At 33.3% G+C, this 72,089-nt stretch overlaps 5 protein-coding genes across 8 annotated transcripts; 4 read left to right on the top strand and 1 right to left on the bottom strand.

Annotated features, from left to right (window-relative positions):
* Positions 1 to 496: 496 nt before the first annotated feature.
* On the top strand, positions 497 to 963 carry LOC107910657 (DNA replication licensing factor MCM2). The gene has a single exon (XM_016838592.2). The coding sequence runs from the start codon at positions 573 to 575 to the stop codon at positions 819 to 821; it is 249 nt and encodes an 82-aa protein (XP_016694081.1). The 5' UTR covers positions 497 to 572; the 3' UTR covers positions 822 to 963.
* On the top strand, positions 513 to 6,645 carry LOC107910656 (DNA replication licensing factor MCM2). Its single transcript, XM_016838591.2, has 17 exons — positions 513 to 963; positions 1,072 to 1,250; positions 1,322 to 1,511; positions 1,637 to 1,856; positions 1,951 to 2,158; positions 2,419 to 2,553; positions 2,642 to 2,833; positions 2,952 to 3,124; positions 3,207 to 3,395; positions 3,531 to 3,647; positions 4,217 to 4,301; positions 4,398 to 4,550; positions 4,643 to 4,768; positions 4,853 to 5,035; positions 5,874 to 6,035; positions 6,113 to 6,265; positions 6,352 to 6,645. Exons 1-16 carry the CDS (start codon positions 873 to 875, stop codon positions 6,230 to 6,232), a joined length of 2,523 nt encoding a protein of 840 aa, XP_016694080.1. The 5' UTR covers positions 513 to 872; the 3' UTR covers positions 6,233 to 6,265; positions 6,352 to 6,645.
* A 21,402-nt stretch (positions 6,646 to 28,047) lies between these two features.
* On the top strand, positions 28,048 to 30,259 carry LOC121214537 (putative methyltransferase C9orf114). Its single transcript, XM_041088310.1, has 5 exons — positions 28,048 to 28,365; positions 28,795 to 28,971; positions 29,094 to 29,160; positions 29,504 to 29,568; positions 30,143 to 30,259. The coding sequence occupies exons 1-5, from the start codon at positions 28,048 to 28,050 to the stop codon at positions 30,257 to 30,259; spliced, it is 744 nt and encodes a 247-aa protein (XP_040944244.1).
* A 20,806-nt stretch (positions 30,260 to 51,065) lies between these two features.
* Positions 51,066 to 59,076, bottom strand: LOC107910658 (PHD finger protein ALFIN-LIKE 7). 2 transcript variants are annotated; one of them, XM_016838595.2, is made up of 5 exons: positions 58,551 to 59,076; positions 58,403 to 58,435; positions 56,478 to 56,706; positions 51,705 to 51,834; positions 51,066 to 51,587 (listed from the first exon to the last, which is right to left on the bottom strand). In XM_016838595.2, the coding sequence occupies exons 1-5, from the start codon at positions 58,645 to 58,647 to the stop codon at positions 51,321 to 51,323; spliced, it is 756 nt and encodes a 251-aa protein (XP_016694084.1). In that variant the 5' UTR covers positions 58,648 to 59,076; the 3' UTR covers positions 51,066 to 51,320. The 2 variants fall into 2 exon arrangements, with proteins under 2 accessions (XP_016694084.1, XP_016694085.1); XM_016838596.2 differs by having other exon boundaries at positions 51,708 to 51,834; positions 58,551 to 59,002.
* Positions 59,077 to 61,283: 2,207 nt separating this feature from the next.
* Positions 61,284 to 62,950, top strand: LOC107910659 (pentatricopeptide repeat-containing protein At4g14190, chloroplastic). Of its 3 annotated transcripts, XR_005910313.1 has the most exons (3): positions 61,307 to 61,569; positions 61,708 to 61,965; positions 62,574 to 62,950. XR_005910313.1 is itself a non-coding variant. In XM_016838597.2 (2 exons), exons 1-2 carry the CDS (start codon positions 61,717 to 61,719, stop codon positions 62,596 to 62,598), a joined length of 243 nt encoding a protein of 80 aa, XP_016694086.1. In that variant the 5' UTR covers positions 61,305 to 61,716; the 3' UTR covers positions 62,599 to 62,950. The 3 variants fall into 3 exon arrangements, 1 of the variants encoding a protein (XP_016694086.1); XR_001687712.2 differs by having other exon boundaries at positions 61,284 to 61,965; XM_016838597.2 differs by having other exon boundaries at positions 61,305 to 61,934.
* Positions 62,951 to 72,089: the final 9,139 nt, after the last annotated feature.

Here is a 72,089-nt window from a genome sequence, read left to right as displayed (position 1 = left end):
GAATAACGTGGAACATTTTTAATTTATTTTCTTTAAATTAAAAGTTATTTTTAACTTAATGAATTATTTATTTTATTATTTTCCACATGTAATTATTTTATTAGGTTATTTAAGTAATAAATTACATCTAAATAAAAATATTTCACATATAAAATTCTATATCATTCCATTAACTTTTTAATAATATTTTCATCAAATTTATTAAAAAAGTAATTTGAAAAAAGAATAAAGATTGATAGCAAAAAACCAGACTTAACAATATAATTAACACCATTTTGACAAAATATGTAAACATTATCATCAAGTTTATTATGAATTCAAATTAATTTTGTAAAATAGAATAATAATATTATTTTCAAACAAAAAAAAATAGACTTCAGAACCGAACCCAAGCCCAGCAAACCGAAAAATTAAAAAAAAAAAACCGGATACGATAAGTATTAAATGACATGTACACCATTTTGCCGCCAAAACTTCGCGCCAAAAAAGAGGGTTTTATCGTTTATTTGTGCGCCCTAAGAGAGGGCCTACCGTTCTTGATACGATTGAGCGGGCAAAGAGAATCCATAAGAATGGCTGGAGAAGATTCCGGAAATCCGGTTCCGTCGACACCAGAATCGCCGACATCTGCAGGTTTTAACACGGATCAGTTGCCCCATGACAACAGCCACTCATCGGACGAGGAAGAGGCAGCGGTGGATCCTGAGGCAATAAGAGACGAACCGGATGAGGTGGACGAAGAGGAAGACGATGGGGAAGATCTCTACAATGATAATTTCATGGATGATTACAGGGAGATGGGTGCGCAGGACCAGTACTAATCAGTGGGGTTGGATGAATCGGTGGAGGATGAGAGAGATTTGGATCAGATCATGCAGGATCGCAGGGCTGCCGAGTTGGAACTTGATGCCCGTGATGCTCGCATCCCCAACCGCAAGCTCCCTCAGCTTCTCCATGATCAGGGTCGGTAGAGTGCTACATAGCTTCCCATTTTTTTCTCTATCTGGTCCATTATTTTTTTTCTGTCTTATATGAAGTGGTTAATATATGGGGTTGAAATGATGACCGCAGACACAGATGATGACAATTATAGGCCTTCTAAGCGACAGAGGGCTGATTTAAGGCCTCCATCTGCCCCAAGAAGCTATGACGACACTGATGGCTTGCAGAGTTCACCAGGAAGGTCACAGCAAGACCACTCAAGGGACGATGTCCCCATGACTGATCGAACTGATGATTACCCTTACGAGGTTCAGACCTCTCCTCAGCTTCAATAATGTTGGCATTTCAAATGGCATCTAACTTTCCTCGTTGTATTTAGGATGAAGGTGATGATCAAGGTGAGTTTGAGATGTACCGTGTCCAAGGAACATTGAGAGAGTGGGTTACTAGAGATGAAGTGCGTCGCTTCATATTCAAAAAGTTCAGGGATTTCATACTTACATATGTGAACCCAAAAAATGGACATGGGGACATAGAATATGTACGCCTCATAAATGAGGTGGTGTCAGGTAAAGCATCTATTCATCCTTAACCTGTAGTTTCTGAAAACTAAATGCACAAACAAAATATTTGATCAATATTAAAAGTGACAAATTGATATGCTGTATGCGCTATTCATTGTTCCATTTTGCAGCCAACAAGTGCAGCTTGGAGATTGATTACAAGCAGTTCATTTCCGTTCATCCTAATATCGCAATCTGGCTGGCTGATGCCCCTCAATCTGTCCTAGTAGTTATGGAAGATGTTGCCCAAAGGGTGGTCTTTGATTTGCATCCAAACTACAAAAACATCCATCAGAAGATATATATCCGCATTACAAACCTTCCAATTTATGATCAAATTCGTGATATTAGGTAATGTAGAATATTCTTCTTTTCTTATATCACAATTTGGCAATTTTATTTTGCTATTGTTTCAGTTTTTTACTTCTCATTTTGTCGTTTCTAGGCAAATCCATTTGAACACCATGGTTCGTATTGGGGGTGTTGTGACTAGGCGATCTGGGGTCTTTCCCCAATTGCAACAGGTAAAATATGATTGCAACAAGTGCGGATCAATTTTGGGACCGTTCTTTCAAAATTCATATTCAGAGGTTAAGGTTGGGTCTTGTCCCGAATGCCAATCGAAGGGCCCATTCACTGTCAACATTGAGCGGGTAAATTTTTTCCCCCTTCCGGTGCACCTGTAGTTACTTCTGTATGTTTTTCTATACAAAAAAGGATTATAAGCTGGATAATGTTTTTGAGCTTCTGTTTCTTATTAAGAATCAAAACAGCTCCTGCTAAACTGCAAATAAGTTTGGATTAATCTTAGCTGTGGCTTTGTTTTTTAATAAATTTCGTTCCAATCAACATCCAATTAAAAGTAATATCCCTGTTTTCATTTTTCGCTATGTTCTTTGTTGCCTCGTTGCAGACAGTATACAGGAACTACCAGAAGCTCACACTTCAGGAAAGCCCAGGAACTGTGCCTGCTGGAAGGCTTCCAAGATACAAGGAAGTAATATTGCTCAATGATCTAATTGACTGTGCCCGTCCTGGGGAAGAAATTGTAGGATCTTCTTCCTATATTTGATTTGTACCTATTTATTCTGTCAGGAATACCAATTTTTGTTTTGCGTCCCATGTCACTTTTTCAGGAAGTCACAGGCATTTACACAAATAATTTTGATATGTCATTGAACACAAAAAATGGATTTCCTGTCTTTGCCACTGTGGTTGAGGCAAACTATGTTGCAAAGAAACAGGATCTCTTTTCTGCCTACAAACTCACTCAGGAAGATAAGGAAGACATTGAGAAGTTGGCCAGGGATCCACAAATAGGAGAAAGGGTTCGTCGTTCATGATACTGTTCTTTTATTCTGAACTGTCCCTTTGTTCTGCAACGAATATTGGAGTTCTCTCTTTTGGTCAATTTCTAATTTGAATGCTTGATGATCCACTTTTCAGATAATAAAGTCCATTGCCCCCTCAATCTATGGTCATGAAGACAAAAAAACTGCAATAGCTCTTGCTATGTTTGGAGGCCAGGAGAAAAATGTAGAAGGGAAACACAGACTCCGTGGAGACATAAATGTACTACTTCTAGGTGACCCAGGCACAGCAAAATCACAGTTCCTTAAGTATGAGCTAGCTCTCTCAGTTCTTTGGTTTGAATCAGATATCTTGAACATGCATTTGAAACTTGAAGGTTTTTATTTGAAGGTATGTTGAAAAGACGGGGCAGAGAGCTGTCTATACCACTGGCAAAGGGGCTTCTGCCGTGGGGCTGACAGCAGCAGTGCACAAGGATCCAGTAACCAGGGAGTGGACCCTTGAAGGAGGAGCCCTTGTTTTAGCTGACAAAGGGATTTGTCTTATTGATGAATTTGATAAAATGAATGATCAAGACAGGTAAGGGAAAGCCTGGCGTAAATTTAACCACTATAATTAGATAACTTCAGCAAACACCTTTTGTCGTTTGCTTTACTTTTCTTCTTTTAGGATATTACTTGAGCTTTAAAATTATTGGAACATCTGTGCATTCAGGGTGAGTATCCATGAAGCAATGGAGCAGCAAAGCATTAGCATATCAAAAGCTGGGATAGTAACGTCTCTCCAGGCTCGTTGCTCGGTCATTGCTGCCGCAAATCCAATTGGAGGAAGGTATGGATGGTTTATATATGAGATGATGATTTGGCCAATGGGTTCATCGTTTAGAGTTTAGCGCATCATACAAAGACCATATGGTGCACCAACAACGGGATTGCTTCACTCTTTGGATTCATTTCCTTATTATTCCCAATGAATAAAAACCCAAACTGGAATTGGCTGGACTCCTGGTTTCGTTTCAAACAGTTCAAAGTAAAATTTCTCTAAAATTGGGTTAAAAGGCCCATAACATATAAAACCTCCAAAGTTTTTTGGTTTCCTAACTTGATAAAGAAAAAACATCCGGTTTACTGGTTTTTAATTGTTTTTTCTGTTTTCTGGTTTTCTAGCAATTCTGGTCAGTTCGACCGTAATCCACTTCAATGTAATTCTGATCAGTTCGACAGTAATCGTTTAATGTAATTTGGGTTCAACCAGTTGAAATGACTGGTCTTGTTTGGTTTTCTAATAATTGTTTAATCCCATTCATCCTTCTCACATAGAATCTTCTTTTTTTAGATTCCCGGATGTCTTATTTTGGTTAAGAGTCAATTCATAAAACTAATACGCATGCTTGCTTGCAGATATGATTCCTCAAAAACTTTTTCTCAAAATGTTGAGTTGACAGATCCCATTGTCTCTCGTTTTGACATCCTATGTGTTGTTAAGGTTATTCCCTTCGGTGCTCAATATTTAGTTTTCTTTGCAAAGCTCTATTACCAGACCTTAGTAGGATTAAGGTAAAAAACTTAATTTCAAATGCAGGATATTGTTGATCCTGTAACAGATGAAATGCTTGCAAAGTTTGTAGTTGACAGCCATTTCAGGTCACAACCTAAGGGTGCTAATATAGATGACAAAGCCTTCAGTGAATCCCAAGAAGAGAGTCAAGCCCCTGTTGGACTAGCCGATTCAAAGGTTCATAGTGGCTGTTCTATTATCCTAACTGATTGTACTTTTTAGACCTTGTTCTTCAAATGATCATATGAATTTTTACGTTTGCATTGCAGATTCTTTCTCAAGAATTACTAAGGAAATATTTAACCTATGCCAAGTTGAATATATTCCCAAGGTTCCATGAAAAGGATATGGCTAAGCTTACTAAAGTTTACGCTGATTTGCGAAAAGAATCTTCTGTAAGATTCCTTTTCTCATTTTGCTGGTGATTTTGAAAGTGATTTTACTTTACTGCCCTAATGCTTTCTTAATTGTCTGTGTAGCGTGGACAAGGCGTCCCTATTGCAGTTAGGCATATTGAATCGATGATCAGGATGTCTGAAGCACATGCCAGGATGCACCTTAGGCAGCATGTCACCGAAGAAGATGTGGACATGGCTATACGGGTCCTTCTTGAGTCATTCATTTCAACACAAAAGTTTGGGGTTCAAAAAGCCCTACGAAAGGTATAACCGGAGGTTCACTCTCTTTCAAGAACTTTCTCCATAAGGTGCTAATATGGAAATACTTTTAAAAAAATGCCATAATGCAGTATGTTTTTCCCTCTTATATGTTTGTCCAGAATAAGTATGAAGTATTTTGTACTTTTTTCCTCTATATTTTGGCAATACATTATTTGGGGCAGATGGTATTCTCATGGCCTGCATTTCTGAAGAATGGCGCTTATACATTGATGTGGTTATTCTGATGGTTTGGCAGTTGCTAGTTTGTTGTGTTTAGGCCTATTCCTTTATGTATGAGTGAATTCACCATTTGATATAGTATTATCTCATGCCTTGCTATCTTCTGATGCTGCATATCAAGCTATGATCCTAATTATTTAAATTTTCACTGATTTTGGAGTTATAATCTCTGGGCATTTCTCTGTCACATGAACTTGGTTTATAAGCTCTTTTTTAAGAGTTTCATACATGATGCATTGCTCACTTTATTGCTTTCTATCTAAATTCTGTCTCTATTCAAACCCTTAGATTTTCTTATGCAATTTGCCAGATGTGCTAATTGTTTTTTCCAGAGAATTTCTGATTGTCTAATGCATAACTTCTAAATTAAAAGCAATTTATTATTGGTAGGCTAGGCTGTGAGAGGAATCGAATATCTTACAGCTTTAATTGATTCTCTAAAAGCTGTCTGAATTCAACAAAGAAATTTGCTTATGCTCTTCTGGTTGAATTGTTGATTGTTAGATATGTTTTGAAGGCCAAAAGTTGGTTGTTTTCATTCTTCAAAAAACGAAATATGTTTGTCGTAGTGAGGCTGAGAAGAATCTGATGTATTTTGCAGAGCTTCAGGCAATATATAACCTTCAAGAAGGACTACCATGGACTGCTACTTGTACTTCTTAGGGAGCTTGTGAATGATGCAATGCGCTTTGAAGAGATACTTTCTGGATCAACTCAAATGCTTAACTATGTTGATGTAAAAGTAGTAGATCTGCAAGCCAAGGTACCATAACTTGACGTTGTTCTTTTGCTAATGATGTTAGACCATATTAATTTATGGATTTTAATTACATTGTGTAGGCTGAAGAGTATGAAATCACTAATTTGGAGGCCTTCTTTTCAAGCTCTGAATTTAAAGCCTGCTACGAGTTGGATGAACAAAGAAAAGTCATCAGGCGTCATCTTGCAGATGATAGATGATGACAAATCATAGCTGAGACATTACTTGGACAGGTCAGTGATCCTCTTGGTTCGGAAGGTATGAAGTACCTAGGCAACCATGACTGTCATCCTCACCCAGCCATTTTCAATAATTGCAGATAGCTTCTGTGCTAACCATGTATGAATTGGGCGGGAGATAATTGCCAACAAACTTGTGTGGCGATGCAAGTTGACAAAATCACTAACCTCAGATTTTGCAATTGTTGGTTTGTTGGGTGATAAAAGAACCTCTGTACTAGACAATTTATTTGGTGACTACTGCTTCTGTCTTGTTGAAGTTAAATGAACTTAAACTGAAATTTGCTGTCAGCATGTCAGTGTCATACACTCACATTGGTTTGTGGGCCAAGGTGGATTGTGAATGTGATGAATGTTGCTTTTTCCGAGTGAAAGGTTCGATTTCTGTTTCATCTGATGCGATAAATGATGGTGGAAATAGTTGGCATCCTTGGGATCTCAAATTTCTACTACCTATATCGTGGAGCAGATAGATTCATCATACTCATGGCAGGGAATGGCTGGTATTACAGTATGTCCAACTGCAATAACTTTGAATTCACCTTCATCAAAATCACCTACTTGCTAGGTCTAGGTTTAGGTTTATGTCTTCGACCTTCGTTAAATGCTGCAAATCCTGGTTTGACAACTGTCAGTCCATGAAAGCATTCCCACTGTTTAGATTCAACTTTATTCCATTCATTCCGTCTTACCTGAGCTCCGTAAAATGAGTTCTTTTGTGAGCTTCCGAAGACAATTTGGAACCAATTATTCTTTTAATGTATCAGAAAAGTATAGCGATAACAAAATTTGTTCAGAAATAAAATAGGATATGAAGTATGATTTGAAACTTTTTAAAATTACAATTTAAAAACATTTTAAATAATTTCAAATCAACTTTCGTATTTGAAAATGTAATTAGTATATTTAAATATAATTGCACAAAAAATATTAAACATATAGAATTTTTTAAATAATTCTTAAATATGACAAATAAATAGAAAATTAAATTTATTTTAAAAATATTTTAAAATTTGAGATTTAAATATGCTATATATAGGTTTTAAATAAATTAAATGGAAATTAATATTTTTAAAATGTATTATTTGAGAAATATTGTTAAAACATTTTTAAAATTAAAATTTTAAAAAGTATTTGAAGTTGTAATTGCTATATTAAATATAATTGCAAGTATATATTAAACATACAGAATTCTGTTAATAGTTATAAAATAACAAATTAATAGAAAATTAACTTTATTTCAAAAATATTTTAAAAATTGGGATTTCAATATGCTATATATATAGGGTTTTAAAAAAAGAGAGTAGAAATTAACTTTTTTTTTAATCCATAACAAAATTTGTAGATAACGTCTAATTGAAAGCAGATAAATAATACTGGATTACAACTATAATCAAAATGAAAATTTGAATTTGGTTGGTAATTTGGTATGGGTTAGAAATCATTTTAGTATTTAATTAGAGATTTGATTATACGAAAGAAATCTTGATATTTGGTATAAGATATTTTATAGAAGATTAATTGATCAATATGTATGTATGTATGTATCTGGTTAGAGATGGTGTAAGTTGTAACAAATTTCTTAACGAAAGGAAATATGGAATTTGGTTAGTTTTTTTGTATCTTTAGAAATCATTTGGTATAGGGTCAGAGATTTGATTCTACGCGAGAAGTTTTAATATTTGGTATCTAATAGTGATGACGGTATTCTATTACAAACTTATACGAAGTAACAAAATCTCTAACGTTTACCAAAAACACTCAAAGCAATACAGAGATATCAAGGGATTATGGTCTTTTGTTATAGCTTCCAGAAACTTATATGAAATAACAAAATCGTTAGAGGATACAAAATTGTCTAACGCAATACACAAATATCTAAGGTATATAGTATACACAATGTTGCAACGAATAAAGAAATATACATGAATAGTGAGCAACCTCATTTTGTTATAGCTTTCACAAACTTATTTGGAATAACGAAATTAATACCGGATTCCAAAATACCTAACACTATACCCAAATATGTAGAGATTTTGGTATTTTGATAAGCTATAAAAGTAACATTTTTTAATCTCATTCTTGATGCATTTTTGGATGATTAATTATGCAAATTAGTGAATTTGATGCTTCTAATCCTTTAAATTCATGTTTCTATATTTAGGAAAGCATTTGAGAGTTAAAGGAGCGAAAAACGAACCAAAATCGAACAAAAAGACCTGTTTTTAGGATCCACACGGGTTGGCCACATGCTCATGTGTCAACTCTTGTCGATTTCACACCCTGCTTCCCAAATACACGGAAAAACCTATTTTTTAGGCTTTCTGAGCATTCTAAAGACTATAAATACCAATTAGAAGAAGAGAGAAGGGGCAATCAGAGAAGATCAAAGAAAACACTCGAAGAACGCCGTCGGAATCAACTCAGAAGTGGATCTCCCTCAAGATCGAAGATCTCCGTTTAATTTCTTTCGAAGTTTTATTGAGTTTCTTTATGTCTTGTGATAATCCTAACTTTGAGATGTTTCTATTTAGGATTATGAACTAAATTCCTTAGATACCTAGGGGGATGAAACCAATGATGAATCATATTATTTGATTTCTAATTTGCATGATAAATACTTGATTCTTGTTCTCAGTGTTCTTATTTCTTGTTTTAATATTTCCAAGATGTTAATTCATGTTTAATGTGCTTATTTCAGTGGAGCAAAAGTCCCTATTTAAGAGTAGATCTAACATAATTGAGTGGAGCTGCATGCAATCCTAGAAATAGAACGACATAAATCTACCGGATTAGAGTCAAATTTAATAGGGGAATCCATAGATCGAGTTAATGCGACAATAGGAGTTTTAATTAGAAAGAGATTTCAATTAATCAACCTAGAGTTAGTTGTTCTTACTCTCGAAAGAGATATTAATATAATTTAGGGATTTCTACAGATCAAGACACTAGTGAATAAATCGTTTAATTCAAATTCATAATAATAGGTGAAGTCTAGGTGGATTCTTTCTTGGGTATTGTCTATCTCATTGGTTATCTTTGATTATTTCTTTGTTTCATTCTCTGTTGCATTCTTAGTTAAATTAATTTAGTAAATTTTAGATTAAAACGCAATCACTCCAATTTGTCGGCTAAATAATAAGAAGACAGTAATTACTAGTACTTTTAGTCCTCGTGGATACAATATTCCCTACTCACTATAGCTATACTATTGTTTGATAGTGCGTTTGCCTTTGTCGTATTTATAGTTAGTTTAGTGACCATCATATTTTTTTATAGTTTTCACAAACTTATATGGAATAACAAAACTGCAAAAGGACACAAAAACCCTTAATGCAATACACAAATATCTAATGTATACATAATGTTGTGATGGATAACAAAATCTGCATGAATTTCAAGCAACTCCCATTTGAAAATGGAGGAATTTTTTTGTATTTTAGAATTAGAAAAAAAAAGAATAAGAGGAGGAGGAGAGTATTTGCCCCAAATAAAGTAAAAGTTGACTCTTTTTTTTTGACAGATTCAGGCATATGAGGGAAGAAGAAAAAAAAGATGGTGAATTGATTGGGAAATTTAGAAATTGGTTAGTAATTTTTGTATCATTAGAAATTATTTGGTATTTGGTCAAAGATTTGATTATACGCGAGGAATTTTGCTATTTGGTATAAGACATTTGGTACATGAGAGAGATTATAGTATTTTGTTATAGCTTTCACAAGCTTATGTGGAATAACAAAATCCCAATCAAATGCTAAAATACCTAATGCTATACCAAAATATGTAGAGATTATGGTATTTTGTTATACATTTCACAAATTTATATGGAATAACAAAATCAATTAAAGGATACAAAAACCCCTAATGTAGTACACAAATATCTATGGTATATACGGTGTTTTAACGAATAACAAAACATGCAACAATTGCAAGCAACTCCCATTTGAAAATGGATGAGGAAATTTTTGTGTAGTCTAGAATTAGAAGAAAAAAAAAGAAGAGGAGGAGGAGGAGAGTACTTGCCCCAAATAAAGTAAAAGTTATGTTTGCATTTTTGTTTAAATTTTTTTGGAAAATTCAGGCACCTGAAGGAAGATGATGATGATGATGAAATGATCAGGAAATTTGGAATTTGATATGTAATTTTTGTATCATTAGAAATCATTTGATATCTGATTAGAGATTTAATTATACACGAGGAATTTTGCTATTTGGTATAGGGCATTTGGTACATTAGAGAGATGATGGTATTTTGTTATAGCTTTCACAAGCTTATATGGAATAACAAAATCTCTATCGGATTCCAAAATTCCTAATGTTATACCTAAATATGTAAGGTATATCGATGTTGTAAGGAATAACAAAATAATCATGAATTGCGAGCAACTCCAATTTTAAAAATGGAGGAAAATTTTGTTGAGTTTAGAATAAAAAAGAAGAGGAGAGTAATCGCCCAAAAAAAAAAGTAAAAGTAAGAGTGTTAGACATGGTCAAGAGGTAGCTCATGAATCTGCTTCTGTTGGGTGTTGTTTTGCTCCCCTCTAGTTTCATGTTGATTCCTTGCACAACCTTCTTTGTCCCTCTTGGGTAAGTTATGTTCACCTCGTCCTTTTTCCTTGTTCAGTCTTCTAATAAAGTTGAATTTTTATTTGTTTGTTTGTCATTTATGAGCATATTCTGAAACCTTGGAGAACTTAGCCATTCAACTTTACTAGCATCAAGTATGAAATGATATACCAGGTCATTGTTTCCCCTAAATAAGCGATTTATAAATTGAGGAGTTATCTCTATACTTACTTTAACTTTTATCAAAATGCTATAACAAAGGACAAGGTGCTGGTAGTGGTATCGTTGACAAGGATGCAATTGGAAATGATGTAATAAGAGGGACTAAAGTGGTTATTGTAAAAAATGAAAGTACCTTAAAAAGAAAATAATAAGTAAAAAAGGAATTATCTCCTAAAACATACTTGATGTCACCACATTGTCAGGCGGCCCTTTTAAGGTTTTTTTTTTTTTACAACAGTCAATCTAATTCATATGATCTGTTTGAACATTTTAGTTTATCACACTTCAGTTTGATGCTACCATTGTGTCAAGTAATACAAATAAAAAATCATTTTTTAAAAAATAGAATAGTGCCGCTAACCAATCAAACTACATCGAAATTTATTGTAAAAAACATCTTATTTTTGTGCTTAATTTGTTTTCATACTTTTTTTTTGGTATTTTTTTTTATTAAAAAACCTCCCATTCTAACTCATTCAAGGCTAATCTTTCTCTTCCAGTCTTGTCTATGCAGGTGAACAACAAATTTTCTCAATCAAATGTCACTTGTTTTATTGCTACACCAAGCGTTGTGGTCAATCCAGACTAGTATCCTGATAGTAGGGCCACTGTACACATGACTAATGATGTTGATAAATTCAATTCCTATCGCCTATACAGTTGTTCAGGTAAGCTTTTATCGGTGATGGGATAGGAGTCAATATTTTTCATATTTGTGACTCTTCTTTAACTGCAGGATCCACAGAGTTGTCTACTCAAGATCTTTTATATGTGCTGAAAATTCAAAAGAATTTGTTATCTTTTTCTAAATTTTCTAAAGACAATGGGTGTATTTTGAGTTAATCCCATGTGTTGTTATGTTAAGTATCTAGTAATGCATTAGATTGAATGTAATGGATTGTACCAGCTGCACCCTGTTTCTACATTAGTTATCGCTCAGATTGAATGGTTCTACCTATTTGTATCAGCTGCTCCTTCAGATGTTTCTCCTCTTGATCTTTGGCATAGGAGACTAGGGCATCTTTCTTTTGATGTACCAGATCATAGTCTGCGCTCTTGTAACATTTCTATTTCTTAAAATAAAGATCATACATTGTGTAGTGCTTGTCAATTAGGCAAGTTTGTTGGAATTTTTACACTAAGAATGAAGAATTGTAGAGAAGAAACAACAAAATTGTCTACTAAAGTTTCATATATTACACTCTATCTTTGAACAATGAAACAAGGGTGTTTATAACAAGAAAAAACTCCTAATTATCGAAAGAAATAACAAAGATTTTATGCTAATAAACATAAAATATACTATGCTAATAAATACTAAATCTCCTAAAAATATAGAAAACATAATCTAAAAACATAACTTGCACACAAGTTCTTCAAACCCAGTTGCTTTGCAGCTTCATGGTTTAGCTTCAAATAGCTTACATCTTTTTCACGATCCTAGTTCGCATTTTTCCTGCTACCCCAGTTTGCATTCTAATTCGTCAAAGTAATGAGGTCTCCACTTACTGTTCATTTGAGGTAGCTCGCCACTTACTATGAGTTCACCAATCTTGGCGGCTTCACCAAAAGTGTATGCTACATGAATGGTTATCTCGCAACACTCCTCCTTGGCCTTCATGCTACGAACATAAATTTTATTTCTCAACTTCCCAAACCTCATCTTTCCAAGTGGTTTGGTTAGAATGTCTGCAAGTTGAGTTTCAGTACTGTAATGAACCAGAGTCTCATCTTGTCTTTGTTCAACTTCTCTCACAAAATAGTATTTGATCTTGAAATGCTTTGTCTTTCCTTGGAAGACTGGGTCCTTCGCAATTGCTATGGCGGTTTGGTTGTCACATAAAATTTAGGTTGCTTCAACCTACACAAGATTCAAGTTAAACAAGGATTTCTCAACCAAATTGCTTGGTTGACTGCTGGTGTCGCAACTACATACTCTGCCTCAGTTGTAGATTGAGCAACTTTCGTTTGCTTCTTCAAACTCCAAGAGAGTATCCCAGATCCAAGCGAAAAGAAATATCTGGAGGTGCTTCATATATCACCCACTAATCCAACCCAATCACTATTAGTGTACCCAACAAGCTTCAACGTGTTCGCCTTTGCGAACCAAACACCAAAATCTATTGTTCCTTTGATGTATCTTAACACCCTCTTCACAGCTTTGAAATGTGAAGTATAGCAGCAATGCATAAATCTTAAAAACAAGCCAAATGTGAACATAATATCAGGCCGTGTCACTGTTAAGTACAACAAACAACCCACGAGACTTCGATAGTTCTTTTCATCAACCCTCTGACAATCTTCACCGCTGTTGAGTTTTTCTCTAAGTACAATAAGCATGCCGATTAGTTTACATTTCTCCATGCAAAACCTCTTTAAAATCTTCAGTGTGAATCTTTGTTGACTTATAAAATTTCCCTCATGAACTTGTTGCACTTCCATTCTTAGGAAATATCTCATTTCCCCAAGGTCTGGCATTTCAAACATATTTTTCATTTGCAACTTAAACTACTTTACTAAATCATTGTTGCTCCCAATCAGAAGAAGATCACCAACATATAATTAAACAATCAGTGAAGTGACTTCGCCAGTCTTCTTCACATACAGGGTAGGCTCGCTAGGGCTATTTTCAAATCCCATGCTCACAAAGTGCTCATCTATCCTAGCATACCAAGCTTGCGAAGCCTATTTTAATCTGTATAAGGCTTTCTTAAGCATGTATACCTTCTCTTCATCAAAGTCTACTTCAATTAAATTATCACCAGATTATAACCCCAACTCACTTCCGTCATCATAATTTTGTGAACCATGTTTGCACTCCTTTTGCTCAATTATTTTAGCTTCAGTAGCATCCCAATTCCATGTTTTACCTTTATCGAACACAACATCCCTACTTGCCAAAATTTTCTTGAAGGATCATAAATTCTATAACCCTTCCTATTATTGCAATACCCAAGGAAAATACCTGGCTGTGACCTCCTCTCTAACTTGCTTCTTTTCACCTGTGGCACATGAGCATAACAAATGCAACAAAAAACTTTTAAATGATAAACAGAGGGTTTATTCCCAAACCATGCTTCGAATGGAATCTTCTCATTTACAACCTTGGTTGGCAGCCTGTTCAGCAAATAAATTGATGTGTTCACTGCCTCAGCCCAAAATTCCTTTGGCAATTTGCTTTCAAATAACAGACACCTCGCCATGTTCATTATTGTCCTATTTTTTCTCTTACACACTCCATTTTGCTGCGAAGTGTAAATTTTGGTAAGTTGGTGATGGATTCCAGCTTCTTCACAGTATCTTTAAAATTTATTTGAGGTGTACTCGGTTCCATTATCAGACTTGACTTTTTTCAGCTTGTTTTTGGTCTGGTTCTCAACTTGTACTTTAAATTTCCAAAATACTTCAGCTACGTCAGTTTTTTGTTTCAAAAAATAAACCCAGTAATACCTGGTACAATCTTTAATGAGCAAGACAAAATATCTATCTACGCCAGTTTTTTGTTTTCATACATCAGAATGAACCAACTGTAACTTTTAATGGGCTCGCCAAGTTTTGTTTGCTGGGAATGGTAACCTCGCATGCTTCCTAAGTTGGCATACTTCACAGATGCCATTTTGCTTCCCAATATTGATTATTTCCTTAACCAAACCTACCTCACGCATTCGACTAAGAGACTTATAATTTGTATGTCCTAGTCTTTTGTGCCAAAGGTTTGCATGTAACAGCCTGATTTTGGGCCTAGTCAGAACAGTGGTTTCGGGGCCACTAATCCGACAAGGAAAAATTTAATATTCTTATATTTTTATGATCTAAAGATGTACCGAATGATTTCATGAAAATTTTGTTCAAAAATTTTGACGTTTGGGCACTCAATTTAGTCGAAAGGACTAAATTGAAAAAAAAAGGGCAAAACTTGAGTTCTAGAAGGTAGAGGTGTCTAATTGCTATGAAATTTTAAATTGGAGGTACTTAAAAGGTAATTAGACCATTGGTTAATTTTTTGGACAAAAATGGACATGAAATAGGTGAAATAGAATATTTTTAAGTTAAGGGCATTTTAGTAATTTGGTGATTAAATGAATTAAAAAGTCAAATTAAAAGCCAAATTTTGCTCATCTTCAACCCCTTGGCTGAATTTCACATGAGAAAGATATAGCTAGGGTTTTTCAAGCTTCCAAGCTCGATTGTAAGTCTATTTTAGCCCCGTTTTTAATGTTCTTTACATTTTTAAGATTCTCGTAGCTCGGTTTAGCTATTTCTACCATTATTTTGAGATAGAGTTTGTGTTTAAAAATTTACCGATGGATGAATTGCATGTGTTTTGATGTTTTATGGTAGAATATGAAAGTTTAAAGTGTAATAAACAACTTTTACTAAGTGATTTTTAGTGAAATTGCATAAAAGGACTTATTTGTAAAAGTTGTAAAATATGTGTAAAAAAATGTGATTTAGTGAAAATTGTGGGCTACTATAAGAGGGAATATGAATCAGCTAGGCTTGAGTAATGAGTAAAATGAGTACTTTTCATTTTACGAGCCTAGGGGCAAAATTATAAATATGTGAAAAATTAGGGGCAAAAATATAACTTTACCATAAGGTTTTTTGGGGCTAAATTGAAACTGTGTGTATTAAATGATTGAAATGTGTTATTATAGATCAAGAAAGACGGGGAATTGACATTGACCGAGGAAAAGGCAAGGTTGTGGACTAAGACGCAAACATTTGATATTTTGGACTGAGGTAAGTTTGTATGTAATTAATGCATCGTTTTTACTTACGCTTTCATATTTTGATATATTTTGTGAAATGTGGCTGAATATTTGATGTATTTGACAAAATATCGACAAGTGAGAAATTTCCCGGTTGAACCTTAATAATAGAATAGGATACAAGTGACATGTCACTAGGAACCTATGTGAAAACTATGTGAATTTCTGACTAAGTGAATCCGGGTGCTGGTCTTATAAGTTCTACCAGTGATTTGGTAATCTGGCATGTGTTGTGGATACCTGACAGCTTGTGTGAGCAGCACTGAGTAGTTACGAATGACCGACAGCTTGTGTGAGCAGACCCGCGAATGTGAATAGCTCAAGAACGAACCTATGTGTGATAAGTGATGTGAAGTAGCTTTGGCTACAAGTGTGGCACTATGTGCAATCTTTTTATGTATCCGTTAATATTCTGTTGTGTTCAACGAGAAATGACTAAGTGTAAATGATTGTGATTATGTGATGAATGAGTGAAGGTACATGCGTATATATATTCATGAGCAATGTGCTCGATATGTGATCAAATTTTGGTAAGGTTGATGTGGAGTAAGTATGGCTATGAAGACTTGTAAATGTTTGATAATGGCTAGCTATTGGAATGGCTAGCTATGGACATGCTTGGTGTTATGTGTGTGTAAATGAAAGTTAATACAAAGAAAACATGAAAGAGTAAAATTAGTAATAAAATAATTTTGGACAACAGCTGTTGTATAACTTTGAAAAATCACCAAAAATTGTAAAAATCAAATTAGAGGTTGAATAAGATATGAAATTAAATCTTATTGAGTCTAGTTTTACATGGAAGAAACATTGTAAGCAAGAGAATTTCATATTATGAGATATTTGAATTTTTATGAGACAGGGTTAGAGTGATTTTGGAATCCCCTATTCTGACTTTAGAAACTCATTAAAAATGTATAAAAATAATTATGGGGTATAATTTATATGTTTAAAATTATTAATGAGTATATTTTCAATAGAAATAAACGGGAACCTTATTTGAATCCCCTACGAGGAGATAATTAATTTTTAGTGAAGAAGGGTCGAAACTGTTAGATAGTAGAACAGGAATGAATTTAAAGAATAAATTGTACTCATTGGCTAAACCATAAATTTTGAAAATTTTATGGTAAGAAGATATGTGAGTCTAGTTTCAGAGAAATTTAGTAGATCTTAATTTAGAGTTCTATAGCTCAAGATATAAATAATTTATTGACTATGACTCGCGTAGATAGGTTGATATGAACATGAGTGAATAGTGAAACTATGTGCAAATATGATTGTATTATCTTGAGAACACATAATGAGGATTGATAAAAGCATGTTAATAAATTGTTTATTATTTACATACCAACTTACTAAGCTATATTCTTACTCCATTTTTTTCCCTTATCTTATAGTGTCACCAAGCTAGCTCGGGGTACTGAGATCGTCGGAGATCCATCCACACTATCAACACTCTTTTGATATTTTGAAAGTAATATTATGAATTATGGCATGTATAGAGGACTTGATTTATTTTTTATGTGTCATAATTGATTTGGCCTAAAATGTTGGCCTATGTTATTTGATAGTTCATTTTGTATAAGGCCATTGATGTTGGCTATTATTGGTTAAGTTGTACGTTTATGATAATGCCATGTTGTGTGTTGATAAATTTGGTATAAGTGTGTAAATGTTTGGATGGAAAAAGGCTTGGTAAATAGCCTAACTTCCATCCACACGGCTGGCCACATGGCCATGTGCTCAGGCCGTGTGCCCTTGTTTTTCAAGAAAATTTTCAAAGTTTTCAAAAGTTCTCGGTTTGGTCCCGAACCACTTTCAAAGTATGTATTGGTCTCGTAAGTCCATATTAGGAACTTTATGATGAAATATGAAAAGTTTTAATTTGGATAAAGTTTTATGACTCGGTTTTGTATGATTGGTTATGTTTAAGTCCAGTAATGCCTCGTACCTTATCCCGGCGTCTGACATGGGTAAGGGGTGTTACATTGCATCATCTACAGAACTGGTATAGGCCTTTGGGTTCGCCGAATTCTAGTCTAACATAAAACTTCTATTTTTCATCGAAACTGTTACAACTTCCTATCCCAATGAATCAAATATAATGCAGCCAAAATTCTTAAAAACAATATTGTAGTTTTTCTTAAGCAGTTGACGAATGCTAAGGAGATTATGATCTATCGTAGGTATTGAGAGAACATATGACATTACTTTAGTACCTGATGGTGAACTGATCACCATTTCACCTTTGCCTTTAGTTTTTAAGAGTTCATCATTACCAATCCTTCCCTTAAGATCGCAATTTTTATAAATTTTCCTGAAGATGCTTTCGTCTAAGGTCATATGGTTGGTACATCCACTATTAATCAACCAACCTTTTACGACTCTGTTTTTTTATATAGAACATGTGGCTACGAACACTTGTTCATCCTAAATATGATCTCCCTTAGCTACCCGAGCCTGCACATTCTGTTAAGGGGTTCACCCTTTGTTCTTGAATACCTTCTCCATGTGTCCCAATTGCTTGCAAGATCAGCATTTTATATATAGTCTGAACCAACAATATTTCTCAGGGTGAGTCTTTTTCTTGCAATGCGAGCATGGTGAATATTTCTTCTTTCCACCATCTTGCATTGACTTCTCTTTCTTTTCTGTCCAACCTTTCTTACCCTTATGTTTCTAGTTTTTCGCACCTTAAATATTTATGCCTCGTAAAGCTTTTTCTGCGTGCTCCTCTCGCCTTGATGTTCTTCTTTGCTTTTGAACATACATGCCATTTATAAACTCTGGAAGAGATATGGTTGATAGGTCCCTTAAGTCTTCAAGTGAGGAAATCTTAGATTCATACCTTTCAGGAAGTGTTGTTATGACCTCAACAACCCTGTTATCTGAGATCCCTTCCCCAAGTAACCTGATGCTATTAATTACCGTCATAATTCTATCTGCATACTACTTCACTGTTTCTGCCTCCTTCATTTTCAAATTCTTAAAATCTCTCCTAAGATTAATGAATTATTGATTTTGGTCTTATCTGAACCTTGAAAATCCTCTTTTAGCTTATCCCAAGCCTGTTTTGGATTCTTGCAGGCCATAATACGTGTGAATATTACATCTGAGACGTCATTCTGCATGCAGAACATTGCCTTGTATCTTTTAGCTCGCTTATCATTGCGGTGCTTGATTTGTGCGATTGTAGTGTTGTCCTTTAATGGTGCAAACTCGATATCAATATTCACAACCTCCCACAGTTCATAAGCATATAGGTAGGTCTTCATCTCAACAACCCATATTTGGTAGTTTTCACCATTGAAAACAAAAGGCGAAGGTGGAGAAAAACTTGCAAAAGCCATGTTTAATCCAAAAAGAAACAACAACGACCCTTAAGAATAGAAGTTCTTATACCAATTTTTGGAATACTAAGAAAGGAAGAATTGCAGAGAAGAAATAAGAAATTTAGCAATAAAACTGCATGCTAAAGTTTCATATATTACACTCTGTCTTTGAACAATGAAACAAGGGTATTTATAACAAGAAAAAAACTCTTAATTATAGAAAAAATATAACAAATATTTTATGCTTATAAACATCAAATATACTATGCTAATAAATACTAAATCTCCTAAAAATTTGGAAAACATAACTTGCACGCAAGTTCTTCAAATCCAGTTGCTTCGCAGCTTTATGGTTTAGCTTCAAATAGCTCACATCTTTTTCGCGATCTCAGCTCTCAATTTTCCTGCGATTGCAGTTTGCATTCTAGTTTGCCATTTACTATTCATTTGAGGTAGCTCACCACTTACTGTGAGTTCACCAATCTTGGAGGGTTCGCCAAATGTGCATGCTGTATGCATGATCATCTCGCAACAAAGTTTCATAAATTTCCTTTTGTAAATTCTAACTCAATGTATAATGAACTGTTTCAGTTGATTATCTTTAATTTATGATGTCCTACTCTTTGTTTCTCATATGGTTATCAGTATTAACTTTCTTTTGTTGATGCTTTCTATAGATATACATGGATTCTCTTCCTAAAAAAGAAGTCAAATGCTTTGTATAGGCTTATTCTCTTCAAGAAACAAGTTAAGCTTCAATTTCGGTCCAAGATTAAGCAACTACAAACTGACGGAAGTGGTGAGTTTTGAAGCTCATGTCCTATCTTTAGATTTTTGGTATCAAGCATCGATTTTTTTTTCCTCACACTTCTGAGCAAAATAGATTGGTCGAGCGCAAGCATAGTCAAATTGTGAACATGGGTTATTGTGAACATGGGTTTTGTTTTTCTTGCTCAAGCCTCTTTTCCTCTTGATCATTGGTGTGATGTTTTTTCTTTAGCAATGTTTCTCATCAACCAGTTACCTGCCAAGGCTTTAGATGGAGTTTCACCATTTGAAAAGCATTATGGTCAACAACCTGGTTATACTTTTCTAAAAGTGGTTGGCTGCTTATGTTATCCCCTCACCCAACCTTATAATCGTCACAAGCTCAAGTTTTATTCCACTTTGCGCACATTCTTAGGCTACAGTGACTACTACAAAGGGTACAAGTGTTTAGATTCCAATGGCTAGATCTACATTACACGCCATGTTAAGTTTGATGAGAGTGTGTTTCAATTTGTTGGTGCTGCTTCTTCTGGCTTCGAAGGTTTATCTTCTAATTCCACTCTACAATTGACAACTACTTCTTTTATATTTTTAAATAGCATGTTACTTGTCCCAAATATGTTTGTTCAGTCCCATTGCGGACTGATTCTTTGTTGCCTTCTTTATCTTCCTCTTTCTCTTAACCAATTGCTTCAATGTCTAGTTCTTCTTCTTCTAAACCAATTGGTAACATTCATCCCATGGTTACTAGAAGTAAAGTGGGGACTTTCAAGCCCAAGGTTTTTTCTATCTTAACTAGCTCAGACGAGCCTCGTAATATTCATGAAGCAATGGCTAGCCTTTCAAGGAAAACTACAGTGTATAATGAGCTTGAGGCACTCGTGAAGAAAAACATTCAGACCTTGGTGTCTAAGCCACCAGATAGAAAATGTGTACGTTGCAAATGATTGCTCAAGGTCAAGCAAAATCTTGATGGTCGTGTCCTATTACAAAGCTCGGTTGTGGCACAAGGGTACTTTCAAACTATTGAGTATAACTTCCAAGAGACTTTCAATCTTGTCATAAAGGCTAATATAGTTCGTACTATTTTGGCTTTAGTTGTGGCTAATTAGTGGCAATTGAGGCAAGTTGATGTAAATAATGTATTTTTAAATAGTGATCTATATGAGGATGTGCATATGAAACACCTCATGGGTTTGAGGTTCTTGATGCACATGGTGAATCTATGGTCTTAAACATGCACCTAGGGCATGGTTTGAGAATTGAGGGATTTTTTAGTGCGTTAGTTGGAATTTCAAACTTTCCTTGTTTGTTTTTTAAGAAAACTACTGATGGTTGTGTTTTTCTCTTAGTGTATATGGATGACATTATCGTGATAGGAGAATCGTGAGAAGCTTTGGAGTAGGTGATAACAGTCTTAAAAACAATTTTTATTTGAAAGATTTAGGAGAGCTTAGTTATTTTCTTGAGATTGAAGTCACTCAACCTATTTATTATTTACATTTATATCGATGGAAATACGTGACAGAGTTGCTTGAACGAATTGGGATGAGTGGGGCAAAGTCTGTTCCTACTCCGATGGTAAGCTCACCTACTTTGCCTTCCTTCTCTGGCTCTCCTCTCTCTCTATAATGTTACTCAGACTGTTGATGCACTCTAATATGTTTGTCTTACTCGAATAGATATTGCATATTCTATCAATAACGTTAGTCAATATATGCACACCCCACATGAAACTCATTGGATTGTTGTTAAGCAGATTGTCCTACATTTTAAAAGCAGGAACAATGGATTTTGGACTTGTGTTTCGTTTAGCTCAATCACAATTTTCCTTAGTTGGGTTTTCTGATGCTGACTTGGCAAGTTCTGTATTGCATTTATCTTGGTAGTAATCTAATTGGCTGGTACTAAAATAGGCAGGGTGTTGCCTCACGGTCAACTTCAAAGGTAGAATATAGGATTCTTGCCAATGCCACATGAAAAATGCTATGGTTTGTTTGAAATTGGTGTTTCTATTCCTACATTTCCTGTCATTTGGTGTGGTAGCTAATCATATTCTTCATGCACTTGTCAAACAGGTTGACTTAGGTTCGATAGAAAGTCCTCCAAGGCCGTTTGCAGGTTAACTATGTATTTGGGAAGGAACGACCAAGTAGCTGATGTTTTTACAAAGCCATTGACTTAATGTTTGTTCTTTTCAAGGAAGTTTACAAGAGTAAAGTGATGTGGGAATATTAGCTAAGCCAATACTGTTAGTTACTTTTGACCCTTATGGTTGTTAGTCAAAATGGTTAGGTTGGTGTTCTGTTTTAATTTTGTTTACCATAAATGATGCGTGATCCATTCATCTTTCAAGTAAACATCATTTACAGATTTCTCTTCAAGAGTTTTTGTTTTTGTTAGTTGAGTGGTATTCCAATAAGCCCGAAACAACAGTAATCGAGTGAAGTCGTCAGCGACATTTAAAAGTGTCATGGAAGGCACCAGTCGATGACTTCTCCTTTGCTGCATGCATGATCCAGCTTTTACGTGAGCTGATTGAATGAAATGGGTAGAGATTGTTAGCAGGCGCAGCTTAAATGGCAGATTCTTTTTAGAAACACACAAATGTTGATTGCAGAGTCATTTTATCAGTAAACTACTCAAAAGCAATTTTGATTGCAAGGTCTTCTCTTGGGTGGTAACTAGTAACAACATTTACATGAGCAATATCCTAGCTATTGAACAACTTCCATGTGATAAAGAAGGCTCAAGCTAAACTCAAAGCTTAGTAGGAATAGGAAATGATCGGCAAGTGAAGAAAATCGACACAAAGAACCTCCCATGCTTGCTAGCCATTGTCAAGGAAGCGTTGCGGTTATCCCCTCTCTCAGACTGCGCAATGGTTGGTTTCCCTATCCTAAAAAGCACTCCACTTCAACATTTTGGAAAGCCTTCAGAACCGATTAGTGATATATAACTAATCTAGTGTAAACTATCCAACTCATACACTAGATGCATAGTTTTTGTTGCATACTTTGGAAAAGGGCAAACCTAATATTCTATATATATTAGCATGATTTTAGTTCTAAGCTAACAGTGAGTTTTTTACGTTATTATAAATACAAGACAAACAAAACCATGAAGAAGATGATGATGATATGTAGTCTTAATTGAAAAGGTTTTAGATCCTGGATTTTAGCATATATATATTCATTTCGTTAAACATATAAGAAATCTGAATTTTTAGGAATTATTTCTTGAAGAAGATTGTGATTGTTACTTGATTATTCAACAATTAACAGTTGACAGAAAAAGAATATTAGATATGCAGAGATAGGATGGATTTGCTATACGTTTATCTAAGCAAAATGAACAGGCTCATTTGAATAAAGTCTAAAGCATGCGTGATAGAGCTGAGTGTACGAAAAAAAGAGAGAGCATATGTTAAGAACTTCCACAAACCGTATCATCATGGTTTCAATCAGCCAAGTCGCCACCTTTTGGAAGGAAGTTGAAGTCTCTTGTTGCCAGCTGTTGCGGACAATCTCCAAGTAAGTCGGCTACTCCTGTTAACATCTTCATATCCCAACCCTTTTCCCTTCTATTTTATGAATAAATTAGAATTTATGTTGGAAAAAATTTTGTTGTAACTAAAAATAAACAAAGATAAAACTAGGAGAAAAAAAATACAAATAATTTCTAGTAAAGTCACATTTTTATTAAGCTGAAGTATGTTTAAATACATGAAAAATATAACAATCACATCCTAGAATCAAGCAACTACCAGATTTCATGATCAACAAACTCCTAAAATCAACAACAATAATGAAACGGTTTAAAAAATGAGAAAAAAATAGTAAAACTTATTCTGATCAAATCTTGCAGCACTCCTCATTGTTTTGGTTGCTACAAACTCCAAGTTTCTTTCTAAGAAACTCAAACTTGCTTCTTGGTAAGGACTACATATCAGTTAGTTGAAATTCAAATTTGCAGTACTTCAAACCAACTGAACCTTCCTTTTGCACTTCTCTAAGAGAAAATAATTTGATATTGTAGTGCTTTGTTTTTCCATGAAAAACAGGATTGTTAGAAATAGAAATTGAAGCTTGATTATCAATGAACAGTTTTGTGCATCTTTCTTGTTTCAAATTCAAATCCACTAAAACTTTTCTTAACCACAAAGCTTGATTGATAGCAACACTAGCTATAATAAATTCAGCTTCTATTGTAGATTGTGCCACTGTATTATGATTTTTGCAGCACCTTGAGAACACACCTGAACCAAACTTGAAAAATTAACCTGAAGTGCTTTTCAAATCATCAAGTGAACCTCCCCAATCACTATCTGAATAGCCTTGCAAAACATAATCTTGATTTGCACAAAATCTGACTCCATAAACCAGTGCCCCTCTCACATATCTAAGGAATCTTTTAGCAGCTATAAGATGTGTTTTAGTTGCACAATTCATAAATCTGGATAATAAACTTACAACATGTAAGATATCAGGTCTAGTAGCCGTTAAATACATCAGGCAACCAACTAGACTTCTGTAGAAGGTTTCATCAAATTTTTCAGGTTCATTCTTTGCCCAGCTTCTCTTTTTGACACATTGGAGTATATACACTCTTGCATTCGTCCATGAAATGAACATTCTGCTTATCAAAATTTTCTTAGTGTTTGGTTGGAAAATTTTGTAAGCTTTTGAAATTGTAATATAACCAACAAAGATCTATGCTTCTATCTTTCTAGTCAATTTTTCCCTTCTAATCTGAGGAACATAAACAAAGCACAAGCGTTCGAATACTTTGAGAATTTTCAAAGAAGGTTTAAAACCATACTAGGCTTTATACGGAGTTGTTCTTGCAACCACTTTTGTAGGAAGCCTATTGAGAAGGAAAGCTGAAATGTGTGCCACTTCTACCCAATATTCCCTTAGGAAATTCTTCTCAAACATCAAACATATAGCCATCTCCATTATGGTATGATTCTCTCTCTGACTCCATTTTTTTGTGGAGTGTATGAAGTAGTGAGTTGATGTTCAATCTCCTCTTCTTCACAGAAAAGATTAAATTGATTGTAGGTGTACTCCTTGCCATTATCAGATCTCAAAGCTTGAATTTTGTATTCGCTTTGTGTTTTAATCCATTACTTGAATTCCCAAAATACACCAACAACTTCTGGCTTGAATCTGAGAAAATAAATCCAACACATTCTGGAGTAGTCATCAATAAAGATAAAAAAATACCTACTTCCATTGAGAGATGGAGTGTTATGAGATCCAGTTACATCAGTGTGTATCAATTGCAAATTTTTAATAGCTCTCCAAGTTGATTGCTTGAATGGAAGTCTCAGTTGTTTTCCTTTTTTGCAAGCTTTACAATATAGAATTTCAAATTCAAGACAAAGAATACCTTGAACCAATCCCTTTCTTTACAAATTCATAATAGTTGCATGATTGAAATGTCCAAGCCTCTTGTGCCAAACTTCAGCATGGACATTTGTTGCAGAGAATGCAACTTGCTCCTCCTCAAATGGATTAAGTGCAAAGCTCATCCCTTTCATTTTTACTTTGAATATATCATTTTCATTTGCATCTTTGATTAAACACTAAATTGTTTCAAAGATAACTTTGAAACCCTTTTGAATTAACTGGCCAATGCTAAATTTTTTTTTTACTGATGTTAGGTACAAATAACACATCTTTGATAAATTTTGTACCTGAAATGCTAAAAATCACAACTATGCCTTTTCCCTTTATTGACAATATTTACATAGGAAACTAATGAAGTATCAAATTCTTTCAAGAGATCACAATCAAAAGTCATATGGTTAGTACAACAATTGTCAATGAACCACTTCTCACTTTAATGATAGATTGCAAAGCAACTAGCCACAAATAGTTGCTCCTCCTCTTCTCCCTCAACAACTTGAGCAATATTCTTTTGCTGCAAATTCACTTGTGCGACAATATTTTACTGAGTATTTCTTTTGGAAATTCTTTGATGATGCCCCATCTTCTGACATTTTTCACATTGTTGGTCTTGTCACATCCCATTTTTCAGTGGTACCAGAAATGGTGGTTTTGGAACCCTGTATTTCAATGATTGAGTCATTAAATATTAATTAATAATATTTACAAGTTTACTATAGTGATATATTGGATTTTGATATGATAAATTTGCTAATTGGAAGTTAGTTAAAATACAAGTGGTTTGACCCTAAAGTTAGTGGTTTTCAAAAATGTGGTATCGAGACCTCGATTCTATAAACCAAGATCATAATTATTTTCATTAAATATTTATGATGTTTTTATATAGGTGAATTGATTTTTGGTTTAGAAATTTTAGTGAATTGATAGTTAATTAAGGTATAAAGACTAAATCGTAAAAATCGTAAAAGTTAATTATTATTGATTTTACTAGTTAAATGGATTAAATGACATTATTCAAGGACTAATACCGCAATTACACCCTTATTAAGGTAAGGGGATGGTTAATGCTTATTTCTTAAAGAATTATATGTTAAAAATGTTAATAATTAAATAAATAAAAGTTAAAAAATAAAAAAAGGAAAAAGACATTGTCATCTTCGTGATTTTCTTTCTTTTTCTCATGAAACACCATTGTTAAACTTATTGAAGTTCGACCAAGCTTCTCATCTTGAATGGTGAGTAATTCCAAGCCTATTTTTCATGAATTTTATGTTTTGGAGATTGTTGTAGCTTAATCTAGCTAGCTCGGGTATTAATTTGTAAAACTGCTAGAGTTTTAAAATGTTTCTATTGATGATTTTTTAGAGTTTTTATGTTAAATGGCTTGGTTGGAAGAATAAATTTAATTAAGGACTAATTTGTAAAGTGAATTTGGTTAGTTTTGACTTTAGGGATTAAAATAAATATATTGTGGATTTGATATGAATTTTCTTTAATTATTGTTTCTATAGGGTTAAAGAAGGATTAAATTGAAAATAGGTTGAAAAACAAGGTTAAATGCGAAAGATATGATAGTTTTGATTTTAGGGACTGAATTGAATAAAATGTGACACTTTAGGGAAATTGTGAAAAATGAAATTAAGTTTTCATATACGTTGAATAAGATGTTTTAATGTTATTGGCACTGATAATTCGAAATAAATTACTGGATCAATCAAGATTTAAACCAATCGGTAGATAATCTAGGAAAAGAAAAAATTACAGATTAGTCCCTAACACTTCTGTTATTGTTGTTTGGACCTGGTAAGTTTATACGGTATAGTTTTGTATATTTATACAATGTATGTGGTTAAATTGTGAAATTATATTATTTGAATGCATTTTGAATTGTTTACAAATTGGTACAAAATGTGAACAAGGGACTGAATTGTAAAGAGTTATTCTCTTATGTGTACTAAGCCCAAATGAACATAAGATCGGATACAATTGGCATGCCAATAGGGTTATTCGTGCGCTATACAAGATTTACATGAGATGTGATATAGATGTATGGAACTTAAAGATTGTACCAGAATCCAGCATTTGTTGTAGATTACCGAGTTATCTCTATGGAGATTCAGGTGTGTTTTGGAGAGATGTGTAGCCTATGGGCTTTGCATTCAATGCCCAGGTGTGTTTCTGGAGGGATGTGTAGCCTACAGGCTTGGCACTCAATGCCTAGGTGTGTTTCTAGATGGTATATCTCGTTTGAGCAATCAAGTGTGTTTTGGGTGGTTACTCGCGTATCTATATCTGTTTATTATAGTTCATTGGGCTAAATGGTTATTGTAAATGAGATGTTGATTGGATGATAATCTATATGTGATAAAGCTTGGAAGTATAATGGAATGATATGGAATTTTGTTATATAAAATGAATTGAGATGTTATATGATTAAGAGCATGTTTGGTTGGGTGTATTGGATTAGCCAATACACCCCTAATCCGTGGCCCCACCTATTACCGTGTTTGGTTGGCTGTATTGCCCTAAAACGGGCCTAATACATTCCGCACGGATTCCCCATTTTCCCTTATGCAGCGCCGATTTGGGACTCCCTTCCAAAAGAAAGGATTACCTAATCGGTCCTCTTTTACCCTCCCAAGCGCGGGGGTTCAGTGTCACTATTTCAGTTCCGCAGCGTGCACACACACTGAGCTGAAATGGGGAAGAAGAAGGATAAGAAGAGATTCGAAAGGGAAGTCGAAACCAACAGCCCAGCAGAAACCCAAACGGACCTCACTCTTCTCAACGCCGCCGGAGATTCTCACCGTAAAAAGAAGCCAAAAACCAAATCGGAGAAAGAAACCAACGGTGAAACCAAAAAAGCCGACGATATCCCCACTGTCACCGTACCCATCGCTGGTTCTATCGTCGACAACGCTCAGTCTCTCGAGTGGCGGAAAATCCCTCTGCTTCTCTTCACTCTTTCTACCCTATGTTACAAATTTTCATTTAATTTCTCCTTTTTCTTTCAGTTGGCGAGTCAAATTGCTCGTGCTGCTGAGTTTTTTTAACCTAATTTCTTATTTGTTTAATGGTCTAATTATTGTTTTAGGCCATCTATTATGCTGAAATTTGGGATTAATTTATTTAGTTTAATTTGGCATAATGTTATTAATTGGTGCTAACCGATTACATTATCAGTTGTTTCCGTTAAACTGATGATGTTGGGTTTTTTTTATTAAAAAAACATGTTCGGCCTGCAAATTTATTATTAGTTGAACATGGTTGATTGAATGTTATCACTTTAATGAGAACAAGTATTATATTATGCCAGATTAAAGCAGAGATATTAAATCTCAAATTTTAGCATAATAGAGGGACTAATATCATAATTAGCCCTTATTTAATCTTACATTATAGTTGTTAGTTAATTATACCAAGTAATCAGTGGTTTGTATAAGCAGGTGGTGGTGTTTGATAATAAGAGTAGCTTGAGGAATAATGGTGCTTTTTTGAACCAAAATAATTCGAATGAAAATGATAGAGGGGCGGCTTTTATTGTTAGGATCTTGCAGTATCTCGAGACGCCGCAATATCTTAGAAAAGCTCTTTTCGTTAAGCATAATTCCCTTAGATATGTGGTGAATATCGATTTCTTTTTAACAAGTTCACACAGTTTTGATGAATTTATTTGGCTGTTGTTGTTTTTCCTTTAATGGAAGTGAATTTGAAACTAATTTTTACATTTCTTTGCCTATTGTAGGGAATGTTGCCTCCACTTGATGCTCCACATCATCTGCGTAAGCATGAGTGGGCTCCCAACCGGGAAGGTAAAGTTTGGCTGCTGCCTTTTGTGATTGTTATAGGTTTCTTACTAGGTCTATAATTGTTAAAAGGTGAATTGTAGGAAGGATAGATACGGACAAATAAATTGATATGCTTTTAAATGTAAAGAGCTTGGATGTAATTTGTATGGGGAATTGATTGGAAACTGAGGTTACAGGCTTTTATAAAGAAATGATAAGGTTAGGTTAGGTTCCAGATTGTTAGGAACTTGGGTGCAGTTTCTATGGGGAATCTTAGCAATCTGTTGCCTACTAGAAGACATGCTTGATCAATGGTGAGCCTGAATTGAATCTTTGGCTGACTTCATTTGTTGCGATAACTTTATAGGTGTCACACTTGAGGAAAAACCCACAAGCTCTGCGGGAACAGTGGTCGATGTAGGTTTAGATAAGGTATGTCTGTTCTTGTGCGAGTGTGACTCACTTTAACTTGCTGCCTGCATAATTTCTTTTCTTTTTAATCAAGCGGCAAATTTTAATGATAGCTATCAACTTATTTGACCACATACTGGTCCTTAATGGCTATATTATCCTGAAAATCTTCTTGTTTGCCCCTTGAAGTTGTTAATGGCTTACGGTTATTGTCTTTTTTCTTTCGTACTTTTGGCTCAAACTTCTTTTTGAGCATAGAAGTTATAAATGGAAAGAAATTAAGTCTATTGATGAACATTTAATTCTTAGTTGCTAATTTCATGCTGTTCAATTATTAGCATTGCCATAAATTTTTTTATAGTATCAAGCACTAAAAAGATTTTCATATAAAGCTGGCAATGGGAAGGATCATATTTGCTCTGAATTATTTTCTTGTACAAAGTTGTAGTTTCCTATTTTGCATTCAGAAAGCTCAAACATGACTTAAAACTTATATATATATTCTCTTGTTCAGATTAAATTTGTATACTAAGGAGTGTGATACTAATATATTACTTATGAACTGGTTTGGGCTATTTCATGGTTCTTTATGCAGAATGTTGTGGTTGATCAAGCACTTGGGCCTGGAAAAAGAGTTACCGTTGCAATGGGAACTAACCAAAACTTGGATTATGGTAATAAAATTGGATTATGGAAGGCCAATTGGAGTTGAGAGCTGGGTGAAAGAGATATTGTATCGGCTTGAATTTCTTCTATTGAATGCTTGCTTTATATTTTTAGTTGAAGTGAGATATTGAGGCAATACTTCCGTTTAATTCAGAATTGTTGTAAATTCAATCGAGTTCTTGATGATAATTCGATATGGTTATGTTTTTTTTTTTTTTTAGAGTTCAATTCTTACTCACTTATTAAATTTTATTAGTTATAATTATTTTAAATTTTATTAAATCATATATTTTAATTAAAATATATTTAATATTAATTATTTCAAATTATCTTTTATAGTATCATATATTATGATTTGAGTAAATTCATATAAGAATATTAATTATTAAGAACTTTATTAAATTATATATTTTAATTATAATATATTTAATAATAATTATGTTTAAATATGATTAAATTATTTATTATTGATATTAATAATCTTATTAAAATTTAAATAACAATAACAATAATAATTTACCAAAATAAATTTATGGTAATTATTAAGAATTTTATTAAATTATATATTTTAATTAAAATATATTTAATAATAATTATGTTTAAATATGATTAAAATATTTATTATTGATAATAATAATCTTATTAAAATTTAAATAACAAAAACAATAATCATTTACCAAAACAAATTTATGCTAAGGGTATTCTAGTCATTTTAGTTTTTTCCACTATGCTATTACACCTCTATTCCATTCAACCAAACACAAGATTACTATTACGCCTCTATTCCATTACATTCAACCAAACAGTTGATTTGCTATTACACCTCTAATCCAATACTCCTCTAATCCAATACACCTCTAATCCAATACACCTCTAATCCAATACAGCGAACCAAACGCACCCTAAATGTATTACACTCACCTTGTATTTGTGAAATGTGATGACAGGATATTGTATATTAGTTAATTTATAGATGTTGCTATGTTGGGAGGTGAGTTTTAATGTCTTAAAACCCATGAACTTACTAAGCATGTTTAGTTTTTACTTTATTTCATTTTCTATTTTCTATAGTTGGCATTTTACGGAACTTGATGATCGGATCATTCAACAAATCACACGATCCAAATTCAGTCTCGGTAGACTTTTATATCGTTCAAAACTCAATTTTGTGGCATGTATATAGGCTTGATATGTATAAGCATTATTTTGGATGATGATGGTTTAGATATACATATAATACTTGTTCTTGAACATTATATGGTATGTTTACAAGTCTTTATAAGTGTTTGTGCTTGTGAATGGTGTAATGTCTAGTTGGTGGAGATAGAAATAGATGAGTATTGATATGTGCATTATGATTAAAGGAATAAATGATTTGGTATAAACATCTGATAGTATCATATGTTACATACTTGAATTGGATGATGGTATAAATGGTACCAATTTAGTTGAATGACTTATAATATTATTATCTCTTTATTGATGTAAGGGTGCCATTGTGGCATATTGTTAGTTACTTTTTAGGTTTAAATATGTATCTTTTGGATTGGAATTGATATGTTTTGATTAGGGTTACAAGTTGTGAAGATTACTTAGTTTATTTTGTTTAGTAGAATGTCTTTTTCATGTGGAATAGCTTGAATTGTTTTGTGGTTTCTTAAATGGATATGTTAGTATGTGTTTGAGTTGGTTTTGTGTAGGTCTAAATGGCCAAAAATATATCATTTTAGTCTTTGGTGTGGCTTCCCAACGTCGAACGACAGTTTGTGACATCTCGACGTCAAGTGTTCCGACATCGTGATGTGACTCACTGTCCAGCATTGTCATGACGTGGAGAAGGGCTCGTTACAACGTGAAGTCCAACTTTTCAAACCTTACAATTTGGTCCAAATTCATGCCTGGTTCACCTATAAAGCTTCCATAAACTTGATTTAGTCTTGATTTCTATTTAAAACACATCTTATGATTAAAATTTAGTTACGAGTGAATGTTGCATGATTATTTTAATACTTTCAATTCTGAATTACTGTAGTAACATCTTGTAGCTCGAGTCCTACGACCGAACCGGGTATGGGGTGTTACAAGCCTAGCTTTCTCCAGCATTTGAAAGGTAGATGACCCTTTCTTCCAAAGTGTTTACAATGAGGGAAATCATTTTTTTTGTAACATTCTGGAGTTTGGGGCCTGACGAGCTAGGGTTTGCCAGTAGGCCTGGCGAGCTGGGGTTCACCAATGAGCTTGGCTTTGACTGTTAATAACTTGTGAAATTAAAAACCTAACAGAACCATCTACAATCAAAGACAAGGGAAAGATGAATCTTGTTTAAAGCTTTCAGCAAACTGGTGAGTGTTTAGGGGTTGCCCCTTGTATGTGCGAACTATCGAGTTAATCAGGAGCTTAGGTTTTTATCCTAAGTTCCGATAATAAGCCTTCTTGAAAACTTTGTCTTGTGATTGTGTTTAAATATGTGCTTTTGTGAACAGTAATATGTGAGCTCTATATTGCGAGCTAGTTATAAACAGTGTTTTGTGAGCTCCTTATGAACTGCAAGCTTTATGTTTAAGTAAATGTTTTGACACCATAATCTTCCATAACCGTTTGATATAATGGCATGCCATAGGTTTGTGAGTACTCACCTTTATGTTTTGTGTTTTTTACGAGAGGCCCCAGGATAGGTTAGGAGGAATAAGGGAATGTCGAGCTAAGCTTTATTCAATGGGATATTTTGATGTGTTTGGAGAGTGCTTAGCTTTATGCTACACTTATGAGACATGTTAAGACTCTTTGAGTCAAAGTGAGGAGTTTTAAGGAGATCCGCTTATCCAATAGAAAATAACATGTGAATAGGATAGTGTTTTTAAAAAAAATATGTTTTACTACTTTAAGCTAACTAACAGCAGGTAACCGCAAACTAGGTTTCGCATAAATATGGCGAACCCAGTTCGCAGAATAGTAACTTTGTTAAAACTCTTGTTTAGTGTATGTTTTTGTGCATGTTATATATTTTTCATGTATATTCACTGAGTTTGCAAGAGCCCACACACTCCTTTCTAAACACTGTAGACAGTTAGATCACACGGTGTGCAGTAACGAGGCGAGTGATCCAGGCAAAGCATAAACACTAGAAAAGTGGTACAAGTGAACTCTGGACATAAAGGCAATACGGGTTTCTGCTTGGGCTTAGAGATATCTTTCTATCTGTTCACTTTACCAATTGTGCTAGGACTTAGTGTTTCTTATATTTATTTTAATAACTCTTGCGAACCAATAAAACTATATATACAAACCTAAATTTCAAGTATAAAATTATAGTCCAAGTCTGGTTGATGTTTTCTTAATTTAAAAATTCATACTTAAGTATTTAATTTCTAACAGAGTGTTCTTCATAAGCAAAAACATGAAATAATCAAAACTGACAAACTTATATAGAGTTCGCCAAAGTTGCTGCAAAGTGACAAGGTTTTTGAACTGAGCAAAGTGCGAACCCTAAGCGACTGGCGAACGGTTGCCTGTGAACCTTTAATAATTTTTTATATACAGAATAGGAGAAACCTTGCAAAATGTGTTCGTAGTATCTAAATACGTAGGGGTTGTTTGTGAAACTTACCCTTTTTTAAGTAGTCGTACTCTACGAAGACTTAGAATGTGCAAGTTATGCTAAGAGCAAACCTTGATGTTGATATGTGTATCGTACAATTAATGAGATAATTGTTTACTTAAACTTATAATACCACCTGAATAGAGGTTAGCTTAAGTGTTTTGGTGAAAGCACTTATTCCATTGTATATTAGTAACTTAATCATGTTTTATGTTTTAACTTGTGGTGTGTTGGAGGTTAGGTTGGTTTTAAATGGAGAGTCACTTAGGTGGCTAATGTGGCATTCCATAGCTCGGGCTCAACGGTGGGATCGAGTATGGGGTATTACATTGTTCTTGTATTTGTAATGGAAGAATCAAAACTTGAATTTCCCTCATTGTTCTTCTCATGTTTCTTTCCCTTTTATCCTCAAATTTACTGAGCTTTCGTAGCTAATGCACCTTCAAAAGACCCTTCAAATCTCATGAGTCTACTCTGCTCTTGTTGTAACACCCCGAACCTGTCTCTGTTGCCGAAATAAGGTAACGAAATGCTATAGCAAATAACAGAATAGGAACATGCTATTTCAATTCAAAATTCTTTAAAAAATCATTAAATATCAATCATTCAATTAAAACCTGTTACGTGCAAGATAGGGCTTAAACTGATCTTATGAAAGCTCTAAAAACAATTCAAAACTAAATTGGGACTAATTTAAAATTTTACATAAAAGTGAGGTAAAACATCAAACTGAGGTCACACGAGCGTATGGCTAGGCCGTGTGACAAGTTGAGGCTGTGTGACATTGGATCACATGGTCGTGCCTTGAAGCCGAGCACAAGACTGATGTCATGAAATACTAAGTCACACGGTCGTGTCGCTAGGTCATGTAACAAACTAAGGTCGTGCGGACGTAAATCTAAAATTCCAACAAACCGTGTAACTAACCAGTATCGTGTCACAAATCATGCATTCTACATACCTGTGGCACACAGCTGTGTCACCAAATCATGTGTGACTCACGACCATGTGGTAAACCGTGTGACCTAAATTCATACCATTTCACTCTGATTCAATTGATTCAAATAGGCAATCCCAAAGACATAAAATGGTACCATAAAAACATGTTCAATTCACATCCAAAACCAAACATAAACATGAAATGATTCAACCTAAAAGTGCCTAACCTTTATGCCATTTTAGAACCATCAAAAACAAGATCTCGATCTTAGCCAAACATCCAACAATTATAACACCAACATGTTTCAATTGTAAAGCTCAACCAATCCAACACTTCAAAATATACTTAATGCACATTCATTACTTGTTCAAGACCTGCAGAAGTTCATACCATAACATGCCAAATCTTTTCAATTTGAGATGGCCATTTATACATCATCAAACATAACTTTTGTGTCAACCAAATAGTTCATCTATGTGTTTCAAGCATAACTTACCAAAGTGCCAGATTACACCTATTAGAGATATTACTTATATACATTCACTAGTAATTGAAGCAAACAATTTATTGTTATGCATCATCCTATTCTCATACCATAATTATATTTATCACATTTTCCCAATCATTCCACATTCAAAATTTTGCCATTCATGACTTCGTTTGTAGCTTGTCACCATGCATCACGCACACTTAAATGCATAACATGTACATTTCAAAAACCAAATATCATTTAAATACAAGATTGCATACATCCCAATATTTACTTATATAATATGACCCCTATATACATGCCACTTAACCAAGTCAGGAACAATAGAAAATATTGTCGGGACTGCTGATACGCCCCGTGCGCAGCGAAAAAAATTATTCCGACGATCTACAACCAAGGATCCATGCACGAGGAACGAATCAGGTTGAAATAGGGTTGAAAATATACCTTCTCTTACAAAAAATGTTGAAAGGATCCTGCTGATTTGATATCGATTCCAAGCCAGAGAGATTTAAAAACGATTGCTAGACCTTTTAAATTATTAAGTTGGTAACCTTAACACACTAAGGGATTATCATCCTGTTCTCCTCTTTGATATCACATATTATGTAACACCCCAAACCCGGCCTAAACATTAGGGCCGAATCTGGTGATGTTACATTGTAACACCCCTTACCCGTATTCTACGCTGGAATAGGGTACGAGGCATTACCAGAATAAATACACTTATAAACATATTAAACCGAGTTATAAAATTTCCTCCAAATTAAAAACTTTCAAATTATTATCTTCGAGTCGCTAATTAGGGTTTACGAGGCCCAATACATACCTATTCATATGCTCAATATATCCGTTAAATCAACCCAATATTGAAGAATCCACTTTAAGTCATAATCAATATTAATCACAATCATAAATCTTTTCATGTTATTTTCATATATTACTAACTAAACTTTGAATGTCAATTTACGAATATGTAATTCACTAACACATTCTCATAATGTTTAATTGATGAAATCATTTAATTGAGCTAAATTTCATATTCACTCCAAATTTTCTTCTATATCCATAAATGCTTTCACTTACCATTTACCTAACAAATTTCTCGAACCAAGCTATCACACAACAATAATACATCACCTGTGCTTCATGAATTCAATGTTCGAATCTTATCACCGTCAAATCCATGTCATTCGAATACTTAAAGTTTATTCAAGCATATATTATTACGTTTCATATACCAAGCATATGTCAAAATTACGAATACGTAATCAATTCATTTGTCATTTATTTGACTAGAAAATTAATCTCAAAATTCATAACATTCCATTACTTAAGATATGCCATAAAACACTCCTTTAACATAAACTAGCACCATGGCCGAATTTTCAGTATGCTATTTATTCCCCTTTTTCCAAATCACATAGCAAAATATTACAAATATGTATATATTTGAATACTATAATTATGCATCAACTTACCAACATGAGTTAATTCATGAGCCACTCATGACATCATTTCATGTCAAATATACCACACACATATGCTATGAAACTTTATTTTCTCTCATGAGCTTACCATGACCAGTAATGCACCAATATAAGCATCACTCCTATTTCAACATTTATCGATTATAATCAGACATTTAACCAATTATACACAATTCATTCATATACTTTATTATACTCCTCCTCTCCATCCCACATCCTTTATGTATATAACATGTTTAAATAGCATTATACATAATTTCACTACTCTCTTATATTTAAATTCAAAGTTGTCTAGTCGAGTTACAGTCACTAAATTATTTTTATCTAGAGCTACAGAGCTCAAAATTAAGTTCCATTAATTTTCCCAAAACTAGACTCACATATCTTCTTACAATAAAATTTTCAGAATTTTTTACTTGGCCAATTAGTACAGTTTATTCTTTAAATTCACCCCTGTTTCACTACTCAACATCTCTGACCTCTCTTCACTAAAAATGAATTATCTCGTTGTAAAAAATTTAGATGATATTTACGTTTATTTACTTTAAAAATAGACTCATTAAGGATTCTAATAATATAAATTATAACTCATAATTATTTTTTTCTAATTTTTAATTATTTTCCAAAGTCAGAACAGGGGATTCCGAAATCAATCCGACCCTGCCTCACTAAAATTCAAATATCTCAAAATATATAACTCTTTTGCTTGCTCTGTTTCTTTTATGTAAAAATAGACTCATTAAGCCCTCATTTCAGATCTTATTCACTCTCTAATTAAATTTCCACCATTTTTGGTTATTTTTCAAATTCACACTATTGTTACCGTCCAAAACTGTTTTGTTGCTAATTTTACTTTTTCATAATTTCACTTTTTCACTTTCAATCATTATTCAATTCAATTCAACACATATATTCATCATTAAATCACACTTAATCGTTACATGATCTCATGTATTTTCACTTAGTCAATTTCCCGATGAACACTTCGGAATAATAACATATACACGGTGGATTTCGCACACAGCAACCACCCTTTGTAATCAATGATATCCGGTGGGATCAGCACATAGCAACCACCTTATAATTAATGATACCGGTTCACATAGTAGCCTGCACATAGTACTACACATGTGACCATCACTATCTGATGCACGTAGTAGCCTGCACATAGTACTACACACGTGATCAAAGCTATCCAGTACGCATAGTAGCCTCCACATAGTACTACACATGCGACCTATCATTCTGGTACATGTAGTAGCCTGCACATAGTACTACACACGTGACCAGCACTTTCACTTTCACATAGTGGCCTACACACAGTCCATGCCACACATGTGATCATTTCTTTCACTTTATTCGTATCCCTTTTTATTCCGAATGTTCAATCGGGAAATTTCTCACTTTTTCTCATTTTTTTCCTTTTTCACTAATCAAAGTCAATTACTTGTCTTTCTTGACTTATAATAACACATTTAACTTATTTAACACTCACATTATTCAATCTAGTCCAAAAATCACATTTTGGAAAATTTACATTTTGCCCCTAAAGTTTCACAAAATTATGATTTTGCCCCTAGGATCAGAAATTAAACTTTATTCCTTTTTCTTATGTTTTATGACATGCTGAATATTTTTTCCTTCTATGGAAACATCAAATTCTCACTCTAACACTTACTTATGAACATAGGTATTTTTACCGATTATGTCAATTTACTCGTTTTCACTTAAAATCGACTAGAAAAAGTTATTTAACATAATTTCAAGCTTCATATTCTACCATAAAACATCAAAATAAACATATTTCACCTATGGGTATTTTTCCAAATATGAACCCTAGATTAAATTATTACTAAAATAAGCTAAATCAAGTTACCGGGACTCCAAAAACGTAAAGAACACTAAAAACGGGGCTTGGAATCACTTACTATGGAGCTTGGAAGGTTGAAAACCCTAAATATGGCTTCCCCCTTGCTGATTTCGTTCACCATGGAGAAGATGGACAAATTTTTGGCTATTTTGGCCTTTTTAATTCTTTTAATTACTAAATGACCAAAATGCCCCCAACTTAAAATTTTCCTATTTCACTTTTCTCTTGTCCATTTTTTTTCCAACAAGTTAACCAATGGTCTAATTACCATTTAAGGACCTCCAATTTAAAATTTCATAACAATTGGACACTTCTAACATGTAGAACTCAATTTTTGCACTTTTTACAATTTAGTCCTTTTGACTAAATTGAGTGCCCAAACGTCAAAATTTTCGAACGAAATTTTCACGAAATCATTTTTTGAAACCGTACACCATGAAAATATAATGAAAATAATTTTTTTCTCGTCGAATTTGTGGTCCCGAAACCACTATTCCAACTAGCCCAAAATTCGGGCTGTTACATATTAAAAAGGAAAACCAAAAATATTCTCTTATTAATAGATAAGGCTGATGGAAAGTTAGAAAAATCAAATATATTCTTTCCAAAAGAATATAGGATTATTCCCTTATTAATAAAGAATGCAAAGGGAAAGTTAGAAAAATGAATTATATTCTTTCCAAAAGAATATTGCTTTCCATGTCTTTTATATCTTAACTGAAATTAATTAATATAACTGTTTATATTAATAAATTTGGTGAAATATATACAATTAATATTTTGTATGAATCAAATTCATATATTAATTATATCTATGTTCTCTATTTTTGTACAACAAGTTTGTACATATAATGTGTTTAATATTTAACTATCAAATAAATTAATTCAACAATTAATTTAATTCATGTGAAAACTAAATATAATACCAAATGTATTTGGATTATGTTCGTTTCAACTATAGGGTGTGACTCTATAGATTCTTGTAACATTGGTAGTAATACTAGAAGGTTTCTAACATTACAAGCAATAAATGGCATCTAGCAATGCATCATTGTCACCCAAGTTAGAAAAAGTTATGATTCGACATACCCTTTCTATGATAATCTTTTCATGTATTATATCATTTTACCTTTAATATCTAGATTAGATAAAAGTCATGGAATAGTCACACTTTTATAGTCCAATCTCATATTTCTTGATTTTTTGAGTAGACTACAATAAACAACAGAGGTACAAATATGAGAACCACATCTGGTATCTAATACCCAATAAGTAGATATTGATAAATTAATATCAATAACATAAATACCTGAAGCGGGCGCCCCATTTTCCTTTGCCTTCTTAACCTCTTCAAAGGGCAGTTCCTCTTCTAGTGTCCGATCTTACGACAATTGAAACATTTTCCTTCCTTAGAAATTCCTCCTTTAGGTTTCAATGTAGCTTTTCCTTTGTTGGGCTTGGCCTTAGCCTTAGCCTTTCCTTTGCCCTTGCCTTGTGGATCATCAAAATGGGCTTAGGCCCAACCTTTTTCATGCTACTTTCAGCAGTTCATAACATGTTGAGCAACTGTGTAATAGTCTTACTAATTTCATTCATGTTGAAATTAAGGAAAAATTGGCTAAAACTATTTGACAAAGATTGCAGGATAACATTAGTGGTCAATTGCTCACCTAGAGGGAATCCTAGTTTTTTAGGGCTTTCAATAGCCTATCATCTTGAGGCCGTGAGTTCCCACAAGATTCCCTCCACCATTTTGCATCGAAACAGAGCTTAAGAGGTCTCATACCTCTCTTGATTTGTTTGCCCCTCATATAATTCCTTGAGGTGCTGAATCATATCATAGGCAATCATATCGTCATGTTGTTTTTGAAGCTTAGGAGTCATAGTGGCAAGCATTAGACATCCTATGTCTAACTTGTCATCAAGATGCTTCTTATAAGCATCCTTGTCAGCTCTAGAAGCATTAGTTGTTGGTTCATTAAGAATGGGTTCTTCAATGACATATAATTTTTATTCTTGTTTGAGGATAATTTTTAAGTTACGAAACCATTCAAGGAAGTTCAAGCCATTCAACTTGTCATTCTCAAGGACCGATTGCAATGATAAAGAACTTGTGTTGTTTTCCATAATTAATCTACAATAATAAAATATACTCATGAGTACATTTACCAAGCTTATTATAATCATTAAAATGACTTTATTAAATGATACTCTCATTATTTTATTCAAAATTAATAACCCTCATATTTTATTTTCGGAAAGACTTTTCTAAATTTTTCTAGTGGATAATGATTCATTTTTCACCTCTTCTTAAGTTAGCTTTGGCTTTACTCTCAATATTATGGTTATTTAGTTAAGCAACACTTTCTAATTACATCACATGTAACTCATCTATTTGATGAACAACTCTTGTTCCAACCATCTTATGATTTATCCAAATCTCTTGCCTCCAGTTATCTAACACTAATAAAGTAACCTAGTTAAGTTATTAACCAATATCATAACCGGCGAATATCACTTGCTTATTCTTCGCGTTTGACCAAGATAGATATAAGTACTTCACTTTAGTAGAACCCACATTGTATCGGTCGATGCTTATCAATATTTTATTGAGGGGTTTTTAAATTAAATTAATCTCACCATCAATGATCAATATTTGTCCATTTAATCCTTGAATTGATCTTATCAATATTCTATAACATGCATGCTAACATATCATCAATTGTATCATATATAAGAAAAATGTAAAGCAGTAAATAAATGCAATGGTTATAGCCCATAAAACTAAGGTGGTTCCTCCCAAGCCAAATAAAGAACCGTAGGGAATCCTAATGGTTTATGCCGCTTCTCAAGCTTCTTTTCCACTTTAGGTAACCTAGCCTTCTTTTCTTCTAGCCCGTATCAACTCGTACAATTTACAATTATAGAATCTCGTTTTACATATAAGGGAGTAAGATGAGAAGAGAAGTACAAGAGAAATATAGAAAGGCACAACACACAGACCATATTTATAAAATTACAACATTTGCAAATAATAAATTAAATGGGTTGTCAGGCTATAACCATGCGTTTTCAAACACCGTGCATATCAAACACAGTATACAACATGTATATCATAAAATGGCATTAACCAATAAAGTTAATCTAGAATCTGTATCGTACAAGTGGCTCTGATACCCTTGTTGGATTGTCGATACGCCCTGTGGCGTGGTGGAAAAATTATTTCAGCGATCCACAGCCAAGGATCCATGTACGAGGAACGAATCAGATTGAAATAGGGTTGAAAATATACATTCTCTTACTAAAAATGTTGAAAGAATGTTGTTGATTCAATGTCGATTCCAAGCCACAACGAAAATGTCTCAGCCTCTACGTAGTCCACCCCGTTAAAAACAAACAACCACTTTATTTTGAAATTTTTAAAGAGAATTAAAAACAATTGTTAGACCTTTTAAATTATTAAGTTGGTAGCATTAACACACTAAGGGACTATCATCCTTTTATCCTCTTTGATATCACATATTAAAAAGGAAAACCGGGACTATTCCTTTATTAATGGAGAAGGCAAATGGAAAGTTAGAAAAGAAATTATATTCTTTCCAAAAGAATATTAATTTCCATGCCTTTTATAATTTTGAAAATAAAATGTCTCGGCCTTTACATAGTCCACCCAGTTAAAAACGAACAACCACTTTCTTTTGAACTTTTCAAAGAGAATTAAAAACAGTTGCTAGACCTTTTAAATTATTAAGTTGGTAACATTAACACACTAAGGGACTATCATCCTTTTATCCTCTTTGATATCACATATTAAAAAGGAAAACCGGGATTATTCCTTTATTAATGGAGAAGGCAAATGGAAAGTTAGAAAATAAATTATTTTTTTTCCAAAAGAATATTAATTTCCATGTCTTTTATATTTTGACCGAAATTAATTAATATACTATTTATATTAATAAATTTGGTAAAATATATACAATTTATTTTGTATGAATCAAATTCATATATTAATTATATTCTTTCCAAAAGAATATTGATTTTCATGTCTTTTATATTTTGACCGAAATTAATTAATATAATTGTTTATATTAATAAATTCGATAAAATATATACAATTAATATTTTGTATTAATCAAATTCATATATTAATTATATCTATGTTCTCTATTTGTGTACAACAAGTTTGTACATATAATGTGTTTAATATTTAACTATCAAATTAAATTAATTCAACAATTAATTTAATTCATGTGACAACTAAATACAATACCAAGTGTATTTGGATTCTGTTCGTTTCAACTATAGGGTGTGACCCTATAGGCTCTTGTAACATTGTTAGTAATACTAGAACGATTCTAATATTACAAGCAATGAGTGGCATCTAGCAATGCATCATTGTCACCCAAGTTAGAAGAAGTCGTGATTCGACATAACCTTTCTATGATAATCTTTTCATGTATTATATCATTTTATCCTTAATATCTAATTTGGACACAAGTCATGGAATAGTCACACTTGTATAGTCCAATCTCATATTTCTTGATTTCATTAGTAGACTACAATAAACAAATAAGTGTGATATCTCATATCAACTTATTCGAGTATGGTCATGCATTTCTTGTCTCACTCCATTAAGAGGCCTAAGATATTTCTCCCATTATGTAAGAGGGATAAATCCTATCTTGATCAACCATATCTCACTACATGGATTGTGGTATATCCAACATCAGTCTTTATAGTACAACCTGTTACAGTAGACGTTTTGGCTGTATCAAAATATGTGACACACGATGTTGGGAAAATGATGATCCCAAGTCTGAGGATCATAGACATAGTTATCACTATGAGTAGTATTGTGACTATTACATAATAATCCAAGAAACATACTCATAGCGGGTCAGTCCAATATGTTGTTCTCTAACACATACTCATGTATTGATTTTAGCATCCCTATGTCAATGAAAATTCTTTGTCATTAATCAACTACACATTAGTCTCAATGCATTATTGTTGTCCAAGCCCACAATAATACTTTACTAATGACCTTTTAAAGAATAATCATATTTTTTAGGACTTTATTACAATTTAGTTTATTCATATACACAGAAAAAGAAACTGAAATAATAATGGCAATGTCTTATATTGATAAACAAGGTAAAACGAGTATGTGATTTGATTGGTCTTTGGGCATACTGTAAAAAATAATACCATATCAGTGTAACCTCCAAACCCGACCCAGTCGTTATGGAATTCAGAAAGCTACATTGACCACAAGAATGGCCTAGAAAAGCTTTCCTAGTTTTCAAACATACTTTTTAAACCATTTGCATAAATCGTTCAAAACTAGTGAAATTGAATATTTAACTTAATTTCGAAAAAACATAAAAATTTTAGAAATCGATGATTTTGGTATTCAATTTGTAAAAGTTTGATCACTATTCAAAATTTTCATAATTCCAATCATATTTCAAATTCATTTTTCTTTTCCTTCAAAATTGGGGAACTTGGTTATTCGTCATTATTTGGAAACCATGTTAACTTTAGAAAATCAAATGTCTCTAGAAATCTCATTTGTAATATTAGTAATTTTGAAAATTAAGTCTAGTTTTATTAAAAACTCGTTTCTCAGAATTGCAGCGGAAAAATGTAATATTAACAGATTTTTATAAAAATTGAAACAAAATTTTTTGCAAAAAGAATATTTTGTTAAAAATCAATATTTCATATAAATTTGATAAAACATCAATGAACAATTTAAAACTAGGTAACAACCAGTAATTTAAACACATAATTCATAAAATAGCAAAATTTATATATCAACACAGTTTTTCAGATAGTAGTATGCATGAGGATGTCAATGCAAAGTTTTTTTAGAAATCAGTGCAAGTTATTCAAAAACATTCCTACCCATCTCCACTACACACCAATAAAGAGTTCCCTAGAATTTGTCCATCCAATAACACTCCACGTTATGGCCAAGCCACTCAATATCGCAGACAAGCTGTATGTTGGTCAAGCCACTTAATAACATTATGGCCAAGCCACTCAATATTGTAGTAAAACTGCCAAAGTCTTCCACCTTTCATAATCATCCCAACCCCATGCATGTGATATGGCTTATGAACAATATTTTTAGTGGGCATGCTTAACATACGAATCAGATTTATAATCAGTACAGTGGGCATGCTTAACATGCGTATCATATATCTCAATTTCAATATCAGTGGCATGATTTATATATCATGCATATCATATAATGTCAACATATCACAAATCATGAGTATTGGAATGTAAACATATTTTCACAATCTACATTGAATCACATCAACATAATTATACGATCACAAAATAATCAATTCGGAGTACTTACTTGAGAATCACCCTTTTTATGGGTTTAGCATCCCTTTTTGAATATTTAGTGTATTAATATTATTTTACATTATGAATAACTCAAAATTTTTTTCATTATTAATAAATGTAAATAATTTATTTAACAATGAATCACATTCGTTTATTTAATAATAAGTTAAACTCACACCTGATCTAAGCGAATCCGGTGTGAAAAATCCCTCTAACACCCACTTTCGTATTTAATTAAACCTATCTCGGATCTAAAGACAAAATGAATAATCCATCATTAAAACACCCTTAATAAATATTTGATAAACGGTTAGGCTTTGGCTTCTATAACAATACTTACTCTTGTGATACTTAAATCAGAGATATGAATCACTTCCGAAATTACTGACATTTCAAAACAACCATATTTGGTCCTTCATCAATAAAACGTTGTAGAGGGAATTAATCCGGAAAAAGATTTCAATAACATATATATTCGATCAATGAAGGAAAAAGGATGGAAGTAACATGAAAAAGATCAACTAATAACACCTTACTTACGCTTGATCTATCCGTAAATGAGTTGAATCAATCCGATCTAATGAAATCGAGAAAAATGGATGATAGGATGAAATTTTTGGTTTGGAAATAATAAAATTCTAGCAAGGTTTTCAAAAGAATTAGTATACATAAATGTGGAGCAAAAATCACTCATTTGAGAAGTAGAGAGAAAAAAAGAAGGAAAAATTATCATAGTAGTGGTGTGGCAGTGGTAAGGTGGTAGTGCAATGATGGTGTGGTTAATTAATGGTGGTGGAAGGTGGAAGAGTAGTGGAGCAAAAAAGGTGAAATGTTGGCTCAAAGAAGAAGAAAATGGAAGAGAAAGGTGGAGCAATGGAAGAATCAGTCAAGAAAAGAAGAGGAGAGTAGCAAAATGAAAAAAATGTGAAAATAGTGGTTATTTTGGTGGGGTGGATGTTCAAGCTAGCCAAGGAAGGAAATTGCCAAATGGGGGGAACATATGAGCAAAAAGGAGATCATGAAGGGAACAAATGGGAGTGATTTCAGGGTTGACTCCCAATCACCTCTTCTTTCCATTTGGGACGACTTCTAGATGGATTGACTAAGTGAATGGCTAAATTTTTTAAAAATATATGCCAAAGGGATTCAAACTTGGGCTACTTGAATAACACCACACAAATCCTTACTACTTAATCACTAGACCAATTCACTTGCTTGTTAACATTCCTACAACATTTATTTATAAAATGGGGTATAACACTAACTAAAGTTTAAAACAAAATTGTACCAAATAGAAAATAATGTGAGGAAAGGGATTCAAACTCGAGTATTCAAGGACAGCTCCACCACTACTAAATCATATTAGACTTGATACTTATATATTGGAAAATGTGCCAAGGTCATCTTAAAAAATTTCGGGCGTGACCACTCTCAGTTCATTAACCCAATTTCTACTAACCGAGTTTTTGGAATGTGATAATCCAGGTTGGATAGTGTGAGCCCTGAGTTTATTCGATCGACACATTCCATAATAAGACCTAAACAGAGATAGAAAAATAAGACAGAATAAGCATTACTAATGCTTAGTAATTCTGTATGAAATTTACTTAAACAATTAAAACACATTGGTATTGAACCTGTCATCCCTTGACATCCTTACGATTTCATATACATTTCAACAAAACAACCAATAAGTTAGTTTGTTTACACATCAAACACTTATAATACGAATCACATGTACTTAACCAATATCTAAATTCATAAGCATATAATTAAATTCATGTTCAGATTACATTGAATTCATGCTCGATTTACGACATAACCATTTAACTCATATTTAATCTTTTGACCATTTATAACTCAAGTCATTTTGTTCCATTATCATTCACATCCTAAACAAAATAACTCACTTCAGTTCATATTTAAACAAATAAACTAGCTATTATATAGATCACTGCTATCAAAATTTCACAACAACAGGTGAGTTTATCACACACGAATCATATAACATTTATGACATTCCAGTCTCATTTATCCAATAAAAATTGATATTCAACATCATTCAAACAATTTCATTAAAATAATATCATGGGCCTGATGAAGTATAGCAAACATAACTCAGATACACGGTTACCTACACCACACCAGGGAGCATCGTAATGCTAACAGGGGCACCGAAGTGCAATGTATAAGCACCAAAGTGCAAACCTGTACAAGCACACATTTTAACCCAATTAGCATGCCAATTATATCCTAATTGTTTGCTATGTTAAAACGAGCATTTAAATAGGATTCGTAACATTTATAAGTCAAGGGCACTTAATGATCTCAGGATACATATCATAACCAGGAAACAATCATTTTGTATCTCACATAAATCATATTCCACAAGAATACATGGTTTACAATTAGATCCTTAATCCTTTCTCACGTTAGTACTAAATTATAAACGTTTCAAAATTTCAAACTCTGTAGCTATATACACGTTTTCATAGTTCAAAAACAATTCAAGTACATTCCAAATCATGTAATATCATCACACGCATCTCTTGCATTTATATAACAACTTCACATTCAGTCGATACCACACATCTATTCATATTTATCATATTATTCATATTTTTACGATTAAATATATTTTTTGTCAATACTTGATGTATATAACATTTCTAACTTATATTAAAATGAAATAGCACAACATATGAAGAATTAATAAAGTAAGTCCATATGAACTTGCCTAACCAAACCAGTAACAATTACGACATCGAGGACAATTTCATAATTTTTCCTTTTTTTTGCGATTAAGCTCCGATTGGTTCAATCCTTGATCTATATGATAATTAAGTTCAATTTATCAATTCCAAAAGTCGTATAACATCTTAGTATATGCATATAACTACTTAATTTCATTTTACACAGTTTCTTTAAAGTTTCGCATTTTATTCAATTTAGTCCTTAAAACCGATATGGTTATATCTTTAAATTCTAAGCTTCATTATTCAATCCAATTTTAATTTTGTCCTGGTACAACCCTCTAGATACAATAATTATAGAAATTTCATATCAATTTTGGCATATTCACATTTTAGGACCTATACTCAAATTTTAACAAATTTCACTTTACAATTTAGCCCATAATCAAATCTAAGCTTATAACCAAACTATCTAACAGCAAAAAAAATCAAAAACTATTAATGGAAAATTTTCAAAACTTTAACAATTTTACGATTTAGTACTCGAGCTAGCTAGATTAAGCTACAACGATCTCAAAAACATAAAAATTATGAAAAAAGGACTAAAATGACATATGTATTCAAAGATTGGAAGCTTGGTCGAATGTTTCCTTAGTTCATCCATGGAGAATTCGGTGGGAAAAAGAAAATGAGAAAAGATGATGACTTATTTGTTTTCTTTTATCTTTTATCCTGTTTACTATTAATTAAATACTATAATTAACATATTTCCACTTAAAACCATGCTATGACCTTCCACTATAATGGAGTATGGTCTAATTATCATTTAAATCCTTTCAATAATACTATTTAACTCATTTAGCTAATAAAAATTAATAGTGATTAACTTTTACAATTTTTACGATTTAGTTCTTGTACCTCAATTAGTCATCCAATTACTAAAATCTCCGGATCAAAATTGAATTCACCTATAAAACAGATCCATAAATATTTAATAAAAATATATATGAGCTCAGTTTATGGAAATGAGGTCCCGGTACCTCATTTTCTAAAATCATTGACTTTTGAATCGATACACTTGTATCTTGACTAACTTTCCACATAAATAAAATTATTAGACTAGAATTCAGCATAATATTGTAATAACCTCATAAGTATTAATAAATAATATTTACTGACTCGATCATCAAAAAATGGAGTTTTGAAACTACTGTTTTCGGTACCCGTTGAAAATCGAGTTGTTACACTTGTGCCTGCAAAACATTCATCAATTCTGCCAAACTAACCTTTGATAGATCTTTAGTGTCTTCCATGAGGATATTAGTAGCTTCAAATATTTCAGAAATAGTTACAATAATTTTTTGAACTAATCTGGAATCAAAAAATTCATATCTAAGTAATCTTACTTTGTTTGCGATTCCAATCAATTTGTCAAAGCACTCCTTCACCATCTCGGAGTCGTTCATCTTCTGGTGTTCAAACTCTCTAATCAGGTTCAAAATTTTCATTCCTTTAATCCTTTCATCTCCTTCATACTCCTCCTTCAAGAAATTCCAAACTTCAAAGGCTGACTTCATTATCATGATTGTGAGAAAGATTTCAGATGAGAGTGTAGCAAATAACATAGCTCTTGCCTTTGCTTTTCTTAATTTCCTCTCCTTGTGATTCTTGATTTGCGCCATAGTAGGATTGGAAGGTAATGGAGGAACTTCATAGTCCTCCTTCACAGCTTCCCAAAATCATTTACCTCTAGATGGGCCTCCATCCTTGCTGCGCAAACATGGTAACCTTCACCATTGAAAGCAGGTGGTACAAATGCAATGAAAAGGATTTTTGAATCCATAAAAGAAGAAGGAAGACAAAATATTTTCCTTTAGTTACAGGTCCCTCAAGAAGATAGCTCTTGATATTAATTTGTTGGAATAAATTCTACTATAACTTAAAGAAACAAAGATAAAGACTAGGAGAAAAAAAGATAGAAATAATTGTTGGTAAAGTCACATATTTATTGAGTTGAAGTGTTGTATAAATGCATGAAAAAACTAACAACCACATCCTAGAATCAACTACCATATTTCATGATCAACAAACTCCTAAAATCGACAACAATAATGAAGCGGTTTAAAAAATGAGAAAAATTAGTAAAAAATTGTTTTGACCAAATCTTGCAGCAACTAAAGAACAACTTCAATACTCTAAACTATTTTATAAATTGTTAAAATCACTCATATATATTTGCTGAATGAGGATATGATGGTTGTGATGGTGGTTCATCTTTGGTTAGAATGGAAAGTCGCTATGTCTTGGGTCTAGTTGGATGGTTTGGTAGAATGAGTTTTCTAATTGACTGATACATAATCAATTGAGTCTCTTCCTCTCATGTATTGTAAGTGAGTTTATATATGAGAGACAAAGGAATCCACACGCCTTGAATTTGCCAACAATAGAGCTATATCTTGTATTTTTCTAATGATAGTGATATGACGTCCGAACCTAAGGATATGACATTTTAAGACAATCTGATAAAAAATGAGTTTGAAACCCCATGTGCACTCAACGAAGGTGAGCTTGCAAAGGTTCGCCATGGCATTGAATGTGATTCAAGATTCACCGCCCGGTGTGAATATATGCATGGCATGAGATTCATCCATTAATGACATGTCAAAATTGAATCAAATCAAATTTTCAAATATAAAATTGCACTAAACCATAATTCATGTATAACATTACACATTTGATCAAAGTTCATGTATATTTTTTATATTTATCTTTTCTTTTAAGAAATAAATTATTTTATAGAATATTTATATAAAAAATTAAATGATATAACTACTTATATTTTTTTTTTATAAATATAGGAATTTTGGTATTTTCGAATTTCATTAATTGAATTGGTCCCATTTAATTCATGAAACCAAATTAAATATATATTTTTATTATAGGAAAGACTAAACTTGTATCAAAATATTTCGTAAGGTTAATATAATAATGGCAATGGAAGGGGTTGAAGGAAAGGATTGCCTCATCCGACGTTTACATGGATGTTTTTCCTTGGGTTTTTTTAGGAAACGTTTGCATGGTGCTAAAAACATGGAGGTGCATTTGGTCGGTTCGATTATTTTATGGCAACATCGAAATTTTTATATTAACCGAAATCGATTTGATTATACTTTCATTTTGTTTTATCTATAATTTTGTTGAAGCCTGCAATCAAAATTCCAGGTAGCAGTTTTTTCATTCATCATCCCCCCTGAACTTCAAAAGAAATAGAAAAGCGTACAGTTTTGAGTACCGGCCTTGGGTTTGGATGTTTGGGCCATTTGAACTCTTGTTTGAATATACTTCAACAAGAATCTTTGGAGTTAATATATGTTCGTTATTCTTATGGAATATATGCTAAAAAAACCAAGATGCAAAGTAATTTTAAAAATTAAGAAAGGCGAAGCAGAAAGAAGAAATTACAACAAGGTAATAAGTCCGAAAAGACAAAAAACAGAAGTGCAGCATATGTTGCCAGCTTCAGTTTCGAGCGGAAGACAAAAGGGTAGCAAAACTTAAAACCCCATCCGCAGTTAATCAACTAAAGGGGCAACTCTGTCTATAATGAAAATGCTATCAACCTTGTCTGCTTCGTTTAAGCTACAACTTCAACTTCTCACCCTACTTTTAAACCCTAGCCCTCTTGCTACTGCAACTTGGGCATTTATACTGCTTGATATGCTCTGCCTTTGCAGGTGTAATCTTCACACATTTCCCATGGAACCATCTCTCGCAGATATCACAGCAAATCCAGAATTCATCTGTGCCATAGCTATCCCCACATGCCCCACAAGTCGCACCCTGTTCATCATCTTCCTCATCTTCCCCACTTTCATCCTCATCCTTAGATGCAGACATCTTTACCACCTTACTCTCCGATTCAGATTGACGTGACTGCCAACAGCAAGCATATGAAGCCATGAAGGTGACATCAATTAAGAGAAGCACATATAAAGGGGATGAAAACACAACTGAGAAAAGCATCCAAGTTTCAATTTTGGAACTTTGTACCACTTTAGCACTTGATTTGCTTTTGCCACTGCTGTTGTGATTAGCATATTGCTCTGTTGGTTGTTTGACATTGCCTGTCACGACTTCAAAAATGGTCGGAAGTTCGTTTATCATCCGAAAAAGCCTTTTCCTGCAAAAAGAAGATAAAAAAACAAATCTATTTACAACAATATTAGCAATTTCAAATCAACTAAGTCACCGGACAATGTAATGCCAGGGCCTATTGGGCAAGTTGCATACACATCATTCAAGTACAATATAGGAAAACTCTTGTCAGGAAGAACCCACCGCCTACCACCTCACAAACACAAACATAAATAAGCCCCTTAGGGCCTGGGAGCATGCATGCGTTCATGGAGGCAGGTAAAATACGCATGTGTCACCAATACCTAGGCTAGGGGAAAAGGTACTTTTAATTAATAACTAGTCAACAATCCATTTTATTTATTGATACAAATAAGAATCTATGAAAATATCAACCAAACTTTATCCCACACTTAATACTTAAGAAATCAATGTGGAAAATATTAATATATATACATACATATATGATTAGACACTTAATCATGAATTTGTGAATATGAAGGAGAAATGCTTTTTACTATTTTAGAATTCGAGGGGATTATACTCAAGATCTCATTTTGCAGTTGCATTGGCCTAAAAGTTCCATGAAAACCATATGGAACTCTAAATGGCAAGGTGATTCTGGCTACAGGTTTACTGTAAAGCTCTTTGCTTCAATTAGAAGAACCTGTTTGCAATAAAAGAGGAAAAATGAATATATTTAGCGTCTTAAAATCAAGGGTTAATTGTATCAGATGTCACTGAATTATGGATCGAATTCTAAATTGGTCCATACTTGGAAACATTTCAATTGATTTCTTTAACTAAAGTATTGTAACATACACATTACACAAAACCATCTATGATGGTTCTACATTCTACAATATTTGTCACTAAAACATTAGTTAAGTGGAGGATAGTAAAATATTTATTGTTGATTAATGGTTAGTGTAGAGCCATGTAGAGGAAAAATCAGAAACCTGCTAAGATTCCTAAAAAACTGACCATTTTAATCTTTACAAGGAGCTTAGAAGTATCGTCCCAGCTATATGGAATACATAAATATTTCCATCAGCTTCACAGCAGCAAATATGTTTCAAGAGAATATCTTATAGATGCAATGCAATTCTTATTCAGAACCAATGCCAATCCTTAAAAGTACAATCAAATTATCTTTCTTTTAATCCAATATGTGGATTGCCAACCACGATATGAGAATAGTTGGAGCAATTCCTGAAGGTTTAGTGAACACGGATAAACATTGGTGGTCATAGTCATCAAAATAAGACACAAGTCCAGAGGCCAAGGAAAACGATCATGTGAAATTATTAACAAAAAGTCCTCATTCATACCTCTTTCATGAATTTCATTCACTAGCAATTGACTCGCACCATTTAGATATGGGTTTCGAACCAAGTGTCCAAGTAGCATGCCAATAGTGCAAAGCAAGAATTGTGTTTAAGCAAAGCACTTTGACTCCAGGTGAATCTAATAACCCATTACTTCACAAAAGTTCTGTCCCTATTCCAAGGATATTCTAGCACAACCTGATTCTCCTGAAAGCATTAGAACTTAAATTTCAACTGCAACTTTCAAAAACTTAGCCTCCATATTGAGTGTAGGTTCTGAAAAACTACATCAAATCCTTTTACTCCAAAATCATCACTTGACATTGTGTCCCTTGAAATATACAAAGGATTTCCCACTCGCCACCAATCTCTTTGTCTTCTGAGGTTGTGTCTGTCACTCTACAAGGAACTGAAGATTCCCTCAACTAAATACACATCAATTTCTTCACTTTCTTCATGATACTCATCATAAATAGGTTCTAACATATCACTCGTGCTCTTCCATCTCGGTTAAGTTCACACTTTGTTTAGGACAAGAAAAAGAACCATAGCCTTTCTTACCACAAGTAAAACAACGAATCTGAGAATTACTGCCAGGCTTAGAAACATTCTGTCCGGCTCTATTTTCAACCACAAATCTCACCAAAGCCTTCCCCTTCTCACTCCTCTCAATATTTCCCATATTCCCTCCACCACAATGATTTATAAAGGAAGTCTCATAGTTTTTAGAGTTTGGTCAGTTTTAACACCTAAAACAACTCCAACCCCCTTTGTGCTACTCCAATCCTTCTATAATTGGCTTTCTTGCACCGTATCACCGTACATACTTTTCAGCCTTTAAAGCATTTTGACGTGCCTTCAAAGTAGAATATAATAACCATTCCGACCTCATTCCTAATATATTGGTTTAACCTTGGTAGAAAACAAGATGTCATCTGTTCATTACTCTCATTCAACCAAACTCAAATAGGGAAATTGTTAAGTTAAGAAATGTACACAGACAATCCCTTCTGCCTTAATGAGTGGAGCTTCTCAAAAAACTCTATTGCATAATCAGCTGGTAGGAATTGCTTGTGCAATTTCGCTTCAGTGTGGTTCCCATATGCTGATTTTGGGCTTACATGGGCATGTTTCATGCGCAGATCGTGACACATGCATGTTGCTCTTCAACTCTCTTCCACCATTGGAACGCAGTGCCTTTCAATTTTAGTTTCACAAACAGTAGTTTCCTAGCCTCCACTATAGGTTTCAACTCAAAATAATTCTCCAAACTAGCTTCCCAATCCAGGTAATCTTCTACATGCATCTTACAATGAAAATCAACCTGAGTCTTAATTCTGCCCCCATTTATTTCAAGGGCATGCACCAACCACTCCTCCAATCAACCTTGTATTGCACAATTTGCAAGACCAGCACCGTGAAGGGTTTTCTTCCTCACCAAAATGAAATTCACCAACAAGACTATCTTCCAGTAAGTTAAACAAGTTTTGGGCACCTTCAAGAATCTCTCCATTTGGGCTCTCACTAGTTCCTATCACAGACTAACATATAATGCACACAAAAATCTTTATTCACACATTGTATCACAGCCAATTATGTTTCTTAACTCTGATTTTCTCACAAATTGTTAAGTTAAGAAATGTACACAGACAATCCCTTCTGCCTTAATGAGTGGAGCTTCTCAAAAAACTCTATTGCATAATCAGCTGGTAGGAACTGCTTGTGCAATTTCGCTTCAGTGTGGTTCCCATGTGCTGATTTTGGGCTTACATGGGCATGTTTCATGCGCAGATCGTGACACATGCATGTTGCTCTTCAACTCTCTTCCACCATTGGAACGCAGTGCCTTTCAATTTTAGTTTCACAAACAGTAGTTTCCTAGCCTCCACTATAGGTTTCAACTCAAAATAAGTCTCCAAACTAGCTTCCCAATCCAGGTAATCTTCTACATGCATCTTACAATGAAAATCAACCTGAGTCTTAATTCTGCCCCCATTTATTTCAAGGGCATGCACCAACCACTCCTCCAATCAACCTTGTATTGCACAATTTGCAAGACCAGCACCGTGAAGGGTTTTCTTCCTCACCAAAATGAAATTCACCAACAAGACTATCTTCCAGTAAGTTAAACAAGTTTTGGGCACCTTCAAGAATCTCTCCATTTGGGCTCTCACTAGTTCCTATCACAGACTAACATATAATGCACACAAAAATCTTTATTCACACATTGTATCACAGCCAATTATGTTTCTTAACTCTGATTTTCTCTTCCTTGACCTCTACCACATCCAAGCATAGTAGCAAACCTAAATATAAACCTAGGAGATAATTAGGCTCTGATGCCAAAAAATTGGCGTAGTTTATGGAGAAAAACAACAGCAAAAACTGAAAAACAATTGAGATAGAAGTTGGAACTCTTGAAAATGTAGGGTTATAAAACCTTTAGTTCATGTCTATTAATTCAAAGAAAATGAAAATAATGTTGTAGCCATGATACTTTACAACTTATTTACACTAGGGTTACAATGAAGTTTTAAAACTACCCCTAGATTTAAACCTTAAAACTTATAATCCTATCCCTAAATTGAAACCTTGAAGATAACTTATAATCCTAGACATCTGTATAGATATTTAATATTTAATAAATATGACTAAAATAATGAAATAAAATATTACTAGTAGCTCCTGTGTCACACTAGTTCTCTTTAACTGGAAATTAATGGTTAAATCACTCTATGGGTTTGTATATATTTTGGAGCGCACTCCAATCTCTATTTCGTTTCAAGAGAATGCAAGCCTTTATTGAGCATTACGTAATACTAGTCAAGTGGTGAAATGGAATAGAACACCTCATCTAGCATTTTTGGCTTCCAGAGTCCACTCTGGTACTCCCGCTCAAGATCCAAACTGCACTCTCAAACATGATATTTATAAAAAGTAAACAGGACAATCACCTGCTCAGGTGTCTGAGGATAAGGCTAGATAGCTATTGCATGTTAGTAAGAAGTGCAAGAATATCTCCCAATGCACCTATTTTCCAAATTTAAAACAAACAAGTATGCAAAATTAAAGATAGAACGAAGATTAAACAAACTTCTCACAACTTTATATATCAACTATTACTTAAACCTTCATAAACTTTGTGCTTTTAAAAGTTGACCAGTCAGATTGGTAACTTGCAAAGTAAATCTGAAACGAACTCATTTGAACAGAACTTGGGTACTAGATTCCTAGAGGGTACATGCAAAGAGAATAATGCAGTTAGCAGTAATTTTAAAAGTGAATCATGATACTGCAGCAATTGGGCTTTCCAAGCAGAAACTCAATACTCCAATAGCAGACAAAGAAAAAGCAAACATACCTCTCATTCTTGCCAAATGAAAATCGTGCACCAAAATAGAAAGCAACAGCAAGCAACCACGAATCACTATGAACTGCTACCAACGATAGCCAGTCCTTCTCCTGCATCCCATCCCTAGCAAAGTTTACGCCCAGTGCAGGCTCTGGAAGCTCAGGAGGCACCTCCTCAACAGGCAAGTTAACTTCCCATGTCTCATTTGGAAGTCCATAAAGGCATAAGTTCTCCTTCTCTGCAATTAAATTCAATACAATCAGAAAAGAAATGTAAAACCAGAAGTTTCACAGATATAACACCGCTAAAATGAATCACAACATACAGAATGTTAATAACTTTTTAAGTTGTTAAATTGCATCAAGGTGAAAACATTCAGTGATAAACAAGATTTCCAGTATATAAATAAATATAAGCAGGTAGAATTTTTTGAAAAAGAAAAAATGTAATCACAACAGCCACAAGCAACACATTTCAGTAGTGATTGTCCAGTACCAGAAGAAATCAAACTATTCCTACAAATTAAAATTTAAGAATAAATCCAGGATATTGTGTCTATTATTAGTTTCAAGTTGACTAAGCAGCATTTTAAAGTTAAGAGTAATTTTCGAGTTCAAATGAAGAAAAGAAAACATTCCATTTCCACTCTATGTTCAGTAAGATAAATTCGTTAAAGAATTATATGACTATGACAGAACTCAGGCAATTCTGAAATCATGGAGGAAACTATAAATGAAGACACGACAAGTAGTCTTCTGCATGAACAGTGATGACATAAAACAAAGAAAACCATATTACTACATGTTCATTTCAGTCTCCCTTTTAGTTCCAATTGTATGATATCAAACTCAAGTTAGATTAACAAGGAGTTCCTGCCACTTGTTAACGAACCTAGACTTTGAAGGTTTAGACCAGGGATACACATTAACAAACATGTAGAGCAATATGCGAAACAACAGAAAAAGTAATCATAATATCACCAGAATTTAAATATTAATATTAACAACAAACAGACCAAAACTCATAAATGAAAGAAAAAGAAAAGGTACATTTCTGAGGAAACAAAAAAATAAAATTGCAAAACTTCAGCCAGTTCAGGCAGTAACATGGGGCAGGTCAATTAGTAGTAAATAAATCATGATCTCGACCATTGTGAAAAGGAAAAGATTAACGAAAGAAACAGGTTTAGGCAATTTCGACGAACATGTTATTTTACAGCTTCCATATCCAGGCTTCAATTTTTTTTCAACGCTGAGAATGGACACTTGCCAGAGTGGTTAACTAGCAAAACAGTCACTCTATCAAAACCAAAAACAAAAGACAGCTCATTTGCAAGAAAAGTAATGCACTCCTTGCAGGCAAAGCAAGTAGAGTGTAGGAAATGCATCAAGGCTTGAGCCATCAACAATAATCAAGGGGCTGATATGATAATCTGTGAGGACTAAAACAATAAAAGAAAAGGGGGGGGGGGTAAAAAGACATGGCCTCCCATGATTGAAGTGAATTGAATTAGGAATTCTTACAGTGTACTCCACATAAAACATGTTGACATAACAAGCATGACCTATTTACAGATTGATAAGGTCGAGAAGGAAACCAGAGGCTCACAGAACTGAAGATCAAACTAAAAATCGCAAAATCAAGAACTAGAAATTAGACAATTTAACTGACCACTCAGCCATCATGCAAGAGACAAAATTAACTGCTTTCGCTAAATACATTTGACAATGAGATGTTCATATTAGCTTTCGTCAAAGAGTCTGCTTCTACAACAGGATAAAATATGTGTTTTGTCAGACATTTAGAAAATCTAGCAGAGATAGATAAGAAGTAGCTAACCAAAGAACGAAAACTCGAGAAGAGTAAAACGAACATAGACGCAAAATAAATGCCGCAAAATTAGAAGATACAGAGAAGAGCAAAAAATAGCCCACCGGGATCACACTGTTGGTAGAACTTATCAACATCTGCCAAAAATAACCCAAAGACATTACTTGAATTAGTTTGTAATTTTGAATATATATATATATAATAGCCATAACAGCAACAACGAAAGAAAGAAAGAAAGAGAGGCGAAGGAACCAGTGGTGAGAGCCTTAATCAAGCCAGAGCGTCTGCCCCTGAAGTCATTAAAGACCTCTTCTACCGTTCTGGGTATTGGGTGTGGTACCCCTTCCATTCCTTTTTTGAATTTCTGTTTAAATTTTTGCCCTCACTAACCCAATCTTAATATATAGACATAAATCAAAATGAAGAGTCGTACTGGTACGTGGACCAAACAAACTACAAATCAAAGGAAAATCAGAATTAGGGTTTTCTGCTGGCTTTGGGAATAGAATTAGAGGTGGGATTGCGATTAACTTCAATTTTATATTTAATATAATATATACTTTGTAAAAGAGAGCAGCACGCGGATAACAGAAACTAAAAATCCAAATTTAGAACGATTCATTGATGTGCCGTCCTCTTGCATCAACATTTTTACTCTTCTTTTTAAGCATACATATACCATTCCTTTTCCTACAATTTAATATGCCTACTCTCATCTATTCTCTTTTATATACTAATTTTCTTAATTATATTTTCTTTAATCATCTAGATTAATTACATTTTACTGAACGATACATACCGGTATGATATTTTGTTACATTACTCATATTCTATATATCACAGGTAAAAGTGTTCATGGCTCAGGTCGAGACTTGATTCTAAAAATATTTCAAGCTCAAATCTATTTTCAGACCGACTTGACCCACCCTTAAAACTCATTTCACTATTCTATAATAATAAAATATTAAAAATTATATTTTTAATTCACATTTATATATTTTAATAATTAAATTTAAATTTGAACAATATTTTTAATAAATTAATTTGAATTCGGGTGGGTCCAAGGTACAAAAATCTTTGTCCAAGCCAGACCCAAGTCAGGCCGAGCTTATTGGGTCGGGTGGGCTAGCTAGCCCTTGGATAGGGTCCAAAATTTAGTAATATGCCATTTAAAAATAAATAAATTAGGGTTTCAGGCTGGTTTTTCGCATCCTACAAGGCGTTTTCTGACTTTTTTGACACATTAGCTTTTCTGGTCAGATGATTAAATAATAGTGGCTTTATCTTTAAGCCTCAGATTCAATTTCTCTCTTACTCATATTTGTATTTTTTTTATTTCATGTTATTTCAAACTTTTTTTATTTTTAATTAATGTTTTTAACAGATTAGCTCATCTGGTTATAATTAAATAATAGTGATTTCATTCTTAAGTCTTAGGTTCAATTCCTCTTTTAAGCACCTTTTGTATTTTTTATTTTATGTTGTTTCAAACTTTTTTTATTTTTAATTAATAAATATATTGTTTTCAAGTTTTTTATTTTTAATTCATATTTTTAATTAATAACTCTTTTATTTATAAAATCAAATAATTATTGCAAATATCATTATTTTTAATTATATAATATTTATATGTCAAATTTTTATTTTCTCCACCTATGTTGTGGGTATGGTGATTTCTAATATTATAAAATGGAATAATTATTTTAAATATCATTATTATTTTATATGTAAAATATTTCAAATATTTTTATATGTGAAATATTTCAAATACACATACAAAAATATATAATACTAAAATTTACTATGTCAGAATATATGAACATCACATATATAATAAGGGTAATTACATGTTATTATTTACTATCATGATAGGTTAGCCCAAATTAAAAGTGATCTAATTTAGTTAACGTTTATTGAGCTTTAAATTATTAAATATAGTATGAGTTAAATATGTGTAGATACTCTAGTAATTCAGTTCTAATCAATTTCTAATTAATGATGGGCTGATTAGGAATTAGTGCTAATGTGCGAAAGTTATATATATTAGGGTTATGGTCCCCAAATTACATACAATATAACTTTTCTAATATCTCATCCTTAGGAAAGAAAGAGCAAATATTATTTAAACTTCTTGTGTGCTAATTTAAAAGATCAAATCCCCAAGATCCGAAAAAATTCAAGGAATTCATGGATTCAAGTACGCTTCCGCATCTGGTTTTATTCTTACTTTGCTCTTGATGATTTGACATGACAGATCTTGATTTATGATTTATTAAGTTTTGTATCATATATTAATTTATGATTCTAACATACTACACTCGTGATATGGATTGAAAAATAAATATTACACATATAAAAGTTATATTTACTAAAAATAATGATATTTGCAATAATTATTTGATCTTATAAATAAAAGAGTTATTAATTAAAAATATGAATTAAAAAAATTGAAAACAATATATTTATTAATTAAAAATTAAAAAAAAAGCTTGAAACAATATAAAAAAATATAAATGTGCTTAGAAGAAGAATTTAACCTAGAACTAAAAAATGAAACCACTATTATTTAACCATCTAACTAGAGGAGCTAATATGTTAAAAAATTAATTAAAAATAAAACAAAGCTTGAAGCAACATGAAATAAAAAATACAAATATAAGTAGGAGAGGAATAAAACCCAAAACTCAATGAGAAAACTACTAACATTTAACTATCTATCCAAATGAACTTATATATTAAAAAATTCAAAAAATGCATCTACACTGACGTATTTTTTGTCTCTCTCTAAAATTTGTCTCAACTCAAATCCCTAATTTTTTTTTAAATGGCATGTTTATAAAATTTGGCCCTTGGATAGGAGCTAATCACAAGTTGGTTGTGTATATTAAATTTATAATATTTTTATAATATTAATTTTTGTTTAAAAATTTTAATGAATTTCTTTAAAAATCTATACATAGAACATGGATAATTATTTTTAAGGGTATGTTTTGTTTGTTTTCCAGTAATTGATTTTCTGAAAAACATTTTTGTTCTTTTACCATGTTTGTTTGACCAAAAGAATTCTTTTTCAAGAATTCATTTTCAAACACATGGGAAAATGTCTAACCGATTTTATTTCTGTAAGACATTTTCCATTCCTTTTCTTGGGTCAGCCTCTCGTTTCCTTTTCATTTCATTTCCTCCTCATTTCCTCTCTGTGCATCAACGTTAGCCTCTCCTCCTCATCTTGGGTGTGCTTCTTCTTCTTGGGTGTGCTTGTTATCAACAGGTTCTGTTCTCCTTTTCTCTCTCTATTGTTTTGAATGATCGGGAATTTCTACAAAGTTACATTGAGATGGCAATCCTCAATTAATAGTGACAACAAGAAATCAATTCTCATCCAAACCCACTTCCCAAAATCAACCAGGCATTGTTGATGTCTATCCTCTTTTCGCTCATCACCGTCAACGCTGCGGCGGCCGCCGGATGGTTGCTCACCCATACCACGCTTCTTGTTGAGACTTACCATCAACACCGGAGGCTCAGGGCTTTAATTGAAAAGCTGGTGAAGGAGGGCTCTTGCCCTATGCAAATACTTGGAGATGATGGAGATTGGACCAAAAATGATTTCTGGGCTGCAGTTAAATTTTTCAGGCATGCCTTCAAATCCAATGAAATCCTCTAGGTTCCTTTCTTTTTACTCTTTCTCTGTGTTTTAATAATTTTGTGATCTTAAAGTTCAGATTTTTACTAAATTTGGAAGTTGGGTTTTAAGGATGTAATGATGTATTATGATGCTTAATGAAAATGGGACCTTGTCTGGTTTCTGAGAAAGGATGGAAAAAGGAAAAGTTTGGTTAGAAAATGGATGGGAAAATACAGTGAATTTAGTCTTTACAGTTCAGATTTTTACTACATACGGAAGTTGGGTTATAAGTATGTAATGATTTATTATTATGTTTTATCTGAACTGAATGAAAAGGACAGTTTGTTTGGTCTCTGAGTAAGGAATGGAAAATGAGAAATTCGGGTTAAAAAATGGATGGGAAAATATAGGAAATACAGATAGTCCTTAAAGTTCAGATTTTTATTGAGTTTTGAAGTTGGGTTCTATGGTTGTAATGATTATTTTGATGCTTTATTTGAACCGAATGGAAATGGCACTCTGTTTGGTCACTGAGAAAGGGATAGAAAATAGATGGGAAAATACAGAATATTGTAAAATATGGGATGTTTTCTAGTTTTTCTATTCGATTATTCTTTGATTTTTAATGGTTATGCGTTTGTGAACAGGTTTTTCGTATGTGGAAGAACATAGAGAAATCAAGAATCAATGAATTGAACTATGAAAAGATCATGGGATTGTTATGTGAAGAAAGAATTGTGGAAGAAGCAGTCAAGGCACTACAAGAAATGTAGGTTTAACAGGTTATAGTGTTTACAATTAGCAACTTGGTTTGCACTGCCCTTGTGTGCCCAAATATAATCCCAATCTGAAGTGTAAAATATTTGCCGGTTTGAGGTCAGTTTTTGAGTTTTGCCCATATCCCCATAAAATGATTCATGATGGCAAGAATAGCTGTAATTGAAGGGTAATATATGGCAATGGGGGCTATATGTGAACACATTGGCTGAGAAAGAAAAAGGATAACCCTAGATACCTACTTGAAGTTTTGCATTGTTTTAGAGAATGATTATTGATTCAAGAGAGAGAACCATTACATGATAAGGTTTTTCTCGAAAGGGTTTGATGATAAAAGACTCTAGGCCATAATGGCTATTGATTTTTCAGGTTAAACTCGTCTGTAATAGACACTGTAATAGCCTGATTTCGACTCTAATCGGACATAGTGGTTTCGGGACCACAAGTCCGAGTCAAAAAAATATTTTAATATTATTTTGTGTGTTTACTATGTGTGAATTTAATTGTATGAAATTTTCGTGTTTTAATTTCGTCGTTTGAGTGTCCGATTAAATAAAAGGATTATTTTGTGTGTTTATTATGTGTGAATTTAATTTTATGAAATTTTCATGTTTTAATTTCGTCGTTTGAGTGTCTGATTAAATAAAAGGATTAAATCGCGTAAAATAAAAATTTAATGGTTAAATATGAAAGTATCTATTTGTTGTTGTCTTTATAATTTGGAGGATTTAAGAAGCAATTAGTCCACCATTAGGTGAGTGGACGGCAATGGTCAAGAATGACCTTATAATATGTGTTATATATAATTTTAACAAAGGTTAATTCAGTAAATTAAATATTATGGTTAATATATGTTAAATATAAAAATTTAAAACCATGTTCTTCATCTTCTTTTTTACCGAAACTAAGAGAGAAAAATAAGGGTTTAAAGCTTTGGAATATTCAGCACTTACAAAGCTTGATTAAGGTATGAATTTTGTTCGGTTTTTGATAATTTTTACGTTTTTGAGATCGTTGCTTTGAATACTTCAAAACCCATGTCTTAATTTTGTGAATTGTTGATGATTTTGAAATATGCCATTGATGAATGCTTGAACATTGTGATAGTTGATGATGAAAAATGAAAGAAATGTGATAGGTTAACATGTTTTGTTTTTGAATTTTTAGTGAATTTGAGAAATTAGAGCTAAATTGTGAAAATGAATTTTTTAAGGGATTAAAATGTGAAATAAATGAAATGTGTGGACTTGTATGAAGATAATGAACATTCATCCCTAGCTTAGTGTGGGCAAATTTTATGTATTTTGTGTTTTGTGCAAAAAGGACTAAATTGTAAAAATTGTAAAATATTAGGGGCAAAATGGTAATTTTATCATTTATGTATTTTTGGATTTAATTAAATGTTTTGATGAATAAAAAGGTTAAATTTGAATATGTTTAGATCGAGAAACGAAGAAAACAGATTTAGATCGAGGAAAAACGAAAGTAGTTGAATAGTCGATCGTGTCCGTTGATATCCGAGGTAAGTTTATTAGCTATTTAATTTTATTAAACCAGTTTATATTACATGTATGAATATCAAATGTATTTATGTTGAGTTAAAATTAAAAGTATATAAATCGAATGAGAAGTATGAAAATTATGTATACATATGTGTTAGGTTCGAATGAGTATGAATATACAAATATATATACATCAATATCTTTGTAAATAATTTAGGTATGGAACTATAGGCATGTGATGTATTCGAACATAGGTATGTATATATGTCAATAAAGTTTTAATTTAGTTAATGTTAATTGTTTTATATGTTTACATGCTGTTCGAATAGATATATATATATAAAGATATATATATGTATCAAATATTTGTATAAGTTGGATTGAATAAGCATATATATATATGAATAAATAATTATATTGAGTATAGGTATTAAATTATATTTATATATATGTGTTAATTTCGAATATGTATGTAAATAATGTATAAAAGTACAAGTTCTTGTTTCGAATATAAGCATAGAGTAATATATATTTGTTAGATTCGAATATGTATATATGTACATGTATAAGATCTTGTATTTAAAAGGTATATGAAATTATATAGGTATATATGGAATTCAAATGTTAAAAGTACATAGTATATTATAAGTTAAATCTTATGATATTAGTAGTGGAATCTAAAGTATGAGGTTATATATATAAATGTGTTTCGGTTGAATTATTGAATTATTTAAGTTAGATTTGATGATTGGGATTTATATATATCCATGTGTTTTAAAGATATAAGTTATGAATATTGAGCTGAATTTTATGTGGATTTTATATACAAATATGAGATACAACTTCTGTGAATTGAGATTCTTTTGTTAAAGCTCAGTACCAATCGGATTTATTGCCAGTGAAATTATTTAGACTATATGTCTAGCAGGCTAAGTGCCGGTGATCTGAATCAGGTTATAAACCTAGCAGGCTAAGTGCCGGTGATCTGAATCAGGTTATAAACCTAGCAGGATAAGTGCCGGTGATCTGAATCAGGTTATAAACCTAGCAGGCTAAGTGTCGGTGATCTGAATCAGGCTATAAGCCTAGCAGGCTAAGTGCCGGTGAATCTGTTAAATTAAGTGATTATATGCATTTGATATATATATATGATTTTAGTTATATGTAATGGATAAGTATATGAACATTTATTTATATGTATTTGATGAGCATATAAATGTTTGGATCTATGTGTTTAGTGAATAGGCACATATATTGGTTGTTATGAAAATTGTTGAATATACATGTATGCATTCGGCACATGTGGATTAGAAGTATAAATGTGCATTTGGTTCATGTAGTTGATAAGTAAAAATATAAGCTTTTGACTTATGTATTTGAAAGATCATAGATATGCATTCGATGAAATGCAAATGATAAATATTTTAGAAATTAGTATATGCAATTAATGATTATGTCTGTAACTTGATTATAAGCATATAATGTTTATACATATGTTCGTTTATATGTATTTTAGATATGCTATAAACTTACTAAGCTATAAAAGCTTACTTTGGTTGTTTTTGTCCATTTGTTTTATAGTTAAAAACCAAGCTGCAGACTCGGGGATCGTTAGCGAAGATCATCACTCTATCTACTATCTCGGTATTAAAACGTTTAAATTTTAACTTATGGCATGTATAGGCTAAATAAAATTTTGGGAGTCGTACTTTAATGTACTGTATATATATAATTAATAGCCATATGAAACTAGCTTATTTTTCTTACGGTTTAACTGAACTGAAATGTTATGTTTTGTTATAAAAGGTTAAAGTAAAATTTATAATTATACTTACTTCATATTTGACTAATTTAAGATAAATGTAAAATTCTTGAATTCTACTGAATGTCTGTGTTAAGTTGCGTTTTATCTGGTAACGCTTCGTAACCCTAATTTATCGACGTATACGGGTTAGGAGTGTTACATTTATTGGTATCAGGGCTACGATTTAGTCGATTCTAGGACTAATGTAGCATGTATAAGTCTAGCTATACATGCCATAATTTATACTGAAATAGTGTGATGACTTCTGACATCTAAAAATGTGTTTTCGTATAGTAATGGATCCCGATCGAGCCGTAGCTGATGATGTTGAGAGTATAGCGCCTGCTCCCGTGCAAGGGGCAGAGCCGGTAGATTCTAGACCAACTTCGAGTAACCAGGAGGTAGAGGCTAAACAAGCCTTCTACCGAATGATGAACGACTGGTTTACTCAATATATTCGGACTAATTCGGCTACACAACAACCTCCACCCCCGATTAATCCTTCTTCAGTTCCTGTTATACCTCAAGTGAGTAATCCGATGAGATTACTTAAGCCTCCTATTGATAAAATTTGAAAACACGGGGCCGAAGAGTTCAGAGCCACTGATGATGATGATGCTGAACGAGCTGAATTCTGGCTCGATAATACTATTCAAGTGTTTGATGAGTTATCTTGCACCCCTGATGAGTGCTTGAAATGTGCCATATCTTTCCTACGGGACACTACATATCACTGATGGAATACACTAGTATCGGTGGTTCCAAAAGAACGAGTGACCTGGGAATTCTTTCAGACTGAGTTCCGTAAGGAATACATCAGTTAGAGATTCATTGATCAGAAACGTAAGGAATTTCTTGAATTAAAACATGGTCGGATGACAGTGATAGAATATGAGCAGAAATTTGTGAGACTCAGTAGATATGCTCGAGAGTGTGTTTCGACTGAAGCTAGTATGTGTAAAAGATTTGAAGATGGGCTAAATGAAGATATTAAACTGTTAGTTGGCATACTTGAGATAAAAGAGTTCGTAGTACTTGTTGAACGAGCTTGTAAAGCCGAAGAACTTGAGAAAGAGAAGAGAAAAGCTGACTATGAAGCTCGAGATTCCCGTAAAAGATCATTTAGTAAATCGTTCCAGTCGACCTCAAGGAAATTCAGAGAGGATCATAGCCGATCCAAAGCTACTGCAGGGTTTCCTAAACATGATCGAGATCGACCTCTGTGAGTTCACGAGCTACTTCAGTTGCTAGTGTGGGTAATGTTCGACAAAATAGATCAGAGTGCAAACATTGTGGTAAATGGCATCCAGGAGATTGCAGATTTCATGATCGGTCTTGTTTTAAGTGTGAATCAAATGATCATTTTATTCGAGAGTGTCCGATGGTGGCCGAGCAAAATACTATACAGAGTACCAGACCGAGTAATGTGTCAGTACGAGGTAAACCACCCAGGCATACGAGTAATGTTAGTTGTAGTCAGAGAGGGGCAAAGGACACGACAATTCGATCTGAGGCTCGTGCACCTGCCAGAGCATATGCCATCCGTGCTCGAGAGGAGGTTTCTTCTCCAGATGTTATTACTGGTACTTTCACTATTTATGATACTAATGTTATTGCATTGATTGATCCTGGTTCAACTCATTCTTATATGTGTGAGACTTTAGTATTCAGTAAGACTCTACCTGTTGAGTTACTGAGTTTGAAATTAAAGTATCAAAACCCCTGGGCCAGTGTGTTTTGGTTAACAAAGTGTGCAAGAATTGTCCGTTGATGATTCGAGATTTATGTTTTCCAGCTGATTTGATGCTGTCGCCATTCGACGAGTTTGATATAATTTTGGGTATGAATTGGTTAACTCTGCATGATGCTATAGTAAACTGCAAACGGAAAACTATTGATCTACGGTGTCAGAATGATGAGATTATTCGGATTGAATCTAATGATCTGAATGGTTTACCAGCAATAATATCCTCAATGTTGGCTCAGAAGTATGTGAGAAAAGGTTGTGAAGCTTACCTTGCATTTTTTCTTGATAGTAAAGTACCGAAAAGAAGATTGAATCCATACCAGTAGTGTGTGAGTATTCAGACGTGTTTCCTGAAGAATTACTGGGTTTGTCACCTATTCGAGAGGTAGAGTTTGGTATTGAGTTAGTACCAGGGACGACTCCAATTTTGATAGCTCCGTACCGTATGGCACCGACCGAATTAAAAGAATTGAAAGTACAGTTGCAAGAGTTGACTGATAAAGGTTTCGCACGACCGAGTTTCTCTCCTTGGGGTGCACCAGTTCTATTTGTGAAAAAGAAAGACGGAACAATGAGAATGTGTATTGATTACCAATAGCTCAATAAGGTGACTATAAAGAATAAATATCCGTTGCCACGTATTGATGATTTGTTCGGTCAGCTAAAAGGGGCTTCAGTGTTTTTGAAGATAGATTTGAGATCAGGTTATTATCAGTTGCGAGTTAAAGACTTTGATGTGCCAAAGACAGCTTTTCGAACGATGTATGGACATTATGAGTTCTTGGTTATGCCTTTCGGACTTACTAATGCACTTGCTTTTTCATGGATTTGATGAATCGGATCTTTAAACAGTATCTGGACTGGTTTGTGGTAGTATTTATAGATGATATTTTGATTTACTCTCGTGATGAAACTGAGCATGCCGAACATCTGAGACTTGTGTTACAAACTTTGCGAGATAAACAGTTGTATGCAAAGTTCAGTAAACGTGAGTTCTGGTTACGCGAAGTCAGTTTTCTGGGCCATGTTGTATTAGCATCGGGTATTCGGGTTGATCCGAGTAAAATTTCAGCTATACTTGATTGGAAACCTCCGAGAAATGTCTCAGAAGTTTGAAGCTTTCTAGGGCTCGCTGGTTATTATAGACGGTTCGTGAAAGGGTTCTCTATGATTGCGACCCCGATGACAAAGTTACTACAAAAAGACATTAAGTTTGAGTGGTCAGAAAAGTGCCAGAAAAGTTTCGATCAGTTGAAAGTTCTTTTGACCGAAGCTCCAGTCTTAGTTCAGCCCGAATCGGGTAAAGAGTTTGTTATCTATAGCGATGCGTCTTTAAAAGGTTTGGGCTGTGTTTTGATGCAGGAAGGCAAAGTTGTAGCCTATGCCTCGAGACAGTTAAAGTCGCATGAAAAGAACTATCCGACGCATGATCTGGAATTGGCCGCTATTGTATTTGCGTTAAAAATATGGCGTCACTATCTGTTTGGTGAAAATGTCATGTTTATTCCGATCACAAAAGCCTGAAATATTTAATGACTCAGAAAGATCTGAATTTGAGACAGCGCCGATGGTTAGAATTGCTGAAAGATTACGAGCTTGTGATTGACTATCACCCGGGAAAGGCTAATGTTGTTGTTGATGCCCTAAGTCAAAAATCAATGTTTGCTTTGCGTGCAATGAACGCGCATATGGCTATGTCTGATGATGGTACGATAGTAGCTGAGTTGAAAGCAAACCGTTATTTGTTTAACAGATTTGTGAAGCTCAAAAGTCGATAATGATTTAATTGCAAAACGAGCTCAGTGTGACTTAAATGTTGATTCGGAGTTTTTAGTTGATGCTGAGGATTGTTTAAGATTCAAAAATCGATTATGTGTTTCGAAAATTCAGAGTGAATTCAGATGATTTTGAATAAAGCTCATAATAGTCGATTTTCTGTTCATCCGGGTAGCACGAAAATGTATAACTATCTGAAACAACACTATTGGTGGCATGGTATGAGACGAAACATTTTTGACTTTGTTTCGAAATGTTTAATATGTCAGCAAGTAAAAGCCGAGCATCAAGTACCTTCTAGGTTGCTTCAGCCGATCATGATACCTGAATGGAAATGGGATAGAGTTACGATGGATTTTGTATCCGGTTTACCGTTGACACCGAGCAAGAAAGATGCAATTTGGGTTGTTACTGATAGACTGACAAAATCGGCTCACTTTGTTCCAGTTCGTATAGATTATTCACTTGATAAACTTGCTGAATTATATATTTCTCAGATTGTGTGATTGCACGGAGTACCTATTTCTATTGTTTCAGATAGAGACCCGAGATTCACATCGCGATTTTGGAAGAAATTACAAGATGCTTTAGGTACGAAACTACATTTTAGCACAGCCTTTCACCCGCAAACAGATGGTCAATCTGAACGAATCATTCAAATACTTGAGGATATGTTGAGATGTTGCATTCTCGAGTTTGAAGGTACGTGGGAACGATACTTACCTTTAATTGAATTTGCTTATAATAATAGCTTTCAATCTAGTATCAAAATGGACCTTACGAGGCTTTGTACGGTCGTAAATGTCGTACACCATTGTATTGGACCGAGCTCAGTGAAAATAAGATACACGGGGTTGATTTGATTAAAGAGATTGAACAGAAAGTGAAAGTGATTCGGGATAGTCTGAAATCAGCATCGGACCGTCAGAAATCTTATGCAGATTTAAAAAGAAAGGATATAGAATTTCAGATCGGGGATAAAATGTTTTTGAAAGTCTCACCATGGAAGAAAATACTCAGATTCGGTCATAAAGGCAAATTGAGTCCGAGATTCATTGGACCGTATGAGATTATAGAGCGTGTTGGACCGGTTGCTTATAGATTGATGTTACCGCCTGAGTTAGAAAAGATTCATAATGTATTCCATGTTTCGATGCTCCGTAGATACCGATCTGATCCTTCACATGTGATTAGTCCGACGGAGATTGAAATTAACTCTGATATGTCATATGAAGAAGAACCGATTAGCATTTTGGCTCGTGAGATCAAAGAATTACGAAATAAGAAATTTCGTTAGTTAAAGTATTGTGGCATAAACACGGAGTTGAAGAAGCAACTTGGGAGTCAGAAGATATGATGAAAGAGCGTTATCCAAACCTATTCACCGGTAAGATTTTCAGGGACGAAAATCCCTAAAGGGGGAGAGTTGTAACAGCCCGGTTTTGACTCTAATCGGACATAGTGGTTTCGGGACCACAAGTCCGAGTCAAAAAAATATTTTAATATTATTTTGTGTGTTTATTATGTGTGAATTTAATTGTATGAAATTTTCGTGTTTTAATTTCGTCATTTGAGTGTCCGATTAAATAAAAGGATTAAATCGCGTAAAATAAAAATTTAATGGTTAAATATGAAAGTATCTATTTGTTGTTGTCTTTATAATTTGGAGGATTTAAGAAGCAATTAGTCCACCATTAGGTGAGTGGACGGCAATGGTCAAGAATGACCTTATAATATGTGTTATATATTATATTTTAACAAAGGTTAATTAAGTAAATTAAATATTATGGTTAATATATGTTAAATATAACAAATTTAAAACCATGTTCTTCATCTTCTTTTTTACCGAAACTAAGAGAGAAAAATAAGGGTTTAAAGCTTTGGAATATTCGGCACTTACAAAGCTTGATTAAGGTATGAATTTTGTTCGGTTTTTGATAATTTTTACGTTTTTGAGATCATTGCTTTGAATACTTCAAAACCCATGTCTTAATTTTGTGATTGTTGATGATTTTGAAATATGATATTGATGAATGCTTGAACATTGTGATAGTTGATGATGAAAAATGAAAGAAATGTGATAGGTTAACATGTTTTGTTTTTGAATTTTTAGTGAATTTGAGAAATTAGAGCTAAATTGTGATAATGAATTTTTTAAGGGATTAAAATGTGAAATAAATGAAATGTGTGGACTTGTATGAAGATAAGGAACATTCGGCCCTAGCTTAGTGTGGGCAAATTTTATGTATTTTGTGTTTTGTGCAAAAAGGACTAAATTGCAAAAAGTATAAAATGTTAGGGGAAAAATGGTAATTTTCTCATTTATGTATTTTTGGATTTAATTGAATGTTTTGATGAATAAAAAGGTTAAATTTGAATATGTTTAGATCGAGAAACGAAGAAAACAAATTTAGATCGGGGAAAAAAGTAGTTGAATAGTCGATCGTGTCCGTTGATATCCGAGGTAAGTTTATTAGCTATTTAATTTTATTAAATCAGTTTATATTACATGTATGAATATCAAATGTATTTATGTTGAGTTAAAATTAAAAGTATA

The sequence above is a fragment of the Gossypium hirsutum genome, chromosome D02 (assembly GCF_007990345.1).
Source record: "Gossypium hirsutum isolate 1008001.06 chromosome D02, Gossypium_hirsutum_v2.1, whole genome shotgun sequence".
Classification (NCBI taxonomy): domain Eukaryota; kingdom Viridiplantae; phylum Streptophyta; class Magnoliopsida; order Malvales; family Malvaceae; genus Gossypium; species Gossypium hirsutum.
The sequence above is the reverse complement of the archived record's forward strand: the minus strand, read 5'-3'. Positions and strand labels throughout refer to the sequence as shown.

Coding starts and splice junctions, on each gene's coding strand:
- LOC107910658 (XM_016838595.2), bottom strand. CDS start 58,647: ATGGAAGGGGTACCACACCCAATACCCAGAACGGTAGAAGAGGTCTTT. Junction 58,436..58,550: donor GATTAAGGCTCTCACCACTG/GTTCCTTCGCCT, acceptor TATTTTTGGCAG/ATGTTGATAAGTTCTACCAA. Junction 51,588..51,704: donor GCAAATCAAGTGCTAAAGTG/GTACAAAGTTCC, acceptor TGCTGTTGGCAG/TCACGTCAATCTGAATCGGA.
- LOC121214537 (XM_041088310.1), top strand. CDS start 28,048: ATGGGGAAGAAGAAGGATAAGAAGAGATTCGAAAGGGAAGTCGAAACC. Junction 28,972..29,093: donor ATAATTCCCTTAGATATGTG/GTGAATATCGAT, acceptor TGCCTATTGTAG/GGAATGTTGCCTCCACTTGA. Junction 29,569..30,142: donor TCGATGTAGGTTTAGATAAG/GTATGTCTGTTC, acceptor TTCTTTATGCAG/AATGTTGTGGTTGATCAAGC.
- LOC107910657 (XM_016838592.2), top strand. CDS start 573: ATGGCTGGAGAAGATTCCGGAAATCCGGTTCCGTCGACACCAGAATCG.
- LOC107910656 (XM_016838591.2), top strand. CDS start 873: ATGCAGGATCGCAGGGCTGCCGAGTTGGAACTTGATGCCCGTGATGCT. Junction 964..1,071: donor TCAGCTTCTCCATGATCAGG/GTCGGTAGAGTG, acceptor TGATGACCGCAG/ACACAGATGATGACAATTAT. Junction 6,036..6,112: donor TAGTAGATCTGCAAGCCAAG/GTACCATAACTT, acceptor TACATTGTGTAG/GCTGAAGAGTATGAAATCAC.
- LOC107910659 (XM_016838597.2), top strand. CDS start 61,717: ATGTCTATCCTCTTTTCGCTCATCACCGTCAACGCTGCGGCGGCCGCC. Junction 61,935..62,573: donor GCTGCAGTTAAATTTTTCAG/GCATGCCTTCAA, acceptor GTTTGTGAACAG/GTTTTTCGTATGTGGAAGAA.